The sequence below is a fragment of the Fundulus heteroclitus genome, chromosome 13, assembly GCF_011125445.2.
Source record: "Fundulus heteroclitus isolate FHET01 chromosome 13, MU-UCD_Fhet_4.1, whole genome shotgun sequence".
Taxonomy (NCBI): domain Eukaryota; kingdom Metazoa; phylum Chordata; class Actinopteri; order Cyprinodontiformes; family Fundulidae; genus Fundulus; species Fundulus heteroclitus.
In genome coordinates, this window is record NC_046373.1 from 17906922 (window position 1) to 17977704 (window position 70783).

At 38.2% G+C, this 70783-nt stretch overlaps 6 protein-coding genes and 1 long non-coding RNA gene across 8 annotated transcripts; 5 read left to right on the top strand and 2 right to left on the bottom strand.

Annotated features, from left to right (window-relative positions):
* Positions 1 to 12844: 12844 nt before the first annotated feature.
* Positions 12845 to 16219, bottom strand: LOC105935062 (protein rapunzel). The gene is made up of 2 exons (XM_036145262.1): positions 16117 to 16219; positions 12845 to 13854 (listed from the first exon to the last, which is right to left on the bottom strand). The coding sequence occupies exon 2, from the start codon at positions 13823 to 13825 to the stop codon at positions 13139 to 13141; it is 687 nt and encodes a 228-aa protein (XP_036001155.1). The 5' UTR covers positions 13826 to 13854; positions 16117 to 16219; the 3' UTR covers positions 12845 to 13138.
* LOC110369332 lies at positions 15675 to 16063 on the top strand. The gene is made up of 2 exons (XR_002428934.2): positions 15675 to 15800; positions 15966 to 16063. It is a non-coding gene; the product is annotated as an uncharacterized LOC110369332 (long non-coding RNA).
* Positions 16220 to 21639: 5420 nt separating the features above from the next.
* Positions 21640 to 34039, top strand: si:dkey-266f7.9 (phosphatidylinositol-specific phospholipase C). Of its 2 annotated transcripts, XM_012875303.3 has the most exons (8): positions 21640 to 21830; positions 22172 to 22238; positions 25210 to 25780; positions 27937 to 29880; positions 30741 to 30839; positions 30927 to 30977; positions 31050 to 31241; positions 32893 to 34039. In XM_012875303.3, exons 2-4 carry the CDS (start codon positions 22201 to 22203, stop codon positions 28291 to 28293), a joined length of 966 nt encoding a protein of 321 aa, XP_012730757.2. In that variant the 5' UTR covers positions 21640 to 21830; positions 22172 to 22200; the 3' UTR covers positions 28294 to 29880; positions 30741 to 30839; positions 30927 to 30977; positions 31050 to 31241; positions 32893 to 34039. The 2 variants fall into 2 exon arrangements, with proteins under 2 accessions (XP_012730757.2, XP_021178608.2); XM_021322933.2 differs by lacking the exons at positions 21640 to 21830; positions 22172 to 22238 and adding an exon at positions 22569 to 22777.
* A 787-nt stretch (positions 34040 to 34826) lies between these two features.
* mrpl9 (mitochondrial ribosomal protein L9) lies at positions 34827 to 39776 on the top strand. Its single transcript, XM_012875305.3, has 7 exons — positions 34827 to 35093; positions 36932 to 37091; positions 37184 to 37308; positions 37401 to 37454; positions 37565 to 37666; positions 38795 to 38878; positions 39386 to 39776. The coding sequence occupies exons 1-7, from the start codon at positions 35013 to 35015 to the stop codon at positions 39647 to 39649; spliced, it is 870 nt and encodes a 289-aa protein (XP_012730759.2). The 5' UTR covers positions 34827 to 35012; the 3' UTR covers positions 39650 to 39776.
* Positions 39777 to 40900: 1124 nt separating this feature from the next.
* Positions 40901 to 48292, bottom strand: prcc (proline rich mitotic checkpoint control factor). The gene is made up of 7 exons (XM_012875302.3): positions 47518 to 48292; positions 47391 to 47438; positions 45952 to 46431; positions 45184 to 45276; positions 44909 to 45055; positions 44677 to 44742; positions 40901 to 42159 (listed from the first exon to the last, which is right to left on the bottom strand). Exons 1-7 carry the CDS (start codon positions 47818 to 47820, stop codon positions 42073 to 42075), a joined length of 1224 nt encoding a protein of 407 aa, XP_012730756.2. The 5' UTR covers positions 47821 to 48292; the 3' UTR covers positions 40901 to 42072.
* Positions 48293 to 50601: 2309 nt separating this feature from the next.
* LOC105935080 (heparin binding growth factor) lies at positions 50602 to 57474 on the top strand. The gene is made up of 6 exons (XM_012875306.3): positions 50602 to 51092; positions 53577 to 53653; positions 54230 to 54368; positions 55155 to 55313; positions 55392 to 55562; positions 57239 to 57474. Exons 1-6 carry the CDS (start codon positions 51006 to 51008, stop codon positions 57257 to 57259), a joined length of 654 nt encoding a protein of 217 aa, XP_012730760.1. The 5' UTR covers positions 50602 to 51005; the 3' UTR covers positions 57260 to 57474.
* Positions 57475 to 61503: 4029 nt separating this feature from the next.
* mrpl24 (mitochondrial ribosomal protein L24) lies at positions 61504 to 67828 on the top strand. The gene is made up of 6 exons (XM_012875307.3): positions 61504 to 61626; positions 61851 to 62046; positions 64161 to 64256; positions 65422 to 65525; positions 65875 to 66005; positions 67566 to 67828. The coding sequence occupies exons 2-6, from the start codon at positions 61864 to 61866 to the stop codon at positions 67700 to 67702; spliced, it is 651 nt and encodes a 216-aa protein (XP_012730761.2). The 5' UTR covers positions 61504 to 61626; positions 61851 to 61863; the 3' UTR covers positions 67703 to 67828.
* Positions 67829 to 70783: the final 2955 nt, after the last annotated feature.

Sequence of the window (70783 nt, forward strand, 5' to 3'; positions counted from 1 at the left end):
TCAGCTAAGGCCAGACCCTTCATTAGGGTGTATACACCAGGAAGTGACTGGGGGCTATTGTATGCTGATTGGATGAAGCAGACTTCTTTCATAGGAATCACAGGAACTCTTACCACAGGCCAATTGACATTCGTCATTGTGGTTTGTTATTTGAAGTTTCCGTCATCCTCATACCTAAAATGGGTAACAAGATACTAAGGAAATGTATTAAAAAAATGACAACATACAGTAACCGGTAACCAGGGAACAAATTACTTTATTTTTTTCATCCAAGAGCTCATTGAAACTACTTCAGTGTGCATACTTGTCACAGACTATGACTTTACAAATTTCTATAAATGCATGCACATACATATATATATGTATGTATGTATGTATGTATATATATATATATATATATATATATATATATATATATATGTTGTGTGTTTTATAATTGCTTCTCGCCAAAGATTACAACTTCTGTTAAAGTCATCCAACTTTTGATGTCATCAAGACATGACTGCAGTTGAAGTAACTGATTGGATTCATCAGGATTTATGGATAAATATAGCTGAGTGTCATCAGCATAACAGTGGAAATTTATCCCATGATGTCTGATAATTTTGCAGATTGGAAGCATATATATATATATATATATATATATATATATATATATATATATATATATATATATATATATATATATATATATATATATATATATATATATATATATATATATATATATATATATATATATATATATATATGGATCAACGGAGCTATGAACCATGAAGTACGGGGGTGGCAGAATCATGTGCTTGATCCAGTAAGCGAAGGAATGCTCAACAAAGAAGAACTCGTACAGAGGCCCTAGTCAATGTTTTTTTTTCTACCTGGGTTATTGAGATGCTTCAAGACACCAAAGAAATCATTCTGACACTTAACAAATAAAAATAAATTGATGATCCTAACTGTCCTTGAACAATATAATGTCAAAAAGTATATGGTGTGAAATAAAGCTTTTACAGATCTGCTTTTCCTACACAGGGTTAAGGCGCTTCCTCTAAATGTTTAGCTGGAACTCCAACCACTCCTTCATAACCAGTTCGGTTGACCAGATAATAATGGCATTGGTTTATTTGCAGAAATTAAAGGTTAAAAAATACTTACTGTCTGTACATTAATTGTTAAATATCCCTTTAATATTCCTTCTAGATATTTTTTTTTATCAATCAATCAAGGATCTTTTGTGCCTCCCTTGGGAGAAATTCTTCCTGCACTGCAAAAAGGGAACTAAAAGTAAGCAAAATTTTCTTGAAATTTGTGTATTTTTCCTTGATTAGAGCAGGTATATAAGACTATTTGCCAATGGAATAAGATTTTTGCATTTAAAATAAGAACAATTCATCTCCATCATCTTACTTCAAGTGCAGGATCTCTAATTATCTTATTTTAGGGGTCATTCAATTGGCAAATAGTCTTATTTAGCTCCTCAAATCAAGGAAAAATACACTAATTTCAAGAAATTTTTACTTACTTTTAGTTCCCCTTTTGCAGTGTGGACAGGGGGAGAAAAAAAAAACTAAAACATAAGAGTACGCGACATAAAAAAATTAAAAATTTATAAAACAGGTTCCACAACATCCGCATTCAATCATCCTCCCAAGCATTCTTCTTATTCAAAGTCATTTATCAACTCCAAAACATCAAACACATCATTATAAATATCGCTAAAATAAATTCGTCATCAGGCTCTCAGAGGCTTCGTGTATTCCACCTCGTCTCTGTCTTAAATTGTTCATGATGTTGAAAGACCAAAGGGGCAAATACATTTTTATTATGGTTGTGTTTGCGCAGCAGAACCCTGTACCGTCTTCCTGATTCACATAGAATGCATTCAGTTGTTTAAAACATGTGTGGAATCCAGCATTGTGTTTTGTTTTTGCCTAATTGTTTCTTGAGAAAATAGTTCCTGAAGTGACCTAAGGGCCTGTATGCTTATAATTCGACCTGCAGCCATAACAAGAGTGTTTGTCTAACATTTGGAGTTAACTGTTGGATTTCCGAACCAGCTGCTTATATTGTATTGAAAAATGGATTGTATTGTTGCTTTGTAAAAAAATAACGTGATGATATGGTCAAAATACGTATTTGCCTAATAATTGTGCACACAGATGTCGTCACACAAAGATAACTTTAAATTCATGCGATGAACATTAACATTTCCTTTATGAGCGTTTATAACTTGGGGCAAGTATTTACAGAATAGGTAGGCAATCCTGAAACAGCAACCACAAAAATCAAAGAAAAAGTCTTAAAAAGCTCCTGAAAACAAATTGCGTTCAACACGAGCAACATGCAGATTGTGAGTTTCCTTTTGTGGAGTTGACTGGGAACAAGAAACTAAAACCTGCATAAAATATGTTTAAATTATGACAATGTGTGGGCTACGTCTCTGCCTTCCTGGAATAAGTCCAAGCGTTTCCATTTTTAAAGAAAACCTTTGATTGTTGAATGAAATTGTATTATTATTATTATTATCAAAAAGTTAATTTTATTGGTAGCTATACTCTCAATAAAACTTCTTCTAAAGAGTTATTTTTTTTCTATCTATCTTGTTAGCAGATTTATTAATCATGATTATGTCTAAGATAGATCATTTTCTCTTGCTTTCTTTAAATTAATCTATAATGTTTGACGACATTTTGGATTATGCTCTTTAAACCGTTGGTGCCGACTATTGACAATAAGATTGCTTTAATGTAGATCTCATTTTTATTTCTGTTTCCACAGAGCTGTTGTTAAATGTTAGGTTATTTTCTTAATTTGCTTTCATTCAAATGTAGCAACTTTAGACCCTGTGGGAATGGTGGTGTTTCAATAGGCATGACAGAGGAAAGCGTATGAACTTTTTTCATGTACACCACACATTTTCCCGCAGAGCAAAACGCTTCAGCCAATCTCAGCTTTTCTCACACCTTGTTTGTGCAAACCAGTCTCAACCTCGCCTATGAAGTTTTTGTTATTGGAGATTGGTCTTATAGTTTGATCAACATGATCATTAAATTTATTTCATGCAGGAAATGCTCCTTCATGCAACTTTCAGTACGGTTCAATTTTATCTATATAGCACTAATTCATAATACATGCATTATCAAGACACTTTACAAAGTCAAATTCAATCAAATCGCACAAATTGGTCAGAAAATTTCCTATTTAAGAAACCCAGCAGATAGCATCAAGTCTTGACAAGCAGCATTCACTCCTCCTGACAGAGCGTAGAGCCACAGGGGACAGTCGTCTGCATGGTCCATGGCTTTGCAGCAATCACTCATTCAGCTAAATCTAACACCAAACAATGGATTAGTTTGTTAACCAACAACTATCTTTCTCATATTCTCATCTGAATATTAGTGAGGTGAACATTTTAATCATAGATGTAAATATTATATACATTTTACCATGAGTAAATGGTGAATTTTTTCCATGTAAATTCACACCAAGGAATAAATATTTATGATTGGGAAATATTTATGATTTTGGCCGTGGGAAAGACACCGTCTCAATAGGGTAATGGGTGGGTAACAGTACAGAAGCTGCAGAGAGGTGTGTTAAATATTCTCCAGGAATATTGGAGAACAATTTTTTTCTGGATGACAGCCAGTTTCTTTTGTGTTTTGTGTGTTGTAGAGTTAACTGAAAACAAAGCCCTAAATTTGAATCTCTACCTCACAGAAATCTGTATCAGACCATTTATACCTATCACAATTAATAATTTTAATAATAATCCAGTGCTAAAATCCAGTCATATGGTTTGTGCACCCCAACACTTTATTTTTTTTCCCATTGTTTGGTCACCAGATAACTTTACTGTCCTTTATTCTTCTTTGATATTACAGTCCATTCAACTGGAACCTTCCTTAAATAATTCATTGTTCCAGTTTCGCAGTTATAAATCCTTTTTTTATTTATTTTGTCAATCCAAAGATGTTTACATGAACAGAAAAGGTCTTTTCTACTCCTCCTTGGCTTGTATCTTCTCCATAATGATTACCCCTGTCATCTGTGGGTAAGTCTGTTCCCACATGCCTTTGGGACACACAAAGTAATATCAAATAAAAAGAGCAATTATTTGCAGCCTTAGTGAATCACACTGCAGGTTAAACATATTTGCATCCACTTTCCTGAGAGTTTGACAACTTTGAACTAAAATGCCCGGTACTACATGTTCATTGAAGCAAACATAAGTGGACAGTGGTTCTATATTGCATTTCTGGGCTCATTGCCCATGTTAGTAGATTTTGCTGTTGTGTGCTTCATCTGATTTTGGAAGCACAAACTTTTCATCAATCTGGCCAAGAGACATTATGAGACTCAGGTTGGCTGTATTAATACGTTTAACAATTGCAATGTATGAGCATTTATGTTATTTTCCTACTGTCAGAGAAGCAAGAAATTCCGGCTTCTCAAGTTTTGAGTTCCAAGGTAAATGAAAGGCACCCCATGTCATTCAAATTTCTTTTTAATTAAAGTCTCTCATCTTCGTACCTAAAGAAGGTGTGCAGATACACGGGAAAAGAGTTAAAAGAACTGTCAGCTCTTGTCTCTGCAACCGTGAAAAGTAAACCTCCCAGACAACATAAGCTAATGATAGCTGTTATTAACCCGACAGATATGGACAATGCCTGGGTTCTGTTAGTCTGAGCTCCCCTTTCCAGATGTGCAGTTCTATAACTGAACAGATGAACATTGTCCCTTCAGATATTTGGAAACTGTACCCAAGGATAAACCAGACTTGCAGAGGTCCAGTTTTCTCGTTTTGATAAAACATTGAAATAAATAATACAAATAGAAACAATGAAAATAGTCGAGGTGCACTGAGTACTTCCCTTTCAGCCCTTCCACTTGAGAAATGCACTGTTTTGATGTGCATGTAGTACAGAAAATTTCAAACTCGATACCGATGCTAAGAAAACTACTCTGCACCATTTTCAATACCATGGTAACATTCTTTGAAAAGCCAGGCAAACTGACAGAATTCAAAACTAAATAGAAATATATAAATGACCCAATAAACATGTCACTACAAGGCTGCTTGCTATTTACAAATGCTTGAATAAATAATATGTTGGAACTAGAAGAAAAATAACGCAGCAACAAAATTGTGCGAGTTATGGTGTAGAACTATATTAACACCATGGAAATATTCGGGTATCATACCATTCAGGGAGGAAATAGGTTTTGTGTCCTAGAAATAAATTCGTCTTGAAACAAAAAACCTATAAATCATCCGCAGAATGAAAGCAACATTACAAAGATTCTGGGTGATGCAGGTAATCCAGTCTCACTGGTCTCACATGTGAAACCCTGTACTAACATGGGCTGAAATGCCACTCAGTGAAGCCTTTACACCATACGAAACTAAAAGAAGTCCGATGGCGGTTCTCAAATACACTCAGGAACCAAGACCTTAATTTCTGACACATAACCTTTAGTCTGAGGAAACTAAAATTGAAGTTTTTTGCCATGATTCTTACATTTGTAGGGAATAAAAGGAAACTTGAAAACGAGAGAAAAACCTTCCCTACCATGAAGTACGGGGGTGGCAGAATCAAGTGCTTGATCCAGTAAGCGAAGGAATACTTCACAAAAGAAGAACTCGTACAGAGGCCCTAGTCAATGTTTTTTTTTTCTACCTGGGTTATTGAGATGCTTCAAGACACCAAAGAAATCATTCTGACACTTAACAAATAAAAATAAATTGATGATCCTAACTGTCCTTGAACAATATAATGTCAAAAAGTATATGGTGTGAAATAAAGCTTTTACAGATCTGCTTTTCCTACACAGGGTTAAGGCGCTTCCTCTAAATGTTTAGCTGGAACTCCAACCACTCCTTCATAACCAGTTCGGTTGACCAGATAATAATGGCATTGGTTTATTTGCAGAAATTAAAGGTTAAAAAATACTTACTGTCTGTACATTAATTGTTAAATATCCCTTTAAACAAATTTGTTCCTTCTAGATATTTTTTTTTATCAATCAATCAAGGATCTTTTGTGCCTCCCTTGGGAGAAATTCTTCCTGCACTGCAAAAAGGGAACTAAAAGTAAGCAAAATTTTCTTGAAATTTGTGTATTTTTCCTTGATTAGAGCAGGTAAATAAGACTATTTGCCAATGGAATAAGATTTTTGCATTTAAAATAGGAACAATTCATCTCCATCATCTTACTTCAAGTGCAGGATCTCTAATTATCTTATTTTAGGGGTCATTCAATTGGCAAATAGTCTTATTTAGCTCCTCAAATCAAGGAAAAATACACTAATTTCAAGAAATTTTTACTTACTTTTAGTTCCCCTTTTGCAGTGTGGACAGGGGGAGAAAAAAAAAACTAAAACATAAGAGTACGCGACATAAAAAAATTAAAAATTTATAAAACAGGTTCCACAACATCCGCATTCAATCATCCTCCCAAGCATTCTTCTTATTCAAAGCCATTTATCAACTCCAAAACATCAAACACATCATTATAAATATCGCTAAAATAAATTTGTCATCAGGCTCTCAGAGGCTTCGTGTATTCCACCTCGTCTCTGTCTTAAATTGTTCATGAGGTTGAAAGACCAAAGGGGCAAATACATTTTTATTATGGTTGTGTTTGCGCAGCAGAACCCTGTACCGTCTTCCTGATTCACATAGAATGCATTCAGTTGTTTAAAACATGTGTGGAATCCAGCATTGTGTTTTGTTTTTGCCTAATTGTTTCTTGAGAAAATAGTTCCTGAAGTGACCTAAGGGCCTGTATGCTTATAATTCTACCTGCAGCCATAACAAGAGTGTTTGTCTAACATTTGGAGTTAACTGTTGGATTTCCGAACCAGCTGCTTATATTGTATTGAAAAATGGATTGTATTGTTGCTTTGTAAAAAAATAATGTGATGATATGGTCAAAATACGTATTTGCCTAATAATTGTGCACACAGATGTCGTCACACAAAGATAACTTTAAATTCATGCGATGAACATTAACATTTCCTTTATGAGCGTTTATAACTTGGGGCAAATATTTACAGAATGGGTAGGCAATCCTGAAATGGCGTCTACAAAAATCAAAGAAAAAGTCTTAAAAAGCTCCTGAAAACAAATTGCGTTCAACACGAGCAACATGCAGATTGTGAGTTTCCTTTTGTGGAGTTGACTGGGAACAAGAAACTAAAACCTGCATAAAATATGTTTAAATTATGACAATGTGTGGGCTACGTCTCTGCCTTCCTGGAATAAGTCCAAGCGTTTCCATTTTTAAAGAAAACCTTTGATTGTTGAATGAAATTGTATTATTATTATTATCAAAAAGTTCATTTTATTGGTAGCTATACTCTCAATAAAACTTCTTCTAAAGAGTTATTTTTTTTCTATCTATCTTGTTAGCAGATTTATTAATCATGATTATGTCTAAGATAGATCATTTTCTCTTGCTTTCTTTAAATGAATCTATAATGTTTGACGACCTTTTGGATTATGCTCTTTAAACCGTTGGTGCCGACTATTGACAATAAGATTGCTTTTAATGTAGATCTCATTTTTATTTCTGTTTCCACGGAGCTGTTGTTAAATGTTAGGTTATTTTCTTAATTTGCTTTCATTCAAATGTAGCAACTTTAGACCCTGTGGGAATGGTGGTGTTTCAATAGGCATGACAGAGGAAAGCGTATGAACTTTTTTTCATGTAAAACACATTTTCCTGCAGAGCAAAACGCTTCAGCTGATCTCAGCTTTTGTCACACCTTGTTTGTGCAAACCAGTCTCAACCTCGCCTATGAAGTTTTTGTTATTGGAGATTGGTCTTATAGTTTGATCAACATGATCATTAAATTTATTTCATGCAGGAAATGCTCCTTCATGCAACTTTCAGTACGGTTCAATTTTATTTATATAGCACTAATTCATAATACATGCATTATCAAGACACTTTACAAAGTCAAATTCAATCAAATCGCACAAATTGGTCAGAAAATTTCCTATTTAAGAAACCCAGCAGATAGCATCAAGTCTTGACAAGCAGCATTCAGTCCTCCTGACAGAGCGTAGAGCCACAGGGGACAGTCGTCTGCATGGTCCATGGCTTTGCAGCAATCCCTCATTCAGCTAAATCTAACACCAAACAATGGATTAGTTTGTTAACCAACAACTATCTTTCTCATATTCTCATCTGAATATTAGTGAGGTGAACATTTTAATCATAGATGTAAATATTATATACATTTTACCATGAGTAAATGGTGATTTTTTTCCATGTAAATTCACACCAAGGAATAAATATTTATGATTGGGAAATATTTATGATTTTGGCCGTGGGAAAGACACCGTCTCAATAGGGTAATGGGTGGGTAACAGTACAGAAGCTGCAGAGAGGTGTGTTAAATATTCTTCAGGAATATTGGAGAACAATTTTTTTCTGGATGACAGCCAGTTTCTTTTGTGTTTTGTGTGTTGTAGAGTTAACTGAAAACAAAGCCCTAAATTTGAATCTCTACCTCACAGAAATCTGTATCAGACCATTTATACCTATCACAATTAATAATTTTAATAATAATCCAGTGCTAAAATCCAGTCATATGGTTTGTGCACCCCAACACTTTATTTTTTTTCCCATTGTTTGGTCACCAGATAACTTTACTGTCCTTTATTCTTCTTTGATATTACAGTCCATTCAACTGGAACCTTCCTTAAATAATTCATTGTTCCAGTTTCGCAGTTATAAATCCTTTTTTTATTTATTTTGTCAATCCAAAGATGTTTACATGAACAGAAAAGGTCTTTTCTACTCCTCCTTGGCTTGTATCTTCTCCATAATGATTACCCCTGTCATCTGTGGGTAAGTCTGTTCCCACATGCCTTTGGGACACACAAAGTAATATCAAATAATAAGAGCAATTATTTGCAGCCTTAGTGAATCACACTGCGGGTTAAACATATTTGCATCCACTTTCCTGAGAGTTTGACAACTTTGAACTGAAATGCCCGGTACTACATGTTCATTGAAGCAAACATAAGTGGACAGTGGTTCTATATTGCATTTCTGGGCTCATTGCCCATGTTAGTAGGTTGCGCTGTTGTGTGCTTCTTCTGGTTTTGGAGGCACAAACTTTTCATCAATCTGGCCAAGAGACATTATGAGACTCAGGTTGGCTGTATTAATACGTTTAACAATTGCAATGTATGAGCATTTATGTTATTTTCCTACTGTCAGAGAAGCAGGAAATTCCGGCTTCTCGAGTTTTACGTTCCAAGGTAAATGAAATGCACCCCATGTCATTCAAACTTCTTTTTAATTAAAGTCTCTCATCCTCATACCTAAAGTGTGTGTGCAGATACACGGGAAAAGAGTTAAAAGAACCGTCAGCTCTTGTCTTTGCAACCGTGAAAAGTAAACCTCCCAGACAACATAAGCTAATGATAGCTGTTATTAACCCGACAGATATGGACAATGCCTGGGTTCTGTTAGTCTGAGCTCCCCTTTCCAGATGTGCAGTTCTACACCATAACTCGCACAATTTTGCTGCTACGTTATTTTTCTTCTAGTTCCAACATATTATTTATTCAAGCATTTGTAAATAAATAGCAAGCAGCCTTGTAGTGACATGTTTATTGGGTCATTTATATATATTTTTATTTAGTTTTGAATTCTTTCAGTTTTGATCCTCCATTGATCCGTCCACTACCAATTGGTTTTGCCCTAAATAAGAAAACGATAGTACAATTTGGCATATAGTAAATATATATATATATATATATATATATATATTTATTTATTTTTGGGAATTTATTTCAGGCGGGAAATGCTCCTTCATGCAACTTTCAGTACGGTTCAATTTTATTTATATAGCACTAATTCATAATACATGCATTCTCAAGACACTTTACAAAGTCAAATTCAATCAAATCGCACAAATTGTTCAAAAAGTTTCCTATTTAGGAAACCAAGCAGGTTGCATCAAGTCTTGACAAGCAGCATTCAGTCCTCCTGACAGAGCGTAGAGCCACAGGGGACAGTCGTCTGCATTGTCCATGGCTTTGCAGCAATCCCTCATTCAGCTAAATCTAACACCAAAACAATGGATTAATTTGTCAACCACCAACTATCTTTCTCATATTCTCATCTGATTATTAGTGAGGTGAACATTTTAATCATTAATATGTAAATATTACATACATCTTACCATGAGTAAATGGTGAATTTATTCCATGTAAATTCACACCAAGGAATAAATATTTATGATCATAATTCTAACCAAAACAGTAACAGTAATGTTACCAAAGAGTATTTTTAACCAGGCTCCAGCAAAACATAATTGTAAGATTCTACATTTCTCAGCTCGTGTTGGATTGATGCAAAAAATACTTACTTTTTTCTAGATGTGAATTTTAAGATAGTTGTCCTAATGGAGATATTTTGTTATTTTTCTTGCCATTTACTCTTAAATTTACTTTGAATCTCATGCTAGAAACAAATGACACGTTTTGTAGCTTTAACCTCTCAAAATGGAAAGAAACTTTGTTTTTACAGCAGATGACTGTCATGGAAGTATGACCTTTCAATAAGAAGTGACCAGGGAGGGGTTTATACACAATTCAAAGTTGTTGTTTTTTAGAATGTGTGGAAACAACATGAGGCACATAACATTCGTATACAGCCTCCCCAGTGATTGCTGTGGCCATACAATTGGTAAAGTTAATAAATGAATAAAAGCTTTAAAATAAATTTCTTTTTGGAATTCTTTGATCCTAGCAAGCCACCAGTAATAGAGATTTTTGTTTTTCAACCTGTGTTAGCACTTAATTATCACTCCTACTATGACAAAGTTTATTCAAGAAGCACTTTTTTGTACCTATTCCTTGACCTGTGAGGTTCAGCACTTATCTGACTTGCCACATTGAAGAGTTGATAAGAAAAATGTGCCTCTTTGTCATGTCATATACCCCCAGGGGATACAGAAAGTCACAGATTACTACTAAAGATGTCATAGATAACAATCAACTTCAAGTGAAAAAACATTAGAAAAATATAATAAATTTATGAAATTGTTTAGGCTGCCAGAATTTGTGGCAAATTATACATAGTTTTCAGTGAATATACTAATTCAGTTTTTTTTTTATTAATATGTCATATTTGTTTTGGGCCTTTTTTCTCTAAAACCCCTAAATACAATAAAGTGCAACCAATAGCATTTAATATTGTGCCCATTTATCAGTCTCGCGCATCAAATCCCCATTAAATCTTCTAGCTGTAACTCTGCAAGATCTTTAAAAATTATCAAAAAACATTTTGCCAAGACACTGTATATGTGCTAAAAAAACTTCTGAAATGATTCACTGAGTAGATAATTATATTTTAAATGGAGATGTTCCTTTTAAAAAGGAACTTTTTTTGAAAAGTTGAAGCTGCTGTAGTAAGTCTTTTCAAGGAAGGCACTGGACAGGTTTCAGAGGAATCACCTATCATCGTTATGAGGCGGCGGCAGCAGTAGTTGTACAACAGTGCCCTCTAGTGGTGAGGCGTCAGGGTGAGCCAGTGCAGTACCATGAGATACTGTTTTTACCCTGAAAACCACCACAGATTACAAGGTAAACGCTGTAGAATTCACACCATAGCCAGAAAGGAAGCAAGTAGCTAAAATGAAAATAAATATTTTTTTTGTAACAATGATTATAAACATATATATAAGTAGGCTGTAGTAGGCTTACTGGATTAAAAATCATAGCTGAAAAAATAAATATACTGAGGTGTTTAACACTAATGTTCGCATTATGATTAGTTTTGAATACTCTGTTTTATACGCCCCCCCCCCCCCCCCAAAGAATTAAAACGCCGTCAGATCACAGACATCATATACATAATGTCTATGCGTCAGATAACCAGCAGCTGACTTAGCTTAACGCCAATTGCATGTTGCTAGGCAACCATCGAACGTTTGGGACAAACAATGCACACAAGCAGGAAGTAGACTAGCTTATTCTATAAGTGTATGTGAATGAATAAATAAATAAATAAAAGGCCGTTGAGGAAAGAAGTAACTGTATATTTTTAAGTGGGATGACACATGTTCTTTTAGTCATTACTTATTGCGCTTTAAAAGCAAAAAGAACTGAAACCTTGCCTATTAAGTTGGATGCTAATTTAATCTATATGCATACATGGGCACTTGTGCTGTAGTTTATTTACATTTGGGAAATGGATCCCAATTGGGATTGTGTATTATACATAGAGTAATGACCCCATTAAAGGAACTCCCAAGGGTTCTAGATGTGGTGTGCAACCGTAACCGATTATCTCAATTCCCATTTGGCTATGCCAGCTGACTGACATACATTGTTTTTCCAATATGGATAATATTCAGTCAACTCAAGAAAACACTATGGCCAACATAGCACCAATTCTTCCTGAGAAAGACCCATAAATATTCCTTCATAGTCACAATGATACTCTATATTTCTGCGCATCCTTCCAGCTCATTATCACATTCAAAAATGACAAAAATAACTTGACACTAATAGTATGAGTCACACATTTTGGTTCCTGCCATATTGTGAAACCAGTTTTTTTATTTAACTGTATTCAATAGATGGATTTAGAGTCACCTTTGAGGAAAAGTTGTTTTTATGTTACATTGGTATGAATGCCTTTCTGAGATTAAGCAGCCCTTTGTTAAATAGGAAGTGTGGTTTTAAGGAGTGACCTGAACACATTTCTTTCAGGTTAAGTGTTTTGGGCAGCTCAAATGGGCTTATATGCATTTTCTGTTTCCTGTATTTTGATGTACAGATCCTCTGCTGGGGAAAATAACCTGGAAACAAATATGGAACCAGTTAAATAATTTATTTAGTTGAACAGATTGTATAAAACCAGCATTTATTGAGATGTGACACAAAGCAGCATAGTTGTACTGTCATTTTGGGAATCATAATTGCAGTCGATACTATAACTAAACCCGTGCACACATCTAACATGGCTTTGGTTTTGGTATTTGTGTATGTACACCGGTAGATAGTTTTTATTTAATATCACATCATTTATTATTTTTCCTCATGAGATTACAGACTCTTCTCTGTGCTGGAAGCAAAGTCAGAGAACATCCTTTTATTAGTCTCTGTTCAGGATGACTTGCTTTCACACCGACTGAGAACCTCCTCCATCTTCTTCTGGATTTCTAACACCCTTTCAGCCCACTTCTCACGCACCTCTTCTTCATCGTCGTAAGTAACAGCAGTGTACCCCATCAGCGCGATGAGGCCAATGTGGAAGAGGTGTGCGATGTGAGAGCAGCGGCGCTCCATGATTTCACGGTCTCCATCACAGTTCTTAAAATACACATCCAGCAGGGGTCTTGCAAACACCGCGTCTGTGCCGATCACACCGCGGTAGAAAACATCCAGGCCCATTTCCGACTTGTCCCTCTCATATGTCTTTTCAAAGGTCTCCATGTGCACCTCGCTGTTGTCTGGATCTTTCTTCACCATTGTCACCATGGTGTTGAAGGCATCGTACTGGTGCCTGATGTACTCTTCATACTTGCCGAAGGTTTCGTTCACCTCGTCGATGCGGATCTTATTCAGGCATTGATGGTTCTTCTGGGAGATGCTCTCCAGTTTGTCGTGGATGGCCTGGAAGTCCTTGTCCAGAGGATGGGCCTCCTTATCCGTCAAGCCCTTTCTGGCTACACCGACCAGAGAGGAGACAACACCAAAGATGGGATCGATGGAGGAGGCGAAGGAGGACACCTTCTCCACACAGCCCAGCACTTTGGCTGCGGTTTTCTTGATTTGTTGAGCGTCAGCCATAGCTGCAAGTCTCCTTCCACGCTGATTTACTGTGGAAAAAAAAAAAAAAAATGATGCACAGATTAAAAAAAAAAAAGAAATCCACATTATACAGTGTTGAATTAAGTCCATACACTGATTGATAAACTTAATGATTCTCTAAATTTGTATTTGCTACATATACATGTTTCAATACAAGTGTTGAGACACAAACGAGAAGGACAATTTTACTTTGTTTAAATTAAACCATTTTTAATGTTTCCTGTTTTTTTTTTTTTCAACATAACAGAAGCCAAAGATGCAATATTGGAGTCTTAACTTAAAATTAGTTTCCCCTTTATCATTTGGCAGATTTACTAACAGTGCAGGTTTCCTATAAAGTCCTGAAATATAGGGTATATGATTGTATACCATTAGTGGAAGTATGAACCAATAAAAAGCCAATTTACCATTTCTTAAAAACAAACATCTTATGAAGATATAAATATATGTAGTGTATTTTAAATTAGTTCACATTAAAATTGCAATACCTTTTGATTTAATTATAACCAGTCAGAAATTTAACTTTTTGGGCACTAAACATTAACATCTGGATTGAGCAGGACCTATGGTTCAGACAGCAGTCAAACAAAGCACTAAAAACTGCTAATTGGGGGGTTGCAGTTCTGACAATTCGTATTAAGAATCTAAAATAAACATGACTAGAATATCTGGTTGGAAAATAAGTTAGAAAGCGCTGCTGGGTCCTTGCTTTAGTCTCACAAATGTGTTCCTTTGATGCCTCGGGTATCTCTATGACATACATCAGGCTGCATGCGTTCAGTACAAAATGTGGTTAAAAAGAGCAAGTGATCATAAAACGACAAAATGGAGCAGATGAAAAGTCACCAAGGAGATTTTCAGTTTCTCAGCCATGACCTTTTTTAGTTAAAAAATAAAATAAAATAAAAAAAATAAGCTTGATGCATTCCCTGGGGTCTCATTTATAAAACATTGCACAGGATCCATATTAAATGTTTGCGTATGCGCAAAAGCTGAAAATGGCATACTTTAAAAAAAAAAAAAAAAAAGATTTATAAAACCATGCGCAAGAACACCAGCAAGCAATGTAAATACAAAACAGCTCATGAATGGCAATGGGTATTCAAATGAGCCAGCCGATCAATGTTATTGGACGGTCACCAGTGGCAACAACTGAGAAAAAGCAAAGAAACTGTGAAAACTGTTTATTTGCCTGAGATTGATTGATTATATATATATATATATATATATATATATATATATATATATATATAAATAAATAATGAACCCCATATGTATGACAATCCTAAAAATAAATCAACTGATTTGATACATAACCCCTACCAAAGAACATTATTACAACCTGTATGCTGAAAAGTAATGCCTTTTCAATTCAAGACAGAATATTATCCATAAAGTGTAATATTCTACAGTAACACAATTTGCCCTTTGATTAAATAGGATTTTTACATAGCTGAGATTTATTCTAATCCCCCAATGAGACAAAATTTTTTTTAAAAAAAGATATGAGAATTTTATGATATCCAAAAAATATTTTTTAATATTTTTTTTAAATTCCGGCTCAGGACCTCTCACAAGATTTCATAAAAATTATGGGAAGCATATTAACATGAAATTTTACCTAATAAATCATGTTATATGGTAACCCAGGCATGTCCAAAGTGCGGCCTGGGGGCCATTTGTGACACCTGTACTGAATTTGTGTATCAATCTAGGTCCAATTTGTTCCTTTTTTGCTCTTTCAGATGAAACCATTTAAAAAAATTTACCAGCTCACCACCCCAGCGTTGCAATTAAAAAGGGAGCATGTTTTTAAAATCAGTCCCCTGACTAAATAAAAAGCTACTTGAGACTGATTATTGGGACGTCAAACCCAAATCTCTCTCTTTCATAGCTGTGACATTAATCATCCCTCTGGATCTGGTTCTGCAGGGGAAATAACTCTGAAACAACAGTAGGTGTGTCTTAATCTCTACCAGCACAAGCTAAACTGGAAACAGGAAAAGTGCTGAGAGATTGTGACCTTCCACGAAACTTGTTTAGCATCTTAAAAACAGCCTCGGGTAGCTGTTTTAATTCCTTTCTTTAATGTGAGATTCTGATTGTGTTTGTTCCCCAGCTCTCTCTTCCTGTTTCCAGCCGCTCAACATGACGGAACCTCTCGTTCTCCAATCAGTCCCCAGTTGGCTCCAGCTTTCACACAAACATCCTAAAAAACAAACCTTCAGGCCAGAGGTAACTAACTACAAAGGCCCGTCGTGTTTACTCACCAGAGATAAAATTGCTTGTATCCAGTCCCGTCTACAGCAGCTGTCTGACGCGCCTGTCCACCATTTTCCACAGATCTCAGCTAAGGCCAGCCCCTCATTGCCAAATAAGGGTGTATATACCAGGAAGTGGCTGAGGGCTGTCCTGTGCTGATTGGACGAATCGCACTTCCTGCACTGGCGTCACTGGAGCTCTAACCACATACCATTTGACCTTCCTTGTGTTTTGTTAATTAAAGTTTCCCTCATCCACCCTCATTCCTAAACTGGTTGACCAGATACTAAGGAGTTAAATGAAACGAATGTACAACATAAATTTGCTTTTTCTTTTTCTTTGTTATGCAAGAGCTCATTAAATTCTCTTCATACTTGAGTGTGCATGCATTATTTCTATTCTTAGTCAAAGGTTAACAATTACGTACCTTTTAATGATCAGTTTCAGGCGTTGCTGTTACATTCCTTGTATGTATATTATATTTTATTTATAAAAATGCAAAGCAATAGAAAGTTTGGCTCGATATTTTGGTGACGGACAATTGTATTTTACCTATTTTAGACCACGCAGTAATTTTATTCAACATTTTATTCCCTACATCCCTGGTTACCAAGAGGGGACTGATGCCCCATAGGTCATCTCGACACATTAGCCCCGAAGTGCTGCTCAAAGTTAATTTATGTTTACCTGATGTGTTGGACTCCATTTTTAATGATGAACTATCATGCGGCTATGTTGACCATGAATTTTAATAATGTCATTCTTGTTTTGTTGAATACTGTTGCCCCTGCTACGATCTTGAAAACTCTCAAAATAAATCCTACGCCCTGGCTTAATGTAGAAATGATAAACTTGAGAAATGAAGAAAAGCCGAGTGCCGTTCGTGATGCTCTAGAAGTATTTCTCCCGGCTTGGAAAGTCAACTTGTCGCTTTTTCAATCATCTATGTCTACATCAGCAGAAACCTACTTTTCAAATCTCATTATGAGCCATAAGCATAATTCAAAACCTTTATTTATTACAGTGTCCCAACTTACTGAAACTACATCAACCTCGTGCTGTTCAAATTTCACAGTTCATGACTTTCTTATATTTTTTAAAATTTCTATCCAAGCAGCTTACCGACCATCTCTCAACAAATTATCTGTTCGAGCCATTTTTAGTCTGCTTTTAGATCAAACCATTCTACAGAAACAGATCTTATTAGAGTAGTAAATGATCTGTTGGTAAATGCAGACAGCGATTGTACTTTGGATTTACTACTGCTGGACCTAAGTGCTGCATTTGATACTGTGGACCACTGCATTTTATTGAACACACTCAAAAACTTTATTGGTGTCAGGGCAAATGCACTCTCATGGCCGAGGTCCTTTCTGTCTGGTAGATCCCAGAATGTTAGCTTAAAAAATTATTTCTCTGAGATCAGTGGCGTTAGGTACGGGGTCCCTCAAGGATCTGTGCTTGGCCCATTGCTATTTTCCCTTTATCTGCTGCCGCTTGGCCTTCTTTTACATTCTTTTAATGTAGCCTGTCATTGTTATGCTGACGACTTGCAGCTTTATGTGCCTTTAACCAATGGTAACAGGGCTGAGTTGTCAATAATTGAACCCTGCTTGTCTACAATAACGGGCTGGTTATCTAATAGTTTCCTGCTTCTTAATGCCGACAAGACAGATTTATGGTCATCAGACCTCAGAAATTTCACTACTTGTCCCAAAATTTCACCTTGAAAATTGATGACTATGTAATAAAATGTAGGGAAAAGGTAAAGAACTTAGGAGTGTGGTTTGACCCGGTGCTCTCCTTTGAATCTCACTTTAAAGAGGTCATAAGGACTGCGTTTCATTTTCAAAAGTATCTTATCCAAGCATTTCTATCTTCACGTGTTGATTATTGTAATGCTCTCATGTCTGGGTCACCAAGGAAAAGTTTTAGAGGCCTGCTGATGGTTCAAAACGCGGCTCCTCCCATCTTGACCAAAACTGGAATATTTGGAGCATATCACCCCAGTACTGACATCCCATCACTGGTTGCCTTGTCAGGTTCGAACTGATTTTAAGATCTTGTTGCTCCCCTACGAAGCTTAAAATGGTCTTGCGCCATCTTATCTATTCAAACTTTTGCACCTGTATGTTCCACCCTGTGCTGTTCAATCACAGGGCATGGGTCTTTTAAAAGTCCCTACGGCTAAAGATGTAGGGGAGCATGCTTTTTCCTTTCATGCCCCATCTCTGTGGAACAATCTCCCTTTAGACATTTGGCAGGCATGTTCTGTGGAGGTCTTTAAAGCCAAGCGAAAGACTCACTTCTTCACCTTATCTTATGCAGCCTAATGGAATGCCTAAACTATATCGTTTTAAAATGCATTTTCCTTCCCTACTCCAGATTGACTGGGCCAGCTGTATAATCTATAACAGTGGTTCCCAAACTTTTCTTGATGGGGCCCCCCTGTGATTTAAAAGGCAGTTTTTGCGCCGCGAAACATATAACAATGAAATAAACTGTAATCTTCTTTAAATCACAAAACTACCACTTTTAATGTAATTGTTTTAAGTTTAACCATTTTACTGTGTAATTGAATTCAACATTGCCATCAATACATATGTATTTTAAATAACCTCTCAAAATTGGTCATTTATCCAGACCATTTCCACCATGCTCCCTGCAATTAAACTAAGTCCCATATGGGGGGGGAACTTAGTCCATCTGCCCCCCAGGATATTGTCAAGCTACAGAGTGCCAGGCCAGATGTAGCCGTCAGAGGACAAAACAAAGAGAACATACAGTTAATGTAATGATTGGTTTAACATCCAGACCACTCAGGTCTTATGGCTCCAGCCTGCTCTACATACCTAGAACCAGAACTAAACAAGGAGAAGCAGCATTTAGTTCCTATGCTCCACTTATCTGGAACAAACTTCCAGAAAATTGTAAAGGTGCTGAAAGCCTGAGTTCCTTTAAATCAAGATTAAAAACACATTTGTTCAGGATTGCCTTCAACTGTTCTAGTTAACTGAATCACCACTTTTTGTTCTATTTTCTATCTACATTTTATTCCTACTTGCTTTTATTCTGTTTTATTTTGCTATATTTTTTTCATGTAAAGCACTTTGCATTGCCTTGCCTGCCTTGGTGTGGAACAGAACCCGGTATTCAGCCAAAACACGGCGGTTTCTTTAACTGGGTTTATTGAAGGGCAGGCGAACAAAACAGGATCCAAAAACAAGGGTAAGGCAGACATCCAGACACACTTGACGGGAACAGGCGAACAGACTGGAGCAGAACAAACAGAACTCTTACCAAAAACAGAGAGCGCAAACGTGGAGGAACAGGAGCCCAAGCATAAGCATGTGAGTGTGACAAACAACTGAGGAGAGAGTGAGGCTTAAATAAACAGACAAACAGGTGAGCGGAGTGGACTAATTAACCGTAGGCAGGTGGAAGCTATAATGACGCTGACAGAAGAATAAATCTAAGACTGAGGATAACACAAAGCACAGAGCAAAAATAAGAACTAATACAAAGACCGGATAACTTAAAACAATACACAGACTAAACCGGAACCTAAAACAAGACAGAACCTACAATAGAAATAAACCCAGAGGCAGGAGAGAACTAACATAACCAAACAACAAACCTAAACCAAAACAGAACATTACAGATAAAGGTTTAAATTACTACAAATAATGTAAAATCAGCAGAGAGATGGAAATAGATCTTGATGTCCTACAGCAGCTTAACTACAGAGATAGCTCTGGAAAACCTAAGCCACCCTAACTATAAGCAGGGTCTATGATAATACCAGCCTACACTAGTACCCTCATTTACTTTTTTGTCAACGTTTTATTTATTGTTAACGTTTTTTATTTATTTATTTATTTAACGTTTTAAAGAAATCCACCTGGATTTGTTCAAATAGATTTAACAATGTTTTTGGATGGGCTTTTTGGAAAAGCAACAACAAAAGGATGCAATCCCATAAAAAAAATTCAGTTTTAATTTGGGTAAGAATGTGCTGAAGTTAATTCAGCTCATTAATTTTGATCATAGACAGTACAACATACAGTAATTATGTTGCCCTAGTTGAGATCTAAAAATGTGACCTATGCAGATATTGCAAATAATCAATATTATACATGCAAACAATATCCAGCCTGTACTATGGAAGCACAGTTTACCGTAATGTTTACTGAAAATCTTTAAATCTACCATTTTTATACCCTGTGGTTTGCCTGAATGTTTTCATATTTTTAATCCACAGCTTGTTGTGGAAACCGATCAAACACAGTGTTACTTAACTGGCTGAGGCTGTTGTGTAATATTTAACTTCCTGAGTTATGATCTGAGATGGAAAGTAAAAACACCTGCTGGCTTTTCTAGATTTTCCACAGTCCTGCACACACACACTACTCACTCCTGGACACGTACTCTACTTAATGTGTAAAATTTCAACCTGGTAATTAATAATTACTATTCTCTAAATACTATTAACTTTTGTCTTTAGGTTGTTCCTAGTATATATATATGCATATATATATATATATAAATATATATATATATATATATATATATATATATATATATATAGATAGATAGATAGATAGATAGATAGATAGATAGATAGATAGATAGATAGATAGATAGATAGATAGATAGATAGATAGATAGATAGTGACTTACAATTTTAACATATTTAAAGTATGTCTTGTCCGTGTGGTAAGAAAGAATAGATAGCCTACAGTAAGATTCTTCTTACTTTAGGCTCTTCTGTATTAAAAAAATGATATGCAAAAAAATAAAGCTAAATTTTTGAGTCATACTGGACAAATGCATAAACAAAAATCTGACATAATATTTTCAGAAAACAAATATTGTTTAGATACTTAAATCTGTGGGGAAAAGCCAGCAGAGGCATACCCCCAAAACACTTGCAGCAGTAGCTGCAGCAAAAGGATTGCATGCCCAGATTTTTATTGTTTATTTGGAAAAATTATGAAAACCATGCATAATTTTCCTTCCACTTCACAAATAGGGTTTACTTTGTGTTGGCCTATCACAAAAAGTCTCAGTAAAATACATTGAAAGTTGTGGGTACGGAAAATATGAAAAAGTTCAACAGGTAAGATTACGTTTGCATGGCACTGTAATTCCTGACCTTATCCAAAGTCCTACAGTTTTGCATTATGATACAAAAAAAAAACTTTGTGAGAAAACACTCAGCCGCAATAGACGTGTGTAAATAGTCTGTGTTTTGAGCAAATATCCAGCTATTTTTGGACTGGTTTAATCGTGTTCCCAGCGGTTCAGGTGCTGGAACCAGTCACTGCAGCCAACAGGTGAGAGGCACACTACACCTTGGACAGGTTAGATAAACATGTCACTAAATATCAGATAAAGTTTGCATTCAACCAGTTGCACACATTCTAAATAAAATATGAATTTAAAAAATTGTTTTATATCAATAAGTAATTTTATCATGCATACAGATTCTGACTTGTTGTGGACTGCTCACCCCCCACCCTGTACATTTCCCTCTCTTAGTTAACACCCCCTGCTCTGCAGCGTTCAGCTCAGCTATTCTTCTGCGTTTTTTTCCCGCTATAAAACCCCAGGTTTACACTCTGGCCATCATTTTAGCCCCGCTTTCTCTCTGTCCTGCTCTTTTCGTCCATCGTCCACTGGGACCTGGGCTGGCTCGACCGGACCGACCCCGCAGTTTCAGGTATGAGCTTTGGTGAACCGAGCAGCATGTTTGACTCAGCACCGCTCTATGGTGAGGTCCAGTTATTTGGGATTAGAAGGGTTTAGGTCTGCCATTGAAGTGGTCAGTATTGGCGAGCAAACGCTGACCTTGTTTTGACCCAGAACCAAATTGTTTCCACTGTTTATTTGCTTTTCATAACGCCTTACATTCTGCCATGAAGGGAATGAAGGGAATGTCTGTTTCTTTTTCAGGCTATTCAACCGTAAGTTAGAAATGTATGTAATTTTACTTTATTTATCTCATAAAATATTGATTAGTTTTTTTTCCCCTCGTATGTTCTACATTACATTGGTTTTTAGGCCTGGAAAATCGCGCATAAGGAAAGAAAATGTACAAGCTGTTATCAGAGCTGGTGGTCCTGCTGGGGTGAGGACATTCAAACATGCCACACACTGACACAGGGAATACAAAGTTAAACAATCGCAAACTGGAAATGCAAGCTGTCTATGGTACATATTTAAAGTTATTGTCATCATGAAAATATGTTTTCACAACAGCATACACAGTGAAAGCAGATATTTACACATTGTATAAAAAGACTACTTTTTTTCTCACTACTAGTTATTCTGTCAGACTAAGGGACTGAGATCAGGGCTTTGTATTGTTGTCCTTGGGAGACTTTGTAACTAATATGACTGAATGCTTTGTCCATTTGTTCGCTGTTACATTGAAGACCCATCTGTGCCCAGGCTTTAGTTTCCTCCGGCCCCAAGTAAAGCACTCCTACACTTCTCCTCTGACATGATGCAGAGGAGGAAGGACATGCTGTGTGTTCAGGAGACCAAGTGGGAAAGTAGCAAAGCTAGAAGCTTCAGAGCAGGATTCAAGCTGTTTCCATCCATAGTGTGGATGGAAACAAAATGTGAATTACCTTGAAGGAGGAACTTGTCAGGAATGTTTGGGAGGTAAACAAATAGTTTCAATTCAATTTTATTTATATAGCGCCAATTCACAACACATGTCATCTCAAGGCACTTTACAAAGTCAAAATTCAATCAAATCAGACAGATTGGTCAAAAGGTTTCCTATCTACGGAAACCCAGTCTTGACAAGCAGCATTCACTCCTGGAGAAGCGTAGAGCCACAGGGAGAGTTGTCTGCATTGTCCATGGCTTTGCAGCAATCCCTCATATTGAGCATGCATGAAGTGACAGTGGAGACGAAAACTCCCCTTTAACAGCCCCTTTAGCAGAACCAGGCTCAGTGTGAACGACCATCTGCCTCAACTGACTGGGGGTTAGACAAGACAGAGCAGAGACACAAAAGCACAGAAGCACACATTGATCCAGGAATCCTTTCTATGTTAAAGGATAATGACAGATGTCCCCCTGGATGTTTTCACAGCTAACAGAATGCTAGGTACATCTGGTCTGGAGTTCTGTTAGCCTTAGCCTTCACATAGTCTGAAGTTAGAACTTGAAGGTGTGATGTTCAGTGTTGGTGGGTATGCCTCATGGGTGGGGTGTGATTTAGAGGAGAAGGAGAAATTTTGGAGTGAGTAAGATGAAGTGATGCAGAATTTCCCCAAACATTAGAGAGTGATGACTGGAGCAGATTTCAATGGACACATTGGAGCAGAGAACAAAGGTGATGAGTAACTGATGGGGAGGTTTCCATAAAATGAATGCAGAAGGACAGATGCTGGTAGAGTTTACAAAGAGGATGGAAATGGCTGTAACGGTCACTTTCTTTTGTAAATTTTGAAAGAGTATTTTGAAAGGGGCTTCTAGATCAAATGCATTATTATTATTATTATTATTATTATTATTATTATTATTATTATTATTATTATTATTATTATTATTATTATTAATAATAATAATAATAATAATAATAATAATAATAATAATAATAATAATATTATTATTATTATTATTATTATTATTACAGAAGAAGCAGGAACAAAGGGTGACTTACAAGTGAGGAGGTAGGGGCACACAGGTGGATTAACGTAACCTGAAGGGACTCTGTGACTGCAAGGCAGTGGTTGGTTAGAGTGTTGCCAGACAGCACAGAATGGTGGCATGTCAAATGATAGTGAGGATGTTGAAGAGGACAAAGGCAGAGCAGAGGGAAAAGCGCATGAGGAAGTCTGGAGTAGCAGAGCAGTATGTGAGAGTGGCGCAGGACATGTATGAAAGCTGTAAGACAGTGGTGAGGTGTGCTGTGGGCGTGACAGAGGAGTTCAAGGTGGAAGTGTATTAAGAATTGCCTCTGAGCCTCTTTTAAGCTGTAGTGATGGACAGGTTGACAGATGAGTTTGAACAGGAAACTACACGGATTATAATGTTTGCAGATGACATTTTGATCTGCGGTGAGAGCAGGAAACAGGTGGAGGAAAATCTAGAGAGATGAAAGTTTGCCCTGGGAAGGAGAGGGATGAAGGTTAGTTGTAGCAAGACAGAATACGTGCGTGAATGAGAGAGACAGAAGAGGAGCGGTGAGGGGACAAGGAGCAGAGATAAAGAAGGGGGGGGGGGGGGATTTCAGGTACTTAGGGTCAACAGTCTAGAGAAACAGGTAGAAGATAGGCGAAGATACTTGTTCAAGCAAGTTGTATTGGTGTGGAGAAGAGTCAGGTGTGTTCTGTGATAAAAGATTATCAGTGAGAATAAGAGGAAAGTTTTATGAGGCGGTGGTGAGACCAGCGATGTTATATGGTTTAGAGACAATGGCACTGAGGAAGAGATAGGAGGCACAGCTGGAGGAAGCAGAGATGAAGACGTTGAGGTTCTGTATGAGAGTGACGAAGATGGCTAGGATCAGGAATGAATGCATCAGAGGGACAGCTCATGTCATATGTTTTAGAGATAGAGCCAGAGAAGAAACACAGAGATGTACGGAGGAGGGACAGTGGGGAATAACACAGGGAATATCATACTAAGACATGGATAGACAAAAATCACCATAAGTTGTGTATTTAGAAAAAAACAACACATATGTTCATGTTTTCCTGGTATTAGTTTAATTTTCAGAGTCCTGTATATTTACTTTAATTAGATAGATAGATAGATAGATAGATAGATAGATAGATAGATAGATAGATAGATAGATAGATAGATAGATAGATAGATAGATAGATAGATAGATAGATAGATAGATAGATAGATAGATAGATAGATAGATAGATAGATAGATAGATAGATAGATAGATAGATAGATAGATAGATAGATAGATAGATAGATTCAACTTTATTGTCATTACACGGGTACAGGTATAAGGCAACGAAATGCAGTTTAGGTCTAACCAGAAGTGCAATAGCAGCAAGTGGAGGATAAATTACTTGATAGTTTCTCGCCTGAACAGTATAATAAACTGATTTGATCTTGTTTTTAGAGTCGTTGGGATTAGTTTTGGTGCGATTCAGAGACCTGATTATGATGACACTCCAAACCCAGAGTTCTTGAACCCATCCTGGATGGCCAGCATCCCTGATGATCAGCCACTGTCTGCAATCACTATGCCAGGAACACACAACACCATGGCCCTGTACGGCGGCGTGTATGCAGAGTGTCAGACCTGGAGCCTGGCCTCCCAACTGCGTGCCGGTGTTCGTTTTCTAGATGTCCGTGTGCGTTACGTCAACGGGAATCTCACCATCCACCATGGGGTGTCCTACCAGTGGGCTCACTTTGGACATGTACTGGAGGGCGTGGTCGACTTCCTGCATGAATACCCGAGTGAAACAGTGTTGATGCGTGTAAAAGAGGAGTTCAGCGAGACGAATAACATATATGGTGCTGTGGTAGACTTCATCCATCGCTATGCTTACTGGGATCTACTGTGGCACAGCCGACTGGTGCCGACCATGGGAGAGGCCCGAGGGAAGCTCATCATCCTGCAGGACTTTTCTGGGCCAGATTTGGGAATGCGCTACGGTTCCCTGGATATAGCCGATGACTGGAAGGTATGAGATGTTAAAGTTGTTTTGTTTCTGTTTTTGCCTAGTGGTCTGAGTTCCAAGAACCTTGCATAAGGTAAAAAAAAAGGAATAGTAATAACCAGATTTATTGGTATGATGAAATATGTGATTGGAGTATGTAATAGGTATACTGGGTCTTCAGAAAAAAATATATACTCCAGTTCAATAACAACTTATTCCAGTTTGGTGGAATTCAAATTCAATGACATAAAGCCAGAATATTTACATAAACTTGCAAAAGTATTCACAGCCCTACAAGCTTTTCTTCTTTGGTCTTGTTACATCTACAAAACATCAATGTGTCTTATTTTGATGTTTTGTGATAGACCAACACAAAGTGTGGCATAATTGTAAAGTGAAATGAAAATGATTTACTGCTCCAAAAGATAGTTCAATCAAATTGAATGTGGAGGATTGGTTAACATCAATTTTTCAAAGTCGTTGCTACAGATTCGCAATTGGATTTGTGTCTGGAATTACTGAATAGGAGTGAGCTTTAATCTAAAGCAGGGTTTTCAAATTGTGGTCCTCAAGGGCTGGTGTCATGCAACTTTTAGATATTTTTCTCATCCAATGCACTTCAGAAAAATGACTAAACTTGCTCAGCATACAGTCAACTTTTGCCAATTCGTCCTTATGATCTATATATTTGATTTAGACCCAGAGAAGCCAGGACATGCAGAAGTAGCAGGACACCAGCCCTGGAGGACTGTAGTTTGAGACCCTTGAAGTAAACTATTGTGGGTTGGGTCCAGGGCTGGACGATATGGACCAAAAATAATCTTTCGATATTTTTAGGCTGATTGCCAATATACAATATTTATCTTAATATGTGTTTCGTTTTAGAAAGTAATTATAAAAAGTCATCTCTGAAACAAAGCTTTGTCCGAAATGTCTCAGATGCACGTTTTTAAAAAAGCAGCTGGATATAAAATTGAGAAGAGGCTAAACAAATGACCCACTGGAAAACATAAAAATATAATTCAAACCCAATTTAAACCATCTTGATAAAAACGATATAATCGTTAAAAACAAATCTTGACATTTTTTTAAATCTCGATATATTGCCCAGCACTGGTTGGGCAGCAATTTTAGGGTCATTGTCCTGATGAAATGTGAACTTACACCCCAGTCTCGGGTTTTCATCCAGAATTAGTGTTTAGCTCCATCCATCTTTGCAATAATCTGACCAGCTTCCTTGTTCCCATTTAAAGACACCCCCCTTTTTGTCTGACCAGGCCATATTCCTTCATGGTTGCTGTGTTTCCTAAGTGGCCTGAGGAAAACTAGACTTTTAAGGGCTTTCTATTACCATTACATTACTATTACTTTCTTTCAAAATGCTTTTTTTTTTTTCACAAAAATCTGGCACTCCAGCAAAAGGAACAGAAGCCGATGGTCACTTTTTGTAATTCTTGAAGGGTGATGTTTTAAATGACAAATTTATACCTTCTTAAATGGAGCATTAGGTGCTAAATGTATTTTTTATGTAAGAGGCATGTTTTCTTGCATTTGATTTACTATCTTAGTCAGAGGGGCTACAGACATCCAGTGACTATTTCCTTAAATACAGACACATTTATTAGACTTGACTAAATTCAGCCAGGGTTTTTAAAAGAAAGTTTTCATTTTACTGAGAAGAGACAAAAAAAATTCTTGACCAACAAAACAGAAAATATTCAGGGCAGGAAGATGGAAAACAGTGTTGTTGTGTTTTTTTTAACCTACATTTTATTTTATTTTATTCTTTGTTTCTATAAAATATCACTTTTTCAGCTTATTGCCAGATCAAAGTGACAATAATTCCCAATTCTAATTTAAGTTTTTAATTTAAATCCAGTGTTGCACTGGATTTTCTTTTGGGGTATTAGAGAAACCACTTCAGAAATCCCCTTTACTCTTTATTCGTCCATCACATATAATCCCAGTAATATACATCAAAGTTTGTGGCCATATCATGACAAAATGTGAAAATGTGACTGGGGTAGGAAATACTTTTGGAAGGGACTGTATCTCACTAATAAGCTACTCTGTTTTCATTTGCCATATTTCCCTGATGTAAACTGTATGCGGGATGGTTAAAACCCTGAAATATTAACAGAATGACTGCTAAGGTAACGCCTGTTTACTGCGGCCTACAGGTATCCACGCTGCTGAATCTGAAGGAGAAATGGGAGAGTGTCTACAAACACCTGGAGGCCGCACCGTCAGGAAATATGGGTCAGATTTTTCTGACCTACGCCAGTGGAGCTGGTTTGTTCGCCCACCCCAGAGCTGTTGCAAAGGGAATCAATCCCCAGCTGTATGAGTACCTGCAGGCCAAGACCAACCAGAACCAGCGCTTTGGAATCATATGCATGGACTTCCCAGCAGCTCCTATTATCCAAATGATCATCGATTTTCAACTTCAAGAGATCGTGAAGACCAACAGAATGGATTTGGTGCATACGACTCTTTTACTCAAGCAAATAATGAAACATTTTGCTGCTACAAAATGACCCATATTGTTATTGTAACTCAGAAGCTTGCAAAAAATGCAGTCATTTTTTTTAAATCAGCAGCTAAGAGAAATAATTAGACTTTCTCAGGTAAAGATTTAAAGCTTAACCTGTTTTCTACTCACTAGCCATTGCTTGCCTAAGTTAAGAAAATAAAAGGTGCAAAACTGAAATATTTTACTTTCACGAAAAGGAAGTATTGTGATAAAAGTTCATTTAGATTTTGAAAAGAAATTATGCATTTGATTAAAAAAAATTTGAAAACATGAGGCTTCTGAATAATAAATGAAATTGCTTAAGCTACGTCTGTTTTTAGCTTTTCTTTACCATTTGTCGAGTCATGTGAATGAAGACATTAATCTGAGCGCTGGTCTCAAACTACAATTTAGGATTCCTTCACTGTTTAGTTATATAATCTATGTGATCACAGTAATCTACATAACAAATAACAGAACCAAACAAATATCGAACCTAAAAACGGTTGTTAACTGGAAAAAATGTCCTCATTTAGTAAAACTCAATAGATTTTTGGGTGGTTTGGGTGGAGGATAAGGGACTGTGTCAACAGATGATCTGAGTTCCCCTCAGTCTAACAAAATAATTTATACAATAAATAATAGAATAGAATATCCCTTTATTTGTCCTTCTAACTACACAATAATGGACAACAAAAGCACATCCCAAAATAATCAAATGTAATTAAGTGTAGATGTTAAAAATGTGCTTTTTGTTTTTTGTGCAAACAAGTCTATGCATAGTAATATGGTGTCTTGCAAAAGTATTAATACTGCTTGAACTTTCCTACATTGTTTCGGATCACAACCATTAAACTTTAAGGTATTTTATTTGAATTTTATATGATAAAAAAAGCACAAATGAGTGCAATGTTGTGAAATGGAAGGACAGTGATACGTGGTTTTGAAAATGTTTCAGTAAATAAAAATCTGATAGGTTTGGAATGCATTTCTGCCCCCTTAACTCTGCAACCTTTAAAAAAATCCAGTGCACCAAAAGGCACCAAATTAGTAAATAGATTCAATCTGTGCTTAATTTAATCACCTATGGAGAGGCAGCAGGAAGAAAGCCAATATTCCTCATTTTCTTTCCACGCTTTAATTATACACTACTTTGTGTTGGTCTAGCCCATACAATCCTAATAGGTCATGCAGAAGTTTATTCATGAAGAAAATACTACAGGAACATAGAAACTTAAACAAAGTTGTCCATTAAATGTGATGTTAGTGATACATCATTATTATGTTCTGGTATCCAGACAAAAACAGCCTCTTTAAAAAAGTACAATAGAGGCATAATTATCTTTTTCCTTAGCATGTCTACAGGAAAAAACAAAATCATAGTTATTAGTTGTGCTTAATGCACCCAATGTCACACGAAACCTTTTGCAGTATGTTTGCTCATTTCTCAACACTAGATGGCACTATTAAAACACAATTTATCAGACAGAAAATAATAGAAATTATTACTTTATCTTAAAATACAAACAGAGTCACAGCCATATGTTTGTTCTGGTGTCTTTTACAACACTTCACACCTGTTTGCCGAAACTGCATGGGCTCTAGATACATAGTAAGTGTGCTTTTATTTTATTGATACGGATTACTGACTTTGTGCACAGTTGTTAGCAAGAACGTGGTGGGTTCAAACGTCACTACAGTGTGGAGATTGTATATTCCCTTTGCGCATATGTGGGTTTCTATCAAATATTCGGACTTCCACCCAGAGTCCAAACACATGCATGTAAGGATAGTTGGCCTGTCTAAATTACCCCTTAGATGTATATGCAAGTAACTTTGATAAGGAACCAGTGACTTCTGCAATTCTGTCTCTTAGCAGCTGGGATGGGCTCCACACTTCCACCCCAGAAACACTGAAAAAGTTAAAAATAGATTTAGAAAATTATTTTAATCTATTTTTTTTAAATATGGCCATGATTTTTTTCTTTCTCTTTTAGTTCTTCTACATACTTTCGTAAAAACAAAGTCCAACCATCAGCAGTGTGTTTGTTTCTTCAGAAAGTTTTCAGACCACAGGAAATTGCACCTTAAGGGTTTACGGATGTTACAAACTTTAAATGGTTGTAAACTTATTGAAGTATACTGGGCTATAATTTTTTTTGAGCCTTTCTGTTTTTCAATAGAAAGAAAGACCACCTTATGAGTGCTTGGTGACTTGACACGGGACAGTATTTGCGCAAGAAGTTTTTTCTTTTTGCATCAGATGAGAGTTTCTGTTTGATTGTATCTTTATTTCCTCTTAGACGCAGGGGCTGTTGCAAAATAGTGGTTGAAATGCTTCAACCAATTGACTTCACATCCTGCCTCAAAAGCAAACGGTGTTGACAAAGTTGTCAGTTTGTCAACTTGTGCAACTCATGCACAAGTGTCGATCTAAAATAAGAAAGAAGGTCTAAAGGTTTTCTTTCACAGTAAAACCCAGACTCTGCAACTTCTACTTCGGCTGATTTCCAATCTCGTTTTTCAAGATGGACAATAGACCTCAAAGTCCTACATCGATTGCAACAGTTGGTAAGTCATTCTTCTGCTCCTTCAGACAAACCCTTTTAATTTAAAATGTTTTTTTTTTTTTAATCCTTTGCCTCTTTCTTTTTGTAGTTGTGATGAACATTATTTGGTGGATGCTGATGATAGCAGCCATTGGACTGGGTGGGTTAACTTTTGTACTTAAACTTCAAATTCTAAACAGTCGTGGGTGTAACTGTTGTAATTGCTGTTCAGGTGCCACACATCTGGATAGCTGCCCCTTGCAGCCCAACGTCCCTGTTTACCTGATCGTGATGGGAGCAACCAGCCTGCTGTCTCTGGTTTTCACCTACAGCAGCAGCGGCTACCAGGACGGAGCCGTTCACATCCTGAGCTTGGCCTGCATGACCGTTCTGCACATCTTCAGTTTCGCCTGGTTGATAGCAGGTGCAGTAAATGTTTACCTCTTTGCATCGTAGCACTTTCTGATTTTCTGTGCATTTCGGCCAAAGACAAATACGAAGCTGGAGTACCTTTGCGTTAATATTATTTCTCGCTATCTACCAATAAACCACTTAATAGAGGACTTGGCACATAAAATGCAAATAGAAACTGCAACCATTTTATTTATTTATTTATTTATTTTTCTTCTGACTTTATAAATATATATATATATATATGAGCTTTTGGGATGATTTAGGTTGTTCTTTTTCCATGGGGCCCAAAATTCATGACATCACCCCTGCATTCAGGGCTTGGATTATAGTCTGCTCTGGCATGCTTTGCCAGAGAATCCACGCCCCCCTGAACCTTAACCCATTTTTCCACATTCCAACCACAAACTTTAGTCTATTCTACTTTTGATTCTATGTGATAGGGCCACACAAATCAGCGTATAGTTGCAAAGTGGAAAGAGTGTTTATTTTTAGAGTTTTTCAGTATAGTTTTAAAATTTTTCCTCAAAGAATATTCTGAAAAGTGCGGCGTGTGTTTGCGATCTCCTCCCTTTACTCTCATACCCCTAAATAAAATGCAGTGCAACCAACTGGCCTCCAAACCTCAATGGTAAATAAATTTGTTTGTAATTTGTTCTTTTATTTTTTTTTTCCTTTTTTTTCTTCTTTTTTTTCTGCAACCATTTTAAATGTATTCCCTCTGTTTAAAAAAATAATACGGAAGACAAAGTATTAAATGTTAAATCTGAGAAACTGGACCGCTTTTTAAAGAGGATATGCTTTGTGAAATTTTAACAATTCGGTTCAGAAACAACAGCTAAAGTGTTTTACAAATAAAACAGCTAAGTTCTTGCTTAATAGCATTTCACATACTCAAAGAGTTTGCTCTGGAAATATGTTCCTCAATGTTTTGAAGTATCGGTCTCAGATTTATGGACAAAAGCCCTCGTGGGGATCCTCAGGGCTCCAATCTAGTCCCACTTTTATTCAACATCCATACATTCATCCTTCATTCAGGTCATGGAGCACCACAACATACCTTTCCATAAGTATGCTGACACAAACTTTATGTGTCTGTCATTACATGACAACACTGAATTACAGTCACTGTATCAGTATATTATTGATATCAATTGGGTCAGGATGTCAGAAATGTCCCCAGGTTAATGCAGAAAAGAAAGTAGTTGGGTTTTTAGTCAAAATAGAAAAATAAAAAAATAAAAAGGGGGGGAGAGATCAGCAGTAGGATGAGCTTAATGAGACTACAGACAACAGTACATGCAGGAACTCTATGGGTTTCTAGCACACTCAGACCTAAATTTCAACAACCACAAAAGTCTGAGGACTGCCTCAGCCTCCTGACAGATTACTAGTACCAAAGGTTTCTGACAAAAAAAAAATAGAACAAGTAGAGCATACTCTCATTTTTATTGTGCCTAAGGTATTGTGTAATGGGCGTTAGCTTGCAGAGAAGTTCATCACGCTTACAAAATTGCATAATTTATGTATTTTTGTATTCCAGGTTCAGACATGTGAAATATGTACGGCAGACAAATTGGGAACGTAATTTTGTTTCTTTGGTTCTCACTCGTCACCTGATTAACATCTCATACATATTATCTTCTTGTGCATTCTTCCTGTAGGCAGTTCGTGGGTTTATTCAGTCTACCCTCCACACTACTCTGGACCGGGCCCGTACTGCCACAAGACAACCTACATGTTCGCTTTCGTTGTAACAACGGTGCTGTGGGCCGTGATGGCACTGGTGCTCACCTGCGGCTGCTGCTTTGGTCTGCTGACCTGCTGCACCACCGTGTTCGCAGGACGCCACTTGTTACCAGACCGTAAAAGCTTCTATGGTGCAACAAGCTCCTACCAGCCAATAGTTGGGGATGTGTGATTTAAATCTGGGTTCATGTCTTGAAATGGTTGGGGAGGTTAATCTTACACTGCTGATGGTGTAGATTTTCGTCTTTCTGCTGACAGTTTCTTGTTTTTGTTTTTTATTTCTTGATATTAGTGAGGCTTATACAAAAGGTGGAAAATGCTTGACAGCTGTAGCCAGAAATCCCACCTACACCCTCCACTTTATTCCTGCTCATTTAACACACAGAGCCAATTTTTGCAATAACTTCATATTTGTTTTATAGCTTTAACCTCCAGCTCAGTTCTTTGCAGGCTGTGGTCCAATGCAACTGATTAGATATCACATCTCCTTCACATTGCAGCTCTGGTAGATCACATGTTTCCTGTTAATAACAGCAAGAAAACTATCAACATTTTTAAGCCAAAAGAAAATGAGGCATTGCATAACAACAATGTAAGTGATCATTAAAAAAAATCCTGGTCTTACGTAAGACCAGGATTTTTTTTAAAGGTCTTGGCCCAAGACTGACCTTTAATACACTTTATGTGTCGTATGACATGAACTTGATTCTTAACATCGTGGTTACAAATGAATGGTGTTTCGCAACATGCTTTTTAATCGTTTTCTTAGCCCTAATCTGGCCCTGATTAACACCGCAATTACAATATTCTATTCATATGTCTCTTTCAAACCTGTGTAGATGTTAACGTCCTTGACAACGTCCCCAATTCACTTACTGTTTCAATTAGATGGTGCTTTCAGGTGGTGTAAAAGTAATACTATAACACTGCTACCAATATGTGAAGGAACTCCTAAAAGTCAAAATATAAATGTAAATGGAAAAGTGGGAGAGTTGAATGCTGAATGTACTGTATATAAATAAAGTTTTTCTGAAAAACGTAAATAAAAAAGTACTTAACGGAGCATATTCCTCTGAATCCAATAATTTGTGGAATTTGGTCATAAAATATTCCTAAACCTTATAAGAAGAAAACCATTAAATGATGTGATGCAGGTTGGTTTGCTTCTGTATTTTCAAATCTATGCAGTGATGTGGTGTCCAAAGTGGCCCGGGGGCTATTAGCGGCCTTTGGATTAATTTTGTGCAGACCTTGACTACAATTCAAGAATGATCTATATTTGGTTTGCCAACTTGGCCGGTTGATGCAGATATACACGTAAAAAAAAAAAAAATGCGAGGCCAGATATACAGATAAAAAATCCTCTTAAAAAGGAAACTGTGATGTGCAACACAAAGTATTCATCTTTGAGCAACCATGTTTTATTGTCATTTTATAGTAAACAGGGAGCACAAACCTCCAGTGACTCATTTAAAACCAGAAATAGATGCACCCATTTAACAAATTTGACTAACCAAAGCAAGAGTGACCCACATCCTGTAAGTGAAAATCCAGACCGAGATAATCAACCTGAAACATTGCATCGTAACCTGCAAGACCCTTTTTATGTTTCACATCTACAACGATCTCCAGATCAGTTTCCTGCAGAAATATGACTAATTAGCTTGTTTCGTAAAGATACTGTGTTTAATATATCGTTGAGCAAGTAAGATAAAAAAAATTAATAAGAATACAATTGTATTTGCAATAAAAACAAATCAAAGATTCGGTAGCCCCCTTTGACGCAGTAAAAGCGCACCTGTAGTACATCCTCCCGGCTGATAGGTGGCGGTAGACACATTACCGCGTCCTTGCACATCACAACCGACACATGTCTGTGGCAGCGAGATCAGCAGTCATGGCTGTCGCTAACAGGACTTAGCTGGTTGGATAAATTGGTGCTGTCGGTGTTGGACCAGAGGCCCGGAGGGAGCTCAGGGGGAGCGGAACCAGAGAGGTTGCGGGCGGTGCTGGTCCGCTGCGGGCCTGAAGCAACATGTGGAGCCGCGGCCGCTTCGTCCTTCAGAGTCTGGCCAGACAGCCTGCTGCCAGGAGCTTCTCTCTGACTCCTGCTCAGGTCAGTGCCACAATGTTGTTGTTTTCTTTTTGTTTTTTTAAAGTTAGAATACACAATCAAACATCTAAGGTATGTGACAAGCAAACCTCTGCTGTGTTTATTAAAGCAACAATCTGAAGCCATCCCTGAGCCAGACGCTTTGTCAGCTGTTCTAGATCAAAGTTCCTCCAGGTTTCTGAAGGTCTTTCAAGATTTTTCTTCGGACACCGAGTTTCTTTCCATTTCTCCTTGCTGATATTACCTAATGTTTTGATTCCTGACCCAATTCTAGTCCTTGATCTCATGAAACTTCCCTGAAAGCCCATAGGAGTCATTCTTGCAGTAGATCCTCCCAGTGCTAGAATATAACCCCGTGTCATTAAATATTATAATGTTTCCACTTCTGTTCACACCTAACCTAAGGGCATGCAGACACATGCACAACATGTGCACATGGACACATCTACCCAAAATACATTGGGTTACATGCATACTTTAAGAAATCCTGTAAGATATTCTCAATCACAAAGCTGCATGTAGATGTAATTATCTCAATTATCTCAAGATACAGAGATAATAGGATTGTTACTGAAGCAAAACAAGAGCTTGAGAGCTTGTTATTTTGAGATGTTGAAAAGATGAAGTTGTTCGTCACACAAAGTAACCCTGGCAATGTTACCTCGACATGAGATTATGGAACTGTTATCACAACAGAATGTAGGGCTGGATGATAATAATTCAATAACGATGTATATCGACCGATAGATGTATATCGATGATAGAAAAAAAGGGTCAATAAAAAGTTCAATAGAATAAAAGCTTTCCTTCCTTTTGCATTTTAGCCATGTAGATTAATAATACAGTCACTACATCCTCCCAACCAATCACAAACGCAGACCCAGGAACCTCCACAACCAAGCTCCGCCCCTTTGAAGGGGGCGGGGCTTGGAACTTGCAGTGTTGGTAAAAAGTTGGTTGAATAAAGGGTTGCGTTTAAATTCAGTTTGTGTGTTCTGTATCTAATAATAGATCAATAACAGCCTAAAATGGTCAGGGCTGCACTCAAAATATATGTTTTGAATTTGTTGATAATTATCAATAACGATCAATATGATTTCTATTTTGTCAATATGATTTTTTTCCTATATTGTCCAGCCCTAACAGAACGAGACGAGGATATTTCTGGCTCCAGAGAATGAGATTATGAAAGATCTTGTCTGAAATCCGCATGACGGACAATGACGAGCATTACTTATTGTTGTGCTAAAATAATGAGATTATAACTTGAGATGATGAGAATATGAAATGGTCAGTGCAACAAAAGGCATCTTGTGATCTTATCGTTACAAGATTATGTAACTGTTATCACCACAAAACAAGCCTGAGGTCTGGTAATCTCGACATAATGAGATTATGAAATTATTACACCAAAACCTAAGCTTGATTAAACATAATGCCGAGCTTGAGGTCTTTTATCTCAAGATAATGAAGTTATTAAAGCAAAAAAAGATTGTTATCGTGGCACAATGAAAATGTCACCAAGCTCTCGAGATAATGAGATAAACGACTCGTCTCCAGACAGTTAAGCTGTGACGCATGCCCACTGACACTAAACCCTGAACGCCGTGCAGCAAATCGCGCTGAATATTAGCGATTGTCTGAAAATGGACTCCGATATTTAAAGTCTGGAACATTTCTGGATGTCGCAATTGAAAACGTTCGGGAACGCTGGACCCCGTTTTATTCTCTTGGCTCTGATTTCACCACGCTGTCTCTTCTGATTTATGTCAGGATTCAGTTCTGTTTCTTTTCACCCGTTCGCGACTTGAATGTATTATATTTTTGTCTCATCTCCACAGCACACGGTTATAGTGGAGCGATGGTGGCAGGTCCCTTTGTCCAAAGTGGGCAGCCCGCCGAGGCTTTACCCCCGAAGACACAGAATCTACAAGGTGGTCGAGGACACCAGATTTGCTCCCAAGGAGAAGATGGAGCTCATTCTGACTGAAAATGTAGCAAGTGAGTACCTACCGCCCCCACGTTGACCTTAAATCACTTAGGAAAAGTCACAGATTGCATCAAAAACCTCCTCCTTGCGCTCGAAATGCCAGAGCTCGGCGGGAGAGGCGAAACGGTGTTCGTGAGGAAGTCTGTCGGGCGAAATAAGCTGCTGGCCCAAGGCCTGGCGGTGTATCCGTCACCGGAGAACAAACAGATGTTTGCCGATGAGATGAGAGTACGTACTAGACCCGGTGACTCATTTCTCTCTTACAAGTGTTAGACGGTCAAATATAGCTTTTCACCGTCATGTTTCGTGTCTTTACACAGCTTTTGCGTGAGGGCAAACCAGATCAGAGATTACAAACCCGAACAGGACAACTGGTGAGTTTATCTGGCCATAATAATTCATTTACTCAGAATTGACTGACAACCACTGGGATGTGGAGGGGATAACAGATTTTGACTAAATGCTTTTCTCCTCGTTTTCACAGACAGTGCAGCTCCTGCAGCGCTCCAAGCTGAATATCAACAAAATGCCGTCTGATGACTTCCAGCTCACCAAGGAAGTCGTCTGCCGACAGTTTCTGAAGAAGGTTTGTCTACTTTGTTTCTGCTGTACACGCGTCGTCATCTCAGCTGGTAAAGATGTGTAAAAAAAAAAAAAAACAACAACTATTGAATTAAATGCATATGTTTGAAGTGTAGAGAAATTGCTTTAATTTAAGCACATTTAGTCAGTGGGAGAATAAATCTTGTTGTTACCGCTCTGTACAAACACCTTCTGCCACTCAGTGTGGGCTGGGCTCAGAGGATTTCATCAGATTTTCATTGATCTACTTTGTTATAATCCATATTTTTAATGGAAAATATGCTTTTCCCCCCTTTTTTTTAATAACATCCCAGTCATGTGACCAGTAGACTTCAAATCGATGCTGAATCCTGTTGCTGTATTGGATTAATAAGACACATTTCTATTAATGAGAATTAATTTTCTTTGTTGTTGTTTTTTATTAATATTTTATGGGGAAGAAATTAACCACACGCTATATTGCCAAAGGTATTAGCTCACCCAGCCAAATAATCATAATCAGGTGTTCCAAACACCTCCATGAGCACAGGTGTATAGAATCAAGCCTCTAGGGTGCGACTTTTTCTACTAGCGCGTAAAAGAACGGGTCGTTCTCAGGAGATCAGTGAACCCCAGCGTGGTTCTGCGATACGAAGAAATCTGTGCAGCAAGTTCAGTCAGGAAATTTCCAGTCAGCTGTCAGTGGTTTTAAAACAAAGTGGAAGCGATGTGGATCCACAGCAACTCGGCCACCGAGTGGCAGGCTAGACAACCCGACAGAGCGGAGCCAGAGGATGCTTAGGGGCGTAATGCGCAGAGGCAGCCCACTTTCTGCAGTCTGTACAGCTTTTTCTTGGTATTTGTGAAACCGTTGTTTGAAAACCGCTGCTGGCGTTTGCTCGGGTTATCTCGCTCTGTTCTTAAAATTTGTTTCATGATCTTTCACGTTGTTTAAACGTACAGAATTGAAGGAGAACGGGACAAAAGTTTATTTTGTGAGAATTTCAGAGAGATTTTTGATAAAGCCAAACAATTCATTACGTGGGATATTAATATTTTTTTTGTTTTATGGGCACTTGATGACGGTGTACGAAATAACTCGTCTGAAAATGTAAGCGTCTGATTTGTTCTCTTCTCTGCAACATCTCTTCAGCTGGGAATCGTCGTTCCACCTCACGCACTGAGTCTGCCGTTTGAGCCAATAAAGGACGTGGGCGACTACTGGTGCGACGTCACCGTAAGTAGTTCTTCCAACTAGTCTGCATAAAAGTACGTTGAAACAACCATTATTTCAAATGCACTCTTTCCTGCAAAAGAAGAGTTTTCTGTACTTTTATGTTTGCAGCAGTTTGTGGGTAGCTGACGTTTTTGCTTTAGAAATACAACAGTTCAATTCAATTTTATTTATATAGCGCCAATTCATGAAACATGTCATCTCGAGGCACTTTACAAACTCAAATTCAATCAGATTATACAGATTGGGTCAGATTATACAGATTGGTCAAAAAGTTCCTATATAAGGAAACCAGTTGATTGCATCAAAGTCCCGACAAGCAGCATTCACTCCTGGAGAAGCGTAGAGCCACAGGGAGAGTTGTCTGCATTATCCATGGCTTTGCAGCAATCCCTCATACTGAGCAAGCATGAAGCGACAGTGGAAAGAAAAACTCCCCGTTAACGGGAACGGGAAGTTCACAGAAACGCAACAGTGGGTGTGCTGAGTTTGCCTTTGAATGTCTTCCAGGTTAATGGAATAGACACGGTCCGGGTCCACATGTCCCTGCTGCCGTATGAGGACCAGTCTGCGACCTACCAGAAGCAGCTGAAGGCGCAGCAGAAGCTGCAGGCGGCCGAACGCGACTCGCAGGCTGCCGTCGAGGAGGACGTCGCCTTAAAAGCCGTTTCTGTTGCAGATGAAGCGGAGGACGGTAAAGACTCCTTGACAACAGCCGCCCCTACCCAGCAGGGAGCAACCCTACCAGCAAGTGAAAACTCTGATCAAAAGTAAAGGACTCTAGTAACATCAAGCTGATTGTATCTGATGTGTGGGAATAAATGTGAGAGCTGATCTTTATCTCACTGTGGAATCGGTAAATTTGTTCATTATTGTGGAAAATTAAAGCTTGTTTATTACTGTGGTGAGTTTTCTTTAAAATAAACATGCTATACTGGGGTTAACAGTTCAGATCAGACATTTACATCCATTCATTGTGAGCATTAATCTAATTTATTTAGGCTAATAATGAAATTTTTGAACCGCTCTTCTCCATCCCTCATCTGTACCCGCTTTTCCTCGCAGCATCGTTGTAGTCTATTGGCTGGAATGTTGTTGTTTTTTTAACAAATTGACACACAAAGGAACTAGTTCTTGCCCGTACTTCCACTAATACTTCAATAAATGTTCCTTAGTACGTTTCACCTCGACTACACGCCTTTTGTAGCTGTTTCATACGGCCAATGTGAGTCCGCTTTATCCCTTCTAAACCATTTTTTTTGGGTATAATCATCATGTTGACACACAGCCGTGTCCAAGTTTAAACCATCGGACACGAAACGTCCCCCTGATCCAGATGTCAGGAACCACTGAGGCCGAAGCTTGCTGTGAACCGGGAACAAGCGCCAACCATGAAAGAATCCATCAAGTCTAATATTGACACCTTGCAAACCGACTGAAACCGGAAGCTGCCGGCTTAGATGAGCCGGTCATGGTCTGAGGAGATGAGGTGCAGCTTTTAAACACCGCACTAACGATTAAATATGGCGGCGGTTGCGTCATGCTGAGGGCCAGTACTGCTGAAGTTGGTGTTGCTTTGGACAGAATTGAGCTTCAAATCCTTCTTCACCTCCAATCAACAGACAGATGGTTGAAACTTAAGACAAATGTTCCAATTAGAGAAAGTCTAAAGCATCAAAGCTACATCTGGAGCAGATAAAGCAGGCTGGAGCGGCGAGCGTCTGAAATGGATCCAGGATTAAACGGGAAGCTTGCTAATGGCTACAAAACAAGCATGTGGGTCCTCTGCAACTTTTGAGTGGAGATTTATCTATATATTAAAAGAAATATTACAAATGTAGATATTTAAGCGTGCATGTGTGGATTTCTGCATCATTAAAAGCACAAAATGTACACGACATTCCTGCCAGATATGAGAGGATGTGAACTAGTGACTGAGAATCAGTCTGCCGTCTGTGATCAGCTACAAAATGGGGTAATCATGACCATAAATTAAGAAACAGCATCAAAAAGGCAAGACAAAAGGAATATTCAAAACTCCTTTATTGAATTTTAATTACACACTTATACAAAGTAAACAAAAAGGGGTGGTGTGAGCAAGAAATTTAGCAACTTCTGGTTTTCCGATTAAAATTCAAGATTAAATTCAGTCCTGCTTCACATGAGAACAAATATAGTTTTACTTTGTTTTTTTATTTGTCACAAATAACTCACCCATGGAACTGCCGACTTGACGTTTGGGTTTTTAATTCTGCCCAATACAATGGGCTTGATTTGGATCAGTTCACATTTACAGGCCTTTGGAGAACTCCTACTTGCATCTTGTAGAGAAACGTACTACTGGGACGAAGCGGCACGTCATTAACAGTGAGGTTATCTGGAAAAAAATGTTATGTTATATACAGAAATGCTCTAAGGAGTCACATAAAAACGTAAAGACAAAAGGAAGACCAGATGCAACAGTTGCCGATCAGAAGTAGAATGAAGCTAGACATAATCGGGGAATTTAGTTTTTTGCGAACTGCAACTAAACTGTTCGGATTAAAGACCGCAGAAAACGAAGCAATAAAGAAAAAAAAAATGATGCAGATTTCTAGCTCTCCCAGTAAAAATAAAGAAACGTTTGCAGCTCATTTGGGAAGAAATGCCGATTGGGGAAGGATTCACCTGAATTCTAGATGGGCTGTATTCGGCAGCGGCGACAGATCGTGACGCCAATTCATTTTACCGCCGCAAATAAATCTAGACAATCCAAGTGTTGGCTCTCAGCTAAATCGTCATCATTAGAGCGTCATTTACTGACCTTTGGTTGAGTCAGTGAGTATTTTTACGTCTCAGCTTTCTAGCTTTACATCATAACTAAGAAGAATACGATTCCCAGGGAACCAAACCTCGGAGAATGCCGGGAATATGTTTCACGCAAGTCCACAGGGAAAAACTATTCTGGTACCTTCAAAACACTGCTCGGGCATCTCTTTAGGGATGGCGCTTATAGTTACTGTTAAAAGGACTGACCGGGATTCAGACAGAGTAACACCATATCAAAGGACAGAATATTATCAGTTCAAGACATGGCAGGCTGCAGAGCAGGAAGAAAAGAAACAGCTTTTGCTCCTAGAAGAAGAGGGGACAATCCGATAATCTGTAACACGTGGCACGATGTATCCGCGCGCCACAGCAGTCCACGGCTACAAGACCTAGAAACCATATTTGGCCTGGGTCTGACGGCGGGTCACCCGGTTCTCTGCCCAACTGTTCTTCAGCTCCAGCTCACGCTCCTTTGCCTGGAGGGGTTGGAAACAAACGAAACAAATTTAGAAAATCTGTCTCCTAAATATTTCAGGTACTAAAGATGGATAAACCCTGTGTGACATGGAAGGACAGCTTAAGAGCCAATTAGTGGCTAGTTGATTGCTATTAGTAAATGGGTTAAAAATAGAAAACAAATCTACCTTTTTATTATTAAAAGTATCATTTCATTTAAATGCACCCTTATTTTAAAAGCATAGAGTATGGAAATGTGAATTTCTAATGCACATTTTGAATTTTTGGGCATCCTGCATGCTGTAACGTCAAGCGTATTTTTTTTTATATGTACAGAAAAAAAGTTGAGGGATCAATTTGTGCTGGAAGCAACACAGGCTTCTGACCCAATTTTAACATGTTAAATTTTGTTTTTGATTAAATATCCCTTTTTTTTTTTTAAAGAATATCGGTCTAAACTGATATTAGGAGAAACTAAAGGAAGTGGAGTGCTGCTAGACAGAAAATGATAGCCTCGTGAGACCATCTGATCTCGCGAGCTTTCAAGGTTTCACTCGCAGATCAGTCTGGCTACTCTCTGTTAAAGAAAATTTGGAGCCGTTCACCAAACGAACGTCCAATCAGCGTTGGCTTTGAGGCGGGTTGAGGTGTGACGCAACGGGAAGCGCGTCAGTTCAGTCTAAACAACATGGCGGCTTCAGCCGATGAAACTAGCGTTAGCGTGGCTATCGAGCAAGTTTTATCGGAATTACAGAGTATTTCTTTGCTGAGCTAACGAGCCTTTACCTGCAGCAGCAAGAGTAGCTTGGCTTGTGGTTGTGTTTTCGTCGTCGCTCGTAACAGAGCGAGGACGAATCTGATTGGTTCATTTGGCCCGTCTATCACCAACATAGGCCAATCAGCTAACCAGTATTTTCGCCCCTTCCCAAAATTACTTCAACGGAAGGTTTCCAGATGGATATGCGGAGCAAATCTATCTGGCGGAGTCAGGTTAAGAAAATGACACGTGCTTTTAATTTCTGTTTGCAAATAAAGATTGGAAAAGTTTGGCTGCATTCCCATTCAGGCGGGAGAATCTGTTGACTTACAAACTAATCGTCATGCACTTGAGAAATCTGCCCTTTATGGATGACTGACTAGAAGAAAGATATTAAAAAGTCTCATTTAAAGTCTGGCAAAATTCATATAAGGGACACAACAAATATACACTGGTTAGATGAGGCCAAAACTGAACCTTTTGACCTACAGGTAAAGCACCAAAAACTAACCGTGCCCACCGTGGTAGCCTCAGCAGCGCTCTATGCTGCTGGGGGAGTGGCTGCACACAGCAGGTCTTTATCTGTATACAGTAGGACTGTACAATAGGTCAGTAACAATATACATCGATAGACAGATGTATGTCAACGACAGAAAAAAAAGGGTCAATAAAAAGTTCAATAGAATAAAAGTTTTCCTTCCCTATACATTCTAGCCATGTAGACCAATCACAAACACAGGAACGCTCTGTCACCAAGCTCCGCCCCCTTCAAGGAGTTCAGAGATCACGTGTTCTTTTCTGTTTTTTAAAAACCTGCCGTTTTGGTAAAACATTGTTCAAATAAAGGGTTGAGTTTGAATTCAGTGTTTGTGTGTGTCTGTATCTAAAAATAGGTTGTTAAACAACAGCATAAAACGGTGAAGTTTATACTTGAAATATGTTTTGAATTTGTCGATAATTATCAATATCAATCAATCTGATTTAAATTTTATCTATACACTTTTTTTCCTTTATCGTCCAGCCCTAGTATATAGTATTTATATTTGTTGTAACCCGTATTTTATATCATAGCTTGTTTTTTTATTACTAAATTACTTTCAGTTATGTTGTGTAACTCCATCTGCTGCTGTGATAAACTGAATCATCTCTTTGGGGGGGATGAACAAATTCTCGCCCTGCACCCCCCATCCCCATAGTGTAACACGGTGGTGGCAGTGTCATGCTGCGGGGATGCATTTGTAAGCAAGCAGATGGAAAAGAACTGTCTGGACTGCCATAAATATTAGATAATCATTTAAACAGCATACATTCAGACTCTATATGCCTGCAATATATTTGCTGATACTTGTTTTATGTGGGATAGGAAAATCTATTTAGGCAAAGAGACGATAAAATCATTAACTAAATAAAATCATTAAGTCGTTTCAACGCCTGAACAGCAAAAACCTTCGAAAACCATACAGCACACTTCTTCCACTTCCCTATTAAGCACAATTTGTGTTGGTGTGTGAAATCAAATTCAAATAAAATATAATCAAATATGGTACAGAAATAAAAAAAAGCTCATTTCATCACTGGAGTTATTTGAATTAAAACGGTGTTTTCACACGAGTTTGTACGTTTCGGAGCCCTAGAAAAGAAAACTGACGACGTTTAAAAACAAACCAGAACAATATCAGCCCATAAAGATAAAAACTTACAATGAAACATTCTTTATAACTGCTTTCAGCACAAAATGTAATCAACATCATTCCAAATGAGCGATTCCTCGGTTGCTCACCTGGTGAATAAGATACGTTATCTGATGCTTTCGCCTCTGCTGTCCCGTAGGTTGCCCTCCTCTTTTCTGCAGAAATATTAAAAAGCACCAAAGTTAGATTTGAATGCATCATTATTTAGAAGATTCCTATCGTTTTATGCCCCCCCCCCCCCCAATCAAAACTCTTGTATCCTTCATTAACCCGACTGCAAGCTAGCCAACCCTGTCAGCTCCTGCAGCCAACAACGCTCACCTTGCTGTACGACTGGCGGGTTTGTTTTTCCTCCGATATGCTCTTGGTCATCCACTGCTGGTTCCCGCTCAGCTGGTCGTCCCCTTTGATCTCCAGGAACTTCACCTCCTCCTTGCCTCGGTTTCTTTTCCCCTGCAGCCGCATAAACTGCACGAGCGTGGGCGGGTGAAAAAAAAATGCACAGTTTGCAAATTAGAAGCTAATTTTAGACACCGAGGTGGAGCAGAAATGGGACGGTCAAACAAAAAAAAAAAGGCACGTGGAAATCAATTTACCGCTTCGTCGTCAAAAATGGCCGAGTTGTCGGTCGCCCCGGCCTCCGCTAACTCGGGGTTAGGATCCTGGTAGTATGGCTCGTTATAGCATCCCTTTAAACGGGAAAAAAAAAAAGGCAGGATTTTTCACCCGAAGTATAGTTTTATTATAAGTAAAGTTGACAGCACATTTTCAAGAAACGGTGCTTCAGATTCTACCAGTGTTGTAGAACTCGAGTCCGAGTCATTAGCTAAATTTAGAGACTGGTGACTTGACTTGGACTTGAGCACTGATGACTCGAACTTGGACTCGGACTCCTACATTCAGATCATTCTGACTCGGAAATTGAGAAAAAGACTCGACTTTTTTTTTATATCATTAGGCTATAATTTTAATATGTCATTAGAATATTATTTGGTGTATGATTTTAATATCTAAATTATTAGTGCAATGTGGTGGAGTGTGGATTTTTTTTTTAGTTTAAAAACATGTAGGCTATGCTTACTTTAGTGCGGAACTTGGACTCGACTTGATCAATAGTGACTCGACTCGGACATGACTCGGATGAGTAGTGGACTTGACTCTGACTCGACTCGGATTTTTTTTAATGACTTGGACTTGACTCGGACTTGAACACTGGAGACTCGAACCTGGACTCGGACTCCAGGCATAGTGACTTGACTACAACACTGTATTCTACTAATAATTAAGATATTAAACAAAAGATACATCACTCTGCATCTGAAGCAGGCTGGCTCTCATATATAAGAGTATAGGGTTAGTATTACCTCAGGGAACGCCTCTGGGCCAGCCATTGGCTGCTCATACTGGCCTTCCCATGCGCTCGCACCCTCTTGATTCTCCCCAAAGTCCAGAGGTGCGTTCGAGTGTCCCGGCTGATCGGCAGCCCCGTAGGGGAAGGGTTCAGCGGGGTCCGCCGGCTCAGGATCCACGGTCGGCACCACAGCGGGAACGGTTGTGGAGCTGTCCTCCAGGGAAAAGTAGTTCTGAGGGGTAATGTCCTCCTCGTTGTCCTGGTCGTCCGTCGCTATTTGTTTCGCCACCTGCAGGGCCGCCGACTTCGCCGCGGCCTTGATGGCGGAGGGAGACGCGCTGGAGCCGATCAGGCCGTGAGCGGGGGCCCCCGGCTTGAGCGCTTTGGGTTCTTGCCGTTTGGTGAGCGTGTGAGGAATCAGAGGTCTCTCCATCTCCTTCACGGTGAGGTTTTTGGGCTTGGGGAGAATGGAGGACAGACCAGAACCTGGACCCTGGTGAGAGACGCAGACGAACGGGTGAAAACGGGGAACACTCACACCTCTTAAACTGTGCCACGGTACAGTTTCACGGTACAGCAGCCCACTGAGCTATATTATACACTGGAGTGCTAATCACCGTCTGTTTGAACGAGTCGCTTTGAAGCCACCAGCCGCCATATTGGTACTCCCTATTTTCCTCCAGTAACTAGGGAATATGTGCGCTACAGCATCAAATAACGAGGATTTTTTCATGTTCAGGGGAGGCTTAAGACTTTTAAAATGTCAAATGCCATATACTTTTATGTTATGTTCTAAAACTATCAAGTACTGAGAAAGTCATGTGCTGAAATATTTTGCATTCTATTCATTTAAATATATATATTTAACATTTCTAAATATATGAATAACAATATACAAAAACATATATTTACATATGTGTATACATATATATATACATAGATACATATACACATACTATATATATACATATATATATATATTTAAAATTAATAACATGTAAAATATTTCAGCACCGAATTTCTTAGTAGTTGATAGTGCTAGAATATCAACTGACCGTAAAATTACCTGTCAAACATTTTCACACAGCCAGAAAACTGCTTGTTGTTGCAAGCAAATCCTATGGGATTCTGTGAGAGTAGGGAGTAGCAAGATGGCGGCCAGTGACTTCAGTTTTTCGGCAAAATCAGCACTCCAGTGTATTATATAGCTCAGTGACAGCAGCCACATGCTAAAAGTGTTTGCATGTAAGAGACCAAACTACGTTAGATTAGACGGAGAGGATCTGTTAAAACCGGTTTCCAAGTCTCGCCACTCCTCAACACTTATAATAAAGAAACACTGTGCATTTAATATAAAAGGTTGGAGATACCGAGAAGCTAAATATAGAGTTTGTTATTTATAGGTTAATTATATGTTGATTATGTCCCCTTCAGTAACAGCCTCAGTCCTACCTGGGCTTTGAGCTTCTTTGTAGTCGGCTCATCATCATCAGAGTCTGACTGTGGATCAAAAACAAACACAAATTAAAACTTCAGTTCGAAGCACAGCAGTGCCACCTCTGAACAAGATGCCACATACATCCCGTCTCTGGACTTGTGGCGCGGGGATCCTGACGGGCTCGGTTCGTTTCTTGGGTTTGGGCAGACTGGAGAAGAAGCCCCCCGCAGGTGAGCCCAGGTCCTCCCGGGCCGCGCCGTCCTCCGCCGCAGGGTGCTTCGCCCGGAACGCTCCCTCCTTCCCTCCAGCTGCAGATCCAGATGTTTTGGGAGCGGGCAGGAAAGAGAAGAGCCCTCCCCCGCTCGGTTTGCTGTCTGCCGCGGCGGAGGTCGAGGTGTCCTCCGAGTCGCTCTCATCACTGCTGCCGTAAGCGACAAGAGACATGTTTGCTGAGGTTACCGAGGATTAGTAATCTGCGGGAGCTAGTGGACATGGATGAACACGTCTCGTTGAAGTTGGATCTGGAAAAGCCACGAACGCGGATTTTATGATGCGCTGGCGCCCCGATTTGAAGGTAAAACTGTCTTTTCTCAAGCGGCAGGCGTGGAAAATAAACAACTATAGTTGCAGCTTTCGAGACGGGAACTCGCGATGAGTTGATCCACTGGAAACGCGAAGCTAGCTAATGTTAGCTAGGCCACCGTTATCTGTTTCCTCGGTTTCTTGTCCGGATAATGTAATTTTAACTAGAATAACAAATACTGAACAGAAACAACACAATGCGTCGCTTTAAATTGTCCCTGCGCTCGTAAATCAAGATCATTACTCTCCGAGCTCCATCAAAACATTAGCCTTCATCATCCAGCGATTGAGGACGACCGCCGTCTCCTTCTTCCTCCACTGTTTACAGCAGCAGCCGCGCCACAGCGCCTCCTAGTGGACGGGCTGTGCAACAACACAGGTTTAAAATTAAACAGGTGGGTCTCAATCTGTTAGAATATTGTTGAGTTCAGTAATCCTATTAAAAATGTGAAACTCATTTGTTTATATATATATATATATATATATATATATATATATATATATATATATATATATATATATATATATATATATATATATATATATACTTTTAATGAGTATGGCTTATCTATGTTGTTGTTTTTTGCCACTGTTTCACCATAATTTCCTCATTGTGGAACAGGAAAGGTATTTATTCTCCATCTAAAGTTGAGGGAAACTCAAAAGCAGCTGCTCTAAAGAAAATGGGATTTTTTTTTCTCACACAAATGTGTGGTTATGGCCATTATTAGCATTGGGAAGACTGCTTACCAACATTGACACATTCCACAAGGGGGCTATGCCACAAAAGGTAATTCTTAAAGCAAGTTAAAAGAACATGGTTGCTCGCTGTGTAACACTCCTTATGATAAGGAAGCCCATGTTGTACCAGTCTCTTGACAAAAGACCTACATGAAGATTCTCTATTGCTTTCAGGTTAGGATAATCTGCTGGACAATCAAGCCAAGTGATATCGTCGCTGAAGCATGTATTGGTACCCTGGAATCCTGTACTTTTGACTACAAAAATCACTGAACCGACACAAATAGATGATATGGCTCCACAAATCATCACTGAATGTGGAAATGTCAAACTGGACTTCACGTAACGTAGATTCTGCACCTTTCCACGCTTCCTCCAGACTCCGGGACATTGATTTCCAATTGAAATTCAACACTTACTTTATTCTGAAATCATGATTGAGCAAAAGTCCAGTCCTTTTACTCCTTTTTCCATGTGAGATGCTTCTCTGCCCCTGGATCAGAAGTGATTTAAGACCTCAGCAGAGACACTGGCTGATCACTTTGTGTCACACTGAAATAAGTCTCAGCTACTACTGAGAACATATACTATACAGTACATAGATATACTTTTAAGAAGTCCAAAATTTCTGTATTAGAAATACATTTTTGTTATATTTATATAATATCAACATTTTTAGAGAAACCAAATTGTATTTTCTCATTAGACATAAGTCATAATTATCTAAATTAACTGAAGTAAGCGCTTCAAATATATCATGTTTTTATTAATCTATTTATTAATTATATGAGTTAATATGAGTTTCAGTCTTTCAATTGACTTTATTGATAAATATATGGTTAACAGAAACAAAAAAGATCTAATTTGTTCAACTTTGTTTAAAAAAAATTTAATGGGCAATAAATATATATTAAAAAAAGACTTTCTGTTGGAGTACTGACAATATTTACTTACACTGTGTAGGGCAACATTTTTGTTACCGCCTCACATTAAATTGCACTAATGTGTTTTAAGTCAGGTAAGATAACTGTATGTATTTTTATTTGGGAAATACCTAAATGATGAGACTGAGACTTTTTTTTCTTAAAACAAATCAGGAAAGCCCAAATGAGGATGTCATGGCTTTTACGTTTATGATGGAGGAATTCAAATTTTATTGATCGAGGTGGGAAATGTAGACCCCAGAGAAGGTTAAAAGACATTGTTCAGATTCTGTATGATGGTAAGAGTGTAAGATTCCTTGTCAAACAAGTACTGTGGACATGTGCTAAAAGGAGAGGAATAAGAAGTTACACCAGTAGTAGTGTAGAAAGCCAATTCTGATTCTGCAAATGCCCAAAGGGACAACAACTTTAAATGTCATTTGGTCTGATGAAACTGGTAGATGGAGTGGTGGATAATTCAGACCACCTTGACAAAAACTTCAGGTTTATCAGATATTTTATTTTTTTCATCCTAGATCATGATGCTGTCTTTACCATATTTCACTGTGAGTATGAGGTTCCTTTGATGAACCAGTTTTTTTTTCTCTCACACAAACACATCCACTTGTAAATCTGGTCCAAAAGCTCAATATAGATCACATGAGACTACACCACATTTTTCCCAACAGGGTTTTGGGAAATGTTACCCGGCCTTGATATTTTCTCAGAAAGAAAATGGTTCTGTCCTCTAATACTTTTCCTTCCACAATATATATTCACAATTGTAAAGTAAAACTGTTACTTTACTCCTATTTCTCTAAAAATACGCTTTTTTTCAAATACATAAAAATAGAAATCTAATTACGGTAGAGGTTTGGTTTATTTTCAACCGTGATAAATGTATGTAGTGTCAAAATGTTTTTTTTATTTAGGCAATTCGAAGTGATTTGAGTTCTAGCCAGTAGGGGCGCTATTTTCTGTTCACATGTAAATACCGGGGGGCGCGTCTGTAGAGGAAAGCGGGTTTCAATTTCAAACCTAAATAGTCCGGAGGGCGAGCGAGCGTTCACACTAAATTGTTGGTATACCGCGCTACGTTGTAGAAATTTATTAAGAGCAGAATCGGTTCTTTTATTATTTTTGGCTGTGGTTTGATTTCGTAGCTCTCAATCCAAAGGCGAAGACGTAAAAAAAAAAAAAAAAATCGTCCGCTGCGTCTTCGCTCCAAATTTTCCGCGCCTGGTTTGTTTGTTTGGATGTCGGGTCGACGCTGGGCTTTGGTTTTTGTCGCAGAAGGCGTCCACGAGAGCTTCTAATCAGCAAAAACTACAATAGTACCCTTTTTTTTTAATTCAAACACATCTCTGATATTCAACCAGAATCATGCCGAGGTCCAACAGGCAAAAGGAATACACACCTGGAGACCTGGTGTTTGCTAAAATGAAGGGATATCCACACTGGCCTGCGAGGGTAAGCTCCCGCCGTTACACGTTTAGCTTTCTAGCTTTGAGCGTGCTGCTAACCTCAGTCTGTCTGTCTGCCCCCTGCTGCCGTGCTGCCTTCCACTTGTTCGCCCAAGAGGCCTAACTGTAGCCAGCTACCATGAGTTAGCTTAGCGCCGCCGTATTTTTTTTTAAGCCAACGGGACAAAAAAGGGCGATAGTTTACCGTAATATACATTTATTTCGGGCGCATCATCATATAAGGAATCCAGTCATCGTATTAAACACCGATGCTGTCATTGGCTTCTTTTTATTAGCCGTTATGCGCCTCTTTCGTGTCCCCCTGAGGCCTGTTGTGGCTAACGTCAACATTAAGCTTCTCGCAGCCGTTACGGAGAACGGCGCGCGAGCCACAATCTCTAACGGTCATGTCACGCGCACCGATAACCATTAGCGAAGGTTAGCTAACTGCCGGAGCCAAGCTATAACAACGCACGAAGTCATGTAGGCTCATTAAATGCACTGTTAGGATGTTTTGATTTATTTATAGCCGTTTGATTATTGTTTTATGCACTGCTTTCTGCAAACACGCTCACCTGGCCTCACATGTTGCACCTGAGCTGCTTCTCGCGTTAAAATGACTTCATGGCCTTTTGCTTAACCTGCCACATAATAATGACTTCAGTTTATCGTTTTAAATAGTTTTAACATCCTGAAAGGAAATTATTTTGTCACGATTGTGTTTATGTTTACAGAATTGAGTCCTTAATTGGTCCCTGGACGTGTGCGCACGCAAGCGCGTGTGTTTATTTCTTTAATTTATAACTTTTACAAATGGAACCCATTTGTACAGGGTTCTGTATAATGAAGTGATTTTTTCCCCCCCTTTTTAAATTAAATGGAGAATACTATGTCATGGGCTGTTTCAATATGCATTTATTTTAACACACTGCCTCTCCATTTAAATCTGTTTTAATGTTTTTGTTATTTGCTTATTTTGAAATCTATTGTTTCCCAGTGGGAATTTTTTTTTAAAAAATGTGCTGTTTTAATGACTTTCCTCAAAAAATGGATCAGGATTAATGTTGTCAATTTTAGATACTGCCAACGTCATATAATGTGCCTATAAATTTCACATTTGTACAAAGTGGATTAATTATGTCATTAATTGGTTAAGAATAGAACATGCATGATTATTTGTTATACGTCGCGAGAATTAACAATAGTGCCATTTAGATGTAAAAACTGCAGAGGGAAAAAAAAATCATATTTCTCTGACAATCTTTAAAAGTGCAATTTTTATCTTTGAATTTTTGATGTTTTTATTGCTAAAACTTTAATTTAAGAACCTAATTGTTATGATTCATTAGCATTTCAGTTTCATTCCTGCATTTTTTTTTTTTTTTTTTGCTAAAACATTTCCAAAGGACATTGGTGGTGCCTAAAAATCTGTTTGAAATATAATATTTTAAGAAATAAGTAACTCTCACATCTGTGCTCCTCACATTTGTTTATACCAAAAAAAAAAAAAAAGGACATACAATAAGATATAGTATCTGTGAAAGCTATATTTCTTATAATTATTACATTTCAATTAGTGATGTTTGTGGTTGCAAGTCACTTGTTATTTTGTGGGTCATAAACTGAGAAGCAATGATTTAGTTTGATGCAGAGGAGGTATTCACATCCAAAAATCCATTGAAAGAGTTAGTCCGTAGTCCCTTAATGACACTACCACCTTACCAAATTGTTTCGACACCGACACAGCAGATGCTGTCCCCGCTCCCACTCCCAGTAAAAATGGGTAGTCACTGCAGCCTTTCCTGGAGCGTGTCGCCAAAGTAAAGACCTAACATCTGCTGTGTTATATTGTTACGGGGAACACTCCATAATGGAGCAATAATTCGTACATCTGAACATCTTTCCAAACCATACGCCCCGTCCCTTTTTTTTTGTTCAGTAAAAAGTTATTGCAAACAACTTTCACCCGTGGCGGTGACTTTGGGCAGTGTCTTTTTTTCCCCTCCCTTTACTCAATCTTATCAGCTTCGTATCAACGGAATTTGAGTCCTGCCCCAACCACCAGCTCGCAGCGCTCCTATCTGGCGAATGCCAAAAGCCCCGTCTGGCAGAGACAAATGGTCGCCATGTCTGTCATTATGGTGTTTTTGTCCCTCTTTATTTTGCCGTGGCCTTTTTGAAAGGCCGTTAATGCCAGCAGGTCGGCTGGCCCAGTGGGGGCACAGAAAGGAAGTTTGGCAACTCAATGATATTCCATTATGGTTAACTGTGACCGGCTGTTTACATATCAGTTATTATTGAACAAAGGGAACATTTATTTTTTTTTTTTTACCTTTTTATGATAAGATTGGGTTTTTGTTTTTTTTCTTTTTTTTTCACTGTTCTGAGAAAGCATCCGTCCCCCTTTTTTAAGTTTGCTTGTTATAGTTCTGATATCAGATGGATTTTGATTAACCAGTATCACCTGATAATGTTTTCGTTTGTTTCCCAGATCGACGAGTTACCTGAAGGGGCCGTGAAGTCGCCTTCAAACAAGTACCAAGTGTTCTTTTTCGGGACACACGAGACGTAAGTATTTATGCTTTACTTAGCTTACCTTGTGCAGGACAGAAGTCAGGAAAAACTTTGTCTAACCCAAAGCCGTCTTTTACTTTTAGCATGGAGTGGTGTAGTTTGCTTATCCATATAAGGGAAGGGAATATGTAAACTGGGGGGAAAAAACAATAAAAATTGTTCATATACTGTTTTGAGAAACTTATTTTGTAACTTTGGTGATCAAAACACTGTTGGAAATCTATTTTATGAGGGATGTTGTTTTAGACTGGTCAGATATTAAATTCTGTGTAGCCTTAGTGCTTATATTAATCTTGACATTTGCTGTAAAAGTGCAATAATTCAAACAAAAAGCCCGAAAACACTTCTATATAACTGGCTTGGCTACTTTTACACTTGCCATATATAAATTGGCAGAATTTAATCTGTCATTGAAAAATGAACCAAGCCAACCTTTAGCATATCTTTGGGGTCATGTGAAGGCTGTTTATTTTCAAATGTGTAGTTTGCAGAGCTTTGTGGTCGTTCAGATTTATTTGTTGCGTCCTTCATGTCACATGGATGTTAATCCAGCATGTTCCATGATCACAGGGCTTTCCTCGGGGCCAAGGATCTCTTCCCATATGAGGAATGCAAGGATAAGTTCGGGAAACCCAACAAGAGGAAAGGCTTTGCTGACGGACTCTGGGAAATCGAGAACAACCCCACTGTCACCCATGAAGGATACGAGGTCGGTAGTCTCTCTGAATGAAAGATGCCTGTTATTGTTATTCGCTGTGCAAAATGTCAATATGGCAAAGAACTGCTCGGACTGCAGTAAATAGATCTACCGAACATTCAGGCTCTCTGGGCCACTAATATATTTACAAATGTTCTTACGGTGGATTCATATGCTCTGGTAAAATCAGTAAGAAACTGCAACTATTTATTTATTTATTTATTTATTTTTATTTTTTTTTACCATAACACCAGACATGTTGAGATGAATGAAGCGATTGGGGTTTTATGGGATATTTTTCAGTAGCTTTACCAATTTCTCAACATCTGGAGTCCATGTTAACAATGCATCCAGAGCAAGTAAAATGTCTTTTTTTTTTTTTTTTTTTTTTTTTTCCGTTGCAACCTGTATCGTAGGAGCATTCTTTAACATTACTGCATGTTTTCCTCTAATGCCATGCGGCATTAGAGGGTAATGCATGAACAAGGTGTTTTTTGTTGTTTGTAGGTTTTTAATATTTTGTTTATTAACCTTTAATTGTACTGAAACAGCAATTTCCCTCTGGGATTATTAAAGTATTTCTGATTCTGATGGCTTGTAATCATGAGTATTACGCCAAACATCGGCAGTTTTTGGCCTCTAATGTCGTTATAAAGGGTCTTTTAAGACTGGATGTGTCCTTTTTTCTTAAGACTTGCATATTTACATCGGATTCACATTCCAAACTTAATTTAGAATTCTAATGTTTTATTTGGAGTAATGGGACCTTTTTTCAGTGGCAAAAATGTCTCTTTTTAGTCGGCGAAGAAGGACAACTCATCAGAAACTGCTGGAGACACGGGCAGCTCGGAGAAAGCCAATGCCGAGGGCAGCAGTGACGAAGATGAAGGGACTCTGGTCATCGACGAGAAGAACGAGAGGGGAGGGACTAAACGAAAAGTAGATGAGTCCGCAGAGGTAAGCCTCAGTCTCTCAGACACAGCCACAGTTTGATTCCTGCCAAGTTGTCCTCACCCTTTGGCTGCGCTCTGACAGGAGTCTTCCAAGCGGCCAAAGGAGACCGAGGCAGAAGGGGACAAGACCAACACGGAGGCCAAGCTTAATGATGTGGATAAAACCAAGGCAACGTCGCCTTCCTCACAGAGCGACTCGAAACCAGAAGGCCAGGAGAGCGCTCCAGCAGAGGGCCAGCTAACGGCAGAAAAGGTGAAACGGGCTCATTAATGATAAAACAGATAGAATTTCCTCTGTGACCTATGGTCTGGGTAAGATGATGCATATCATTACCCATATAAATCAGCTGTAGACCTGTTATGTATAGATAAACATAATTTGTAAAAGGTTATTAGACTTGTGCTTCTTATGGCATCAAGGTTTTTTCATTCAATGACATTATTATATACTTTTATGTTAGAACCTAAACTGCCTGTCCGATTTTAATATGCATCTTTTTTAACCATTTTGCATTTTGGAACCGATGCAGCTGGTTCTAACCTCCAGTCAAAGCTGGTTTTACTTTAGAGACTTATAGGGAACTGGTTTGCTTCTCTATTGACAGGAGAGTGACTAATAAAAACATCTGTTTCGATACACAGTGAAAAACACAGTTTCTCTGTTTTATAGCCAATCAAACTATTGGTTTTGTGTCAACTACCTGTAATTAGAAAGCCCCACACAAACAGCGGTATCAGTAGGGATGGGTATTGTTGAGGATTTATCGATCCTACTACTCTTAACGATACTCCTTATCGATCCGGTATTTTATCAGTTTTATTATTGATACTTCTTTAATCAAACAAAATGGTAAAACCATGATCACTGACTGGTTTACTTTTTTTAACATTTAGAACAAAAACAAACAAAATAAAAGTACAAGATAATATGCGAAAACACTATCGTTAATAAAAAGTATGTTGGAGAGAGAAATATCTACATTTTAAAAGGGGGAAAATTTATTAAACACTAAATAATGCTCAAAACAAAAAAACAAGTATTAAATAATGTTTTTACCTGAATACAAACTACATGTATAATTTTATTTTTATATATATATATATATATATATATATATATATATATATATATATATATATATATATAATATATAAAAAATCACAATTTCAACCAAAAGATAGCAGTGGTGCCCACAGTGGATGTACGGAATAAATGAAACTGAATGGAGTTTAAATTCCATTTAAGTGCAACGTTTTCAGAGAAAAAAAAATACAGTTACCAGTTAGATTTATAATATATCTACATCCCATTTTGTAATGTAATAGAGGCTTTGCTCAATGGGAAATAGACTTCAAGCTGAGTTCGCTGCTGCAGCACGGCAACATTCCCTGACCGCCTGTCAGAGCTTTCAAAGCAGGAGGGGTTCACAGCTGATGGTTTGAAGAGACGGTAAAGTCCGAGTAATCGGTGCCAAACTCTCAAACACGGAACAAAATCGCTAGATCCATTGCTTGTCCCTTGAATAAAAAAGTCACTAGAGCGGTCTGAAAAGTTGCTAAATAGTTGCCAAGTCAGTGTTGATGAAAGTGAGGCGAACACGTGAGAGCAGAACGTTAGCCCCTCCCACCGGTCCCCTCGGCGTGTGTTTCTTAAGGTGGAAAGAAAAGAACCAACTCATGAGTACAAATTGCACCACTCAAAACAAGCTATTGGCCTTTTGTGGAGGTCTCTTGAACAGGTAGCAGGTGTGATAAAATCTTTCTCTAGCAAGTAAACTAGGAGATCGCTGTCTGCATATTTATCCTGTATTCATGTCGATGTTTGAGGACATTACAGTAGTGGAATAGCAGCTGCATGGAATTTCTGAATTTTTCGGCGTTTTGGGTTACAACCACGGCCCTAACTGCTGTCTTCTTCTCTCCCTGCAGCCTGTGACAGACAGCGCTTAACACCGACTCAGAAGAAAACCAACAACCCTCAATGCTTTTCTCTGGAGTTCAGGCATCGACATAAATACTTGTAGGGTGCCAGATTTCAGCTGTCTAATTAATGAGCGAATTATGAGAGAGAGAGATAAAAAACAATTAAAAAATACATCTTTGTATTGAAAGACAAACAAACTTCCATTTACCACTTTTGGGATATTGTATATCCCAAAATAAAAATAAAATAAATAAAAAAAAACACATTCGCTGATCAGACGTCAAACAATTGAACTGAGCATTTTCAAGCTTGTGTACAAACAGGATTTTGGTGTTTATATATTTTATATTTCCAAGTGCAATTACATAATTACAAAGACTGAATAATAGGTGTCAAAACATTTTTTTCAGTTCGAGGGAAGAAATAAACGTAATATATACCACATTTAACACAAAAGATCTAAACCGCAAATATGTCTTTGAGAACTACTCCCACTTAATGGGTTTTAAAAACATAATGTACAGAATAAAATAACACGTCTTCACCACACACACACACACACACACACACTCTGCTATAGTTTGTAACCATTACACCCCGTTTGTATCATCCCGCTTCATTAAGCCTTTTATTCAGTCATTGAATGCATGATGAGTTGCACTTTCAGTCCCGTCGTTCACTCTCCACCTCTTTAGCGACACCAGCTTTGTTGCTTTGACGCGAACGCTTCCCTGGAGGTGACCAAATTGTGTAACTAATTTCTACATTTCCCCCTTATACGTTGGACTTCTTGGCGGCTACACATCAAAAACGTGCAGTTTGGCCTCTTTTTCTCTAACTTTGCCCGTACCGCTGCAGAGAACGGCCCCGTAACTCTCCTCAGCTGATGGCGACTTGTAGAAAGCAGAAAGACATTCCTGAGCGTTGCCTCGGCTCGAAACGTAGAGGTGGAGCGGTTTAAGTATCTAGAGCAGGGGTGTCCAAAGTGTGGCCAAAACTGATTGTTCAGCCAGATCAGCCAGTTGTTGCAGGTGGAAACAGGTCGCTATTATTAGAGCTAAATTCATATTTACATATTGAAATCTTAAAATGGAAAATGTTAGAAACAACTACTTGGATTAAACAAGGCAAGTGTTACACTCTGTAATAGACAAGAGAATTTTTTTTTTTTAAACTACATGCTATAAAGCACTATTCATGTTACAGATCCCATTTGTTTTCAAAAAAAGACTTTGTTTCACTAAAATGTTGCGCGTGTAGTTTGTTATCGAGCAGGTAAATGCAAATTTGAAACGTCATGAGGGGAGATAAATTAAAAATCTTATTTTCGTGGCCTGCGAGAACTTTTGGACTGGATTTTGGCCCCATGTGTGGCAAACAGTTTGGACACCGCTGAGTTAGATCATCCCAATGAAACCCGTCAACTAAATACACATTCTCTAGTTACATTTTTTTTCCCCCGACATTTCACTGCATTCACAGATTAGTTGTACAGAATTTGCTCTTTTGGAAATGTATCGCTGAAATTGTGGATGCTAACATTTAATGTTTTTGTTTTGTTTTTTGTTTTTTCCTTGAAGAAATCAGTGTAAAGCAGGAAATACCCCCCCCCCCCCCCCCCCCCCCCGGGTGCGTATTTGTAAGCGGCGCGGCATTAAAAGTCTAAATTTACACCAGACGCTGCAAATACGCTCCACAGCTGCGTGTTTCTGCGCAGAAAAGAAGTCGCCACATAGAAAGATCACTAAGTAGAAGGTGCACCTCGTGTCGCGTAGCGTTGTACGCGTGTATTATGCTTCTAGTGTAAATTTGACTGGTTATAATGAAAAGCTACCCTATGTGTAGGATGCGTCTGGTGTATTTCCTCCTTTACAGTTACGTCTGTTGAATTTGTAAAAAAAAAAAAAAAAAAAAAATTATAATAATTTTGCCCAACCTTTTAACTGGAATACAAGTCATTTTCCTTCAGTGGTCTCATTGTTTTCACTGTGATACAAAGTTGTTGTGATTGTTCTTTCATTGCTTCGGTGTTATTTCATCCGTTTACTGTGCTGGCTTAAAGTTGATCAAGTCATGGAAAAAAAAAAGGGAAAGTTCCTCAAAAAAAAAGAGAATAAATCCTTTCCTCCACTTGAGAATAAATGTTGTTTTCAAGAGTTGTTTTTTTTCTTCTTCTTCTTTTGGTTTTGCTTTTTTTTTTGTTGTCTTTCAGATGCTGACATTCATTTTAAGCTGCTGCTTAGGTTGCCATTGTAGTTGCCAGTCAATTTAATAAACATGTTGATTACCAAAAAAAAAAAAAACTGCTTCTGTCGTCTTTCAGGTTTCATGGAGGTCAACAAGTCAGATGTTATGGTGCATTCACACCAAACGCGAACAAGGCAGATTTTTCGCTTTGATCGCTTGCTGTTGGACATTATGTGACTTAGACCGCACACTGCATTATGTTCTGTAAGGTCAAAAAGCCTTTTTGCACCTGAATACCTTTTACATGAATAATATATATGTCAGAAATTCTTAGGAAACAGTTGTACAGATCACAGAATGAGGACTAATGATGTGTATAAAACCTGGAGATGCTCATCTTGCATTCTGAAGGTAGGTTTGCATTGCAAAAAAAAATGCAAGAGTAAAAACCATGTATCTTGTTCTCCAACAAACACTGCACAAAAGTAACATGATTTTCTATGTTTAAGTTACTTCTCCTTGCAGTAAGTACTTCAGGAAGAAACCTTGACAGTTAATGTTCAGGTAACTAACAAAACTAAACAGGAGATAAGCCAGCATAGTGATCAAAGCCATTGTATAACTTGCACAGTACAGTCAGAAACTTGAAATGAATTGGTAGAAGGCCAAATGCTTGTATGGAAATTTCAAAATCAAATTGGAAAATGTGTTTCCATAGCCGTCTTAAAACACTCTTGCTTCTCGCAGCACTCGCTTGCGTGTGAGTCCACCTCATTCTGAGCAAATGTAAGACCACAGGTAGGGCACACTATCTGTAACAGGGACCAGAACCATCGATGGAACCGGTAATTCCTCAATAGACACTGAACACATTGCAATTAAAATTCCCTTTGTGTTTGAGGACATCACAATGACGTCTTCCTTCACAGGCTGTCAATGCAAGTGGAGAAAGGGACAAAAAAACATATTTGATAAAAATACATCCTTTTTTTTTTTGCCCACCTGTCAAGTCATTAAAATATTTGCTTACATATGCTGCCTTTAAAAGTACATATCCCAAGATGCCCTCCACATCAATTATTAATAAATTTTCTTCTTTTTAGACACCATATTTAAACTCAATGCAATGTTGTCTGAATCAGATTTCTGGCATAATATCTGTAACTTTTGACTTGCAGTCGAAAAACTACACCGTACCAAACGTCACCTTTGCATTTGCGTTATGTTGACAGTCTTCTACATGTGGCAGGGGATGTGGTACGTCTTCAGAGTCAACATTATGAGTGATAAAGAGGAGTATAGTACAAAGTTAACACAAATAACATAAATATATACAACCAACTGTAGTGACATTCACAACATGCTATGTGAGAACAGCAGATGGCCCTTATTTATGGATCAAGGCAACTGTCCACACATCCTTTTTGAAATGTTTCGTGATATACACAATTTTTTTGTTGTTGAAATACCCTTTTATTCAGTTTCCACATGCATCCATCAATTACAATGAATCTAATTAACCACAAGTAAAGTTAAGCTGTCCTGGCGGGAGTTTTCCTGATATTTCCTTATTAGCATCCTCTACATCAAGCTATGGTTTGCAGAAAGATTTCAAAGGATCATGCAGATGTTGTTGTACAAGGGTATTATTCAGGAAAATGGTAGAAAAATAAGGCATGGCATTTCAATGTGAAGGGAGAAAATGTGTGACAAAAAAAGGTTTTCTCCAAAATGAAAGAGTAGACTGAAACCGACAATGCTGTGAAGAAACATCAATACTGAAGAAACCACAGAAATTTTGAGTTATAACTGGTTTTATGTGTTTATAATCTTCATTCTCTATGTTTATGAAATGTGCTATGGTCTGAAGGAGCCTAAATTTGAACTTTTGGGCCATAAGGAATGACAAAATAGAACATTAGAGGGGGGCTAAAGTACTTTGTAGTTGAAATATACAACTCAATATAATTAAAAAGAACCAAGCAATCAAAAGATAGAAATGTACCAGTTGTAATATAAGCCTAAACGTATTAATAGACGTGCTACTCTATTCAGCAACATGTCGCTTGGATTTGCTTGAGAACGTTCAAATTGGAAGTTGCGCATGCGTGAAGTCACGTAGGAACGCTCCTGTCCAGCAGGTGGCGCGACAACCGGACAGCAGCCTCAGTCCTGCTGCTACATGTGACATTGACATCAACAGAGGGTAAGTTACATGTAACCTACTCGCTTTTCTTTAAAACCTCACACATCTACTGCACAACTAAAGCCGTAGCTGCTGTGAAGTAACACGTTTGGGAAAATAGAGGCGAGCAGCTAAGCGCTAATGCTAACAGCGGTTTACCGTTGAGCTAGCGTTAGCCTACTAGCTTGTGTCTGTATACGAGCATCTCTGGTGTTTACAAGACAAGCGGACGTTGTTTCCTTTAGGTCCCGAGGCACCATGAGGCTGACCGCTCTCCTGTCGATGGCAGCCCGGGTTGTAGTGCCCAAAGAGTACCGTTACGGTACCAACAGGCCGTGGACGGAGGCCGCTAAGAGGCTCAATCCTCCGGGAAAGAGGAGGAGGAAGGTGTCCGTGGAGCCGATGGAACCGGAGGACTGGACCGTCCTGAAGGGAGACATGGTGAGAGCAAGACGTACAACCCCAGCAGAGCCGATCAAGTCTTCAGATGCTCGTTCTAATTTTCCTTCAGTGTTTTGCTTTACTGAACAACAGCAGAAAACGTGGGAATATACGTACATGCAGCCTTCATGTCATCAAACAGCCTTAGCAGGATTTCCCCAGGGGTCTAAATACTTTGATGTAGATTTATTGTCTTAATTTAAACAGAAATAAATTTGTTAATGTAGTTCAGTGTCATTAACTTATTAAATTCGCATTCATTTGCAGGACACCTTGTTCTGGCCTTTGACGGTGCCTTGAAAATGTATTTAAACAGATCTCAGTGGTGTGGAAAAGCTTTTGTCCATTTAAAGCCTCAGTGCCATGCGCCATCGAAGGACTTTGAGAAAACTATATTAGTTTTTATGACTTCTCACTTCACTTACTGTAAATCTCTGTATCCTGCTGTTGATATTACCTGTAAGCTGTTTGACTTCTAATATTACTATGATGATATTACTCTGCTGGACTATAGCAATTCTGCTTTATACATCCATGGGGGTTCTGTTTTTATGATCAAATCTGCAATTTTGTCCTCGTTTTCCAAATTATGGAAATCCTTGTACCCTAAACCCTCCAGGCTTGCCAACATTACTTCAAGAACACATAAACAACACATCAAGGAGATCAAATAAAGAAGCATGAAAACATATAAAGCACTGCAGGCCTCACTTGCCTCAGTTACATTGGAACGTTAAGGGATGTTTGGGAGTGGTCAAAGGCCAAAGCCTCCGGTGAGCAAAAGAGGATACAAAAACCTGTCTCGCATTTTCTAGTTAAAACAATTCTTGTTTATCCATAAGGCTGTCTGTAGGTCATCGGTTTGACCTTAAACTCATTTAAACATGGGTTAAGCAGCAGGACGATGACCCAAAAGACACCAGCAAGTTCACCAAACCACTAGTGGCCTTGTTTGGATTCCAAAGATTCTGTGGCATGGCTGTAAACAGATCATTCATGCTTGAAAACTCTCCAATAACTAAAAAGAAAACAACAATAATGTAAAGAAGAGGAAGCCAAAATTCACCCACAGTGATGTAAAAGACTAATATAGTCAATTATTAGCCATGTTTACATCAATGTTTTTTTTTCTTTGCGCATTTTGAAGTATCGCATCAGAAAAGGTTGATGGAAACGGCGAAATCCAAGATAATTTCCTAAATTTTGCAAATTTGGGCTTCTCTGAAAAAGCGTTAATGCGCAAAGCGGGAGATGGAAACACATTTTACCAAATAAGTTCTGACAGAGTGAAAATTTACCTCACATGACTGATCAGCTGTTCCACGGTCGGCGTTTTCCCCAGAGATTCCCATAACGCTCGAAAACATGGCTGGAAGTTTCCTGGGCACCGTGTAACATCGGCAATACTAGTTGATGTAACAGAGCAATTGCAACTTGCCCGATAGCAACACATTCCTGAAAACCTCTCTTCATTTTTCTCAAATTTGTGGTCCATGCTAGTTTGCAACCTCTACTTTCTGTTTATTACTGCCATGCTTAACGTCAACTTATGGCAAAGTTACGCCTGGTTCATTCGCTCCACACCAGTCGATGGAAACACGCCTAATTTGCATATAGCATTTTCTTTTTTTCCAACATTCTAAAAGTTTACTTTTTTTAGGACAATTTGAAGGAAACATTGCAATTGTAAATACTTGATAACAATTGCTGCCATCAAGGGCGGCACAACCAGTTAGTAGATTTAGTTAGTATTATTTATCTTTTTGCATGTGAGGCCACATTGATAACGCTCGTTCTCGTAATACATGAAATTATCATTTGGAATCTGCTTTTTATGTTTACCCAGGTTATGTTTGTTAAAAGTTGTGACTAAAAATGTACAAAACAAAAAAAAAAAAACTCTTTTACCTGGCACTGTGATTACCAAGTTTGTCATAAGTCATTAAAACTGGACTCTCTTACCTTTACTATCCTAAAGGAAAAGAGACAAAGGGCTAATAAACCACAGCCTGGTGATTCCACCTGGAGAATTACTTTCAGGACACACCTGGGTTTACCTGTGTTAGTAGTAAAATAGTCAATTTTAGGTTGTTTGAAAGCGTTTTTCTTTACAGGTTGAGATTCTTGCTGGGAAGGAGAAAGGGAAGCAGGGAAAGGTGACCCAAGTCTTCAGACGTAGAAACTGGGTCATCTTGGAAGGACTAAACACGGTAAGAAAGCAACCCCCCCCCCCCCCTTTTTAAAAGACTTCCCTGTAAAATTTAGTCATAAAATTGATATGTTGTTTTTTTAATGAGTTTATGTTAAAAGGTTAGAAACTATGGTTGTAACATTACAGATTTTACAAGAAGTCTTGTACAAGTCAGATTAAAAAAAAGCACAGCGGTTCGTGACAGCTGATCATCTCTCTCATCCGGCAGAGGTTCCACCACAGAAAAATACCACATTGAGATACTAACCGAAGCACTCCTCAGCAAACTAATGCAGTAATGGCTGGCAATGGTGACCTGCAGGAGGCTGAACACCTTGGGGCTCGTTGAGCAGCATTGCACAGAGTTTGGGTTAACACAGCAGACAGGAGAAAACCCCACTGGTCTTATAATAAGACGTTTATGGCAAGCCAGTTGTTTTATGTCATGGAGATTCTTGATACCAGTCATACTTTTTCACCCCTGCTTGAACTAGTTTGCCACACAGTCCTTGCAACTCATGATGCAGCTTAATAAAACACCACCTAGTGTTCAGATGGTGACTCCAGGTGCATGACGGTAACGTTGTCCTTTTTTTTTAACATAAGTGTTACTCTTGGTTTTGGATTATCTTCATTTAAAATGTTATAATATAGGATATGGCCTGTAGGGGGCGATGTTTCACTCAGGCTGGATTCAAATACATTTTTTATTTAATTGAAAAGGATCTTTGTACCTTTGAGTCCCTTCAGCTGTAAGGGTAATTTATTATTATTGTGAGGGTTATTTTCTATTTAAGAAAAGATTAGTATGGGTGCATTACAGTATTTAAAGTGTGATTTACATTCACCCCCATTAAAATACAGATGAGTTTAATATTTGAGCCTTTCAATATGTAATGCTGATAATCATTTGCATATATGCTGTATGTTTTAACGATTAAACACTGGAATTTACTACAGAGTTAGTGTGAGTACTTGTTAATAAATCCACTTAAAGGTTCTTTGGATTAGCAGGGATTTTCCTATTTCTCCACATAACTGTATTTTATTGAATGTTTTATTTTTCTCTCTTTTTTTGGGCACAGCAGAACTCCTCCTCTCCACTAGATGGAGCTAGATATCAGACTGTGTGGTGTTCTTAGCCTCTTCATGTTTTTTTTTTTTTTGTTTTTTTTCTGCTCCAGCATTTCAGGTTTATTGGAAAAACCAGAGATTACCGTGGAACCTACATTGCCAGTGAGGCTCCTTTGTTGGTCCGTGATGTCGCCCTCATTGACCCCTCAGACAGGTAAACAGAAGGAGAAAAGAAAAAAAGTTTGAAGTCAAGCATTTTTCGTATAAAGTTACACCATGCATGTTATAGCAAACATTAATAAACAACCTAAAATTAAAAAAAAAATCACTAGTTGTAATGTTATGTGTCAAGTCTGTTCGTTTTTTTTCTGTAATATATATATATATATATATATATATATATATATATATATATATATATATATATATATATATATATATATATATATATATATATATATATATATATATATATATATAATAAGTGACTCAGCAGTTTTAATGTAATGGAGCAGAGCTTTTCTGTCCACATCAGTTGTTACATTTCGGTCGTTAATCTACAGGAAGCCCACTCAGGTTGAGTGGAAGTTCACAGAAGAGGGCGAGAGGGTGAGAGTATCCACCAGGACGGGACGAATCATCCCCAAACCTGTCGTGGAGCGGCGAGACGGCATCGTGCCTCTGCAGTGGAAAGGTGGGAGGGGGAGGTGCAGTTTATTTCAGGTCACAGCCGGCACACCAAAACCAGCTGCTTTATACCCAACAACTCGCAGTAAATTTTAACTTTCTGAGACTTTTTTCCCCCCAAATATAAAGTCACATAAGGAATACAAACATTGGTCAGACTAGTATTTATTATATTGATTTATTTTTCTGAACAGACTCAAAGATTTTGTGTATGTGTGTCATATTGCCTATTAGTTGAAAAAAAAAAAGTCAAAATAGTCTCTCTTTCACATCAAAACCCAAAACTTCTATGTATTTTATTGAGATTTTATCTCATCGGGCTGAAGCAGAATCAGCATGACGCGTTCCACACTATGTTAAAATGAGGAGAGGGTGTGTTCCTCAGGGTCCTGTATGTTTGGGTGTGTCCTTGTGTTGCTACGTTGTTTGAATATTAGTTATGGAAATCAGGCTAACTCATGTCAATCACTGGGCCAGTTTGAGAAGATGTAGGTAAGCTCAGTTTGGAGGGTGAAGTATGGACATAGAGGTTTGAGTTTGCTGGTGCCATATATTACAGTGGGGGGAAAAACTATTTGAATGGGCATTGATAATAGATATTTACGGTGGAGTAGCAAGGTGAGTTCAGTTCAACTTCAATATTATTGTGCAAACTGATCATTCACAGTTCCAGTTTTTCCACTCAAAGTTCAATATTGGTTTATGGCTTCTTTGATCCATAGAATATAATATATGTTCAGCTCATGTGGAAAAAGTTGTTCTTTCCATACAAAAAATCGGGGCTGTCTGAATCCTCGTTGTCTTGTTTCAGGGTCTAGGCCTCTTGGTTGCTCACCACCTGAATGACCAATGGCCAATTTCATTCCATATTCAGCAGAGATCTTTCTCACACGTCTTAAAAAGGTTGGGGTAGTTGGCGCCTCCAGCAGCTCTCCCCATACATCCCTGTTAGCATTCTGACTGCATAAAACTATTGGCTTATATTGCTACTTGATTGATTATTGCGGTCATGTGACGCTGCACTCACGAGAATGGTGGTTAACATGAGAAATTACCTGGTTAGTGGTACAGGGAGAGGGAATTTTACCCGGGCTTCAGCACACCTTATGGAAATCATTTCAATAATATTTAGCCTGCCCTCTAGGTCCTCAGAAAGCTGTTAAATCAGGTGTTCTGTAGCAGAAAGATGGAGGACTGTGGCTCCTGAGGTTGGGAACAACAGCCCTACACGGCTTTTAGCAAACTACAACTTGAGGTTCTTCTTGCAATTGTTAGTTTAGTCGCATGTGGACTCTGTTGTGTATTTAGATTAGTTCTGAAGGCAGATAGTTCTGGACTTTATTTAGAGGCATTAGAGTAAAGGGGGTGGAACAGAAATGGACATCACAAAATTTCAAAACCATGTTTTTCCTTCCATCCATTTCACAGCTATGCATGACTTGTTTTGGTTAATCCCAGAAGATACTTTAGAATGTATAATATTTTCTAAAATGGGAGAAGTTCAAGGAGTACTTTGAAGCACGTTCATTTCAGATTTGAAACTGGGGTCATTTCTGTTTCCACACAGATGGACCCAAAGACACCAGCCCTGAAGACACCCTAGAGAAAACCTACGTCCCATCTCTAAAAACCCTAGAAGAGGAGGTCATGGAGAAACTGGGTATTCAGGAGGACAGGAGGCACCGGAAGTCCTACTGGTACTGAAGATAAGAGTCCGACTGGCGCCTCCTCGTTCTGGCCGGTTCTTACAGAGACTCTGAGTGAACCGTCCTGATCTGGAAGTCTATTTTCAGGTCGAATCCCATTAAAAACAGTTTGAAGACACATAAAGCAGGCCAGACTGGCCTAAAAAATAATGTTTCCGCATTTAAAGATCATATTGTGAAACTTACCTGTGTGCAACATGTGAATTATTTTTATTTTGTCGTATTATGACTAAATGTCAATCCTGTGTTTTATAGTTGTGAATGATGACATGCTTACAGAGAAACCCTGCTGTGGTGCACCCTCACAAAATAAAAGGACTTTTCTTAAGCATAGTGGAGCCTTTTAATCCCTTATTTCCGCTTTAAATGTACCCAGACAATTTAAGCTTTAAGTTATCAATGAAATTAACAGTTTAACTATTAAATTTAAAGCAGAAGCGATCAAAAAGTAAAAAAAAAACAACTCAGAAGTGACTACAGATTTGCTGTCTGCTTAATTTGTAAACAAGCTTACAGCCGAACAAAAGGTGGCGAGTGTGGGCTTGTTGCTTTTCACACACGAGTTTAATGTTTAGATCCGATTACAAAGATAATTTTGTTACCAATAACAGTTACTATATAGGAGTAATATCTGAATATTGCAGCTGATTGGACCAGGCAACATTTTTCCAGTTATATTGCTATTTTTATGAGCCTGTGTGAATTGTTGCCTCAGTTTCTTGTTCTTAGCTGACGGCACTGGCCCCTGGTGTGGTCCTCTGCTGCTGTAGCTCATCTGCTTTTTTTCTTTTTTTTAAATCATCCCAAGTCAGTCAGCTCATTCTCCTCTGAACTGTGTGTAAAAATCCAAGAGATAAGTAGGTTTGGAAATACTCAGAACAGCCCATCTTGCAAAGAGCCCATGCCTAAACGCACGAAGTAACTGCCACGTGATTCGCTGAGTCCACTGAGCTATATTATACACTGGAGTGCTAATCACCGTCTGTTTGAACGAGTCGCTTTGAAGCCACCAGCCGCCATATTGGTACTCCCTATTTTCCCAAAGTAACTAGGGAATATGTGCGCTACAGCATTGAATAACGAGGATTTTCTACTGTTCAGGGGGGGCTTAAGACTTTTAAAATGTCAAATGCCATATACTTTTATGTTATGTTCTAAAAATATCAAGTACTGAGAAAGTCATGTGCTGAAATATTTTGCATTTTATTCATTTAAATATATATGTTTAACATTTTTAAAAATAAAAATAACAATATACAAAAACATATTTTTACATATGTGTATACATATACACACATACTTATATATACGTATTTAATATGAATAACATGTAAAATATTTCAGCACCTAATTTCCTAGTAGTTGATAGTGTTAGAACCTCCACTCACTGTAGAATTACCTGTGAAATGTTTTCACTCAGCCAGAAAAATGCTTGTTATTGCAAGCAAATCCTATGAGATTCTGTGAGAGTAGGGAGTAGCAAGATGGCGGCCAGTGACTTCAGTTTTTCGGCAAAATCAGCACTCCAGTGTATTATATAGGTCAGTGGCTGAGTCACTGTTTATGCTAACGAGCAGTTGAACAGGTGCAGGCTACCTGAGAAAGTGGCCGGCGAGTGCGGCATCTTTAAGTCTCTCCATCCACCCATGATAACCGAGCTTCAATAAGCCTTGTTTAAAAGAAAAAAAAACTTTTACCAGCAAACATATATGAAGAGTAACTATCTGATGACTTAATATTCTGTGCTACACTTTGAGTTTGAGTAAAAATGGTGCCATAGCAGTCCTAAAGCTTTTGTATATCTAATAACAGATGTGAATGGGGAGTTTAATTATCTTATAGCCAAGACTAACAGAACGGCAATGATTGTTGGTTTATTTTAGGCGTTATCCGCTGAGTCTGTACCATGAGAAAAAAAAAAAAAAAAGGAGAGATTATTTGTGGTATTGGCAGCTTCTGGAATGGAAACGGGTGCCGCCTGTTTTGGATCAGTCATGAGGCAGAAAATGGGCTTTTTAAAAAGAGAGAGAGAGAAAAAAAAAAGAAGCATTTCTTCTTTACCAATGCCCAGACAGACCCGCGCACAGCTGTCCAAAACTTAAAGCTGTCAGACAAATGAGTCTGTCTTTCCTAAGCGTCTGGGAAACCTGAAGGAGACATGGAAACGGTCTGGGAGGAGAAGACTACACAGACGGGCTACTTTCAACAAAGTCCTCACTCACCTCGTTTGACTCTTTCTCTCTGGCAACGCTGGTTGTACCTGCGATGTGTTATACCTTGCAAATATGACTCAATTGACAAATTTATTACCAGCCATGAAAAATAATTTAGGTGTAGAAATGGCTTAGGAAATAAATCAGTTCGCAGAACAAAAAAAAAAACTACTGGCATCAGCTGAGCTGTTTATTTAAGGAGAATGTCACATAAAGCAACTTCAATTACATTTAAAACAGAATAATTACTGTTCGTAATTAATTAGTCACAATAATTAAAGGCTTGTCTAAACTGGACAAAATGCTTTACCCTTTTGCCTGTAGGATAGTTGACAATGTGAAAGTTTGCAAAAAAAAAAAACTACAAAACTAATTTCCTGACAATCTTATGATACAGTGAGCAAGAAGCCATAATTTCTGGATTTTTTTGTTTTTATCTTTTAGTTTAATATCTATCTTATATCTATCAGTCTTTGTTTGCTTCTGACTACATAAGTAATTCTACAAAATGGGATTACTAAAGTACCTCTATTTTATTCCTGGAATAAACTCAGAAAGTCCTAAACAGCATACTCTGTTTAGTGACAAGTGCTATGTAAATAAACTTGCCTTGTGTAAAATCCCAGAGCAACCTAGAATAATAAGCCCAATATGGCTGCAGAGGGTATAAAACACAGTGAACGTTGCAGAAATAAGCATTTTATTTGCAACAGAACTATACAGCATAAAAAACACTGCCGTCTGTGACTGATTTAATAATATAAACAGCAGAAGAGCTCATAAAAAGGGTTAAAACTGCAGCTGTTATGTTGCTTTAAGTCTGCAGAAACCATATTGAATTTTGAGTTGGTCAAAACTATATTAAT

Excerpts from the sequence above, each read along its gene's own strand:
- LOC105935062 (XM_036145262.1), bottom strand. The coding sequence starts at position 13,825 with ATGGCTGACGCTCAACAAATCAAGAAAACCGCAGCCAAAGTGCTGGGC.
- si:dkey-266f7.9 (XM_012875303.3), top strand. The coding sequence starts at position 22,201 with ATGTACAAGCTGTTATCAGAGCTGGTGGTCCTGCTGGG. Across the intron at positions 22,239-25,209 it reads GAGCTGGTGGTCCTGCTGGG|AGTCGTTGGGATTAGTTTTG; the intron begins GTGAGGACATTC and ends TCTTGTTTTTAG. Across the intron at positions 25,781-27,936 it reads ATATAGCCGATGACTGGAAG|GTATCCACGCTGCTGAATCT; the intron begins GTATGAGATGTT and ends TGCGGCCTACAG.
- mrpl9 (XM_012875305.3), top strand. The coding sequence starts at position 35,013 with ATGTGGAGCCGCGGCCGCTTCGTCCTTCAGAGTCTGGCCAGACAGCCT. Across the intron at positions 37,455-37,564 it reads AAACCCGAACAGGACAACTG|ACAGTGCAGCTCCTGCAGCG; the intron begins GTGAGTTTATCT and ends TCGTTTTCACAG. Across the intron at positions 37,667-38,794 it reads GCCGACAGTTTCTGAAGAAG|CTGGGAATCGTCGTTCCACC; the intron begins GTTTGTCTACTT and ends ACATCTCTTCAG.
- prcc (XM_012875302.3), bottom strand. The coding sequence starts at position 47,820 with ATGTCTCTTGTCGCTTACGGCAGCAGTGATGAGAGCGACTCGGAGGAC. Across the intron at positions 47,439-47,517 it reads CACAAGTCCAGAGACGGGAT|TCAGACTCTGATGATGATGA; the intron begins GTATGTGGCATC and ends TTTGATCCACAG. Across the intron at positions 45,277-45,951 it reads GCCCAGAGGCGTTCCCTGAG|GGATGCTATAACGAGCCATA; the intron begins GTAATACTAACC and ends TCCCGTTTAAAG.
- LOC105935080 (XM_012875306.3), top strand. The coding sequence starts at position 51,006 with ATGCCGAGGTCCAACAGGCAAAAGGAATACACACCTGGAGACCTGGTG. Across the intron at positions 53,654-54,229 it reads TTTTTCGGGACACACGAGAC|GGCTTTCCTCGGGGCCAAGG; the intron begins GTAAGTATTTAT and ends CCATGATCACAG. Across the intron at positions 55,314-55,391 it reads AAGTAGATGAGTCCGCAGAG|GAGTCTTCCAAGCGGCCAAA; the intron begins GTAAGCCTCAGT and ends GCGCTCTGACAG.
- mrpl24 (XM_012875307.3), top strand. The coding sequence starts at position 61,864 with ATGAGGCTGACCGCTCTCCTGTCGATGGCAGCCCGGGTTGTAGTGCCC. Across the intron at positions 64,257-65,421 it reads TCTTGGAAGGACTAAACACG|CATTTCAGGTTTATTGGAAA; the intron begins GTAAGAAAGCAA and ends TTTCTGCTCCAG. Across the intron at positions 65,526-65,874 it reads CTCATTGACCCCTCAGACAG|GAAGCCCACTCAGGTTGAGT; the intron begins GTAAACAGAAGG and ends GTTAATCTACAG.